Consider the following 72089-nt stretch of genomic DNA (forward strand, 5'->3'; position numbering starts at 1 on the left):
AGAAAATCTTGTGTAGAACAACATTTTCTGTAGAAAATCTTGTGTAGAACAACATTTTCTGTAGAAAATCTTGTGTAGAACAACATTTTCTGCAGAAAATCTTGTGTAGAACAACATTTTCTGTAGAAAATCTTGTGTAGAACAACATTTTCTGTAGAAAATCTTGTGTAGAACAACATTTTCTGTAGAAAATCTTATGTAGAACAACATTTTCTGTAGAAAATCTTGTGTAGAACAACATTTTCTGTAGAAAATCTTGTGTAGAACAACATTTTCTGTAGAAAATCTTGTGTAGAACAATATTTTCTGCAGAAAATCTTGTGTAGAACAACATTTTCTGTAGAAAATCTTGTGTAGAACAACATTTTCTATAGAAAATCTTGTGTTGAACAACATTTTCTATAGAAAATCTTGTGTTGAACAACATTTTCTGTAGAAAATCTTGTGTAGAACAACATTTTCTGTAGAAAATCTTGTGTAGAACAACATTTTCTGTAGAAAATCTTGTGTAGAACAACATTTTCTGTAGAAAATCTTGTGTAGAACAACATTTTCTGTAGAAAATCTTGTGTAGAACAACATTTTCTGTAGAAAATCTTGAGTATAACAATATTTTCTGTAGAAAATCTTGTCTATAACAATATTTTCTGTAGAAAAATCTTGTCTATAACAATATTTTCTATAGAAAATCTTGTGTAGAACAAATTTTTCTGTAGAAAATCTTGTGTAGAACAACATTTTCTGTAGAAAATCTTGTGTAGAACAACATTTTCTGTAGAAAATCTTATGTAGAACAACATTTTCTGTAGAAAATCTTATGTAGAACAACATTTTCTGTAGAAACTCTTGTGTAGAACAACATTTTCTGTAGAAAATCTTGTGTAGAACAACATTTTCTGTAGAAAATCTTGTGTAGAACAACATTTTCTGTAGAAAATCTTGTGTAGAACAACATTTTCTGTAGAAAATCTTGTGTAGAACAACATTTTCTATAGAAAATCTTGTGTTGAACAACATTTTCTATAGAAAATCTTGTGTTGAACAACATTTTCTATAGAAAATCTTGTGTTGAACAACATTTTCTGTAGAAAATCTTGTGTTGAACAACATTTTCTGTAGAAAATCTTGTGTAGAACAACATTTTCTGTAGAAAATCTTGTGTAGAACAACATTTTCTGTAGAAAATCTTGTGTAGAACAACATTTTCTGTAGAAAATCTTGTGTAGAACAACATTTTCTGTAGAAAATCTTGAGTATAACAATATTTTCTGTAGAAAATCTTGTCTATAACAATATTTTCTGTAGAAAATCTTGTCTATAACAATATTTTCTGTAGAAAATCTTGTCTATAACAATATTTTCTGTAGAAAATCTTGTCTATAACAATATTTTCTGTAGAAAATCTTGTCTATAACAATATTTTCTGTAGAAAATCTTGTCTATAACAATATTTTCTGTAGAAAATCTTGTCTATAACAATATTTTCTGAAGAAAAATCTTGTCTATAACAATATTTTCTATAGAAAATCTTGTGTAGAACAAAATTTTCTGTAGAAAATCTTGTGTAGAACAACATTTTCTGTAGAAAATCTTGTGTAGAACAACATTTTCTGTAGAAAATCTTATGTAGAACAACATTTTCTGTAGAAAATCTTATGTAGAACAACATTTTCTGTAGAAAATCTTGTGTAGAACAACATTTTCTGTAGAAAATCTTGTCTATAACAATATTTTCTGTAGAAAATCTTGTCTATAACAATATTTTCTGTAGAAAATCTTGTCTATAACAATATTTTCTGTAGAAAAATCTTGTCTATAACAATATTTTCTATAGAAAATCTTGTGTAGAACAACATTTTCTGTAGAAAATCTTGTGTAGAACAACATTTTCTGTAGAAAATCTTGTGTAGAACAACATTTTCTGTAAAAAATCTTATGTAGAACAACATTTTCTGTAGAAAATCTTATGTAGAACAACATTTTCTGTAGAAAATCTTGTGTAGAACAACATTTTCTGTAGAAAATCTTGTGTAGAACAACATTTTCTATAGAAAATCTTGTGTTGAACAACATTTTCTATAGAAAATCTTGTGTTGAACAACATTTTCTATAGAAAATCTTGTGTTGAACAACATTTTCTGTAGAAAATCTTGTGTAGAACAACATTTTCTGTAGAAAATCTTGTGTAGAACAACATTTTCTGTAGAAAATCTTGTCTGTAACAATATTTTCTGTAGAAAATCTTGTCTGTAACAATATTTTCTGTAGAAAATCTTGTCTATAACAATATTTTCTGTAGAAAAATCTTGTCTATAACAATATTTTCTGTAGAAAAATCTTGTCTATAACAATATTTTCTATAGAAAATCTTGTGTAGAACAACATTTTCTGTAGAAAATCTTGTGTAGAACAACATTTTCTGTAGAAAATCTTGTGTAGAACAACATTTTCTGTAGAAAATCTTGTGTAGAACAACATTTTCTATAGAAAATCTTGTGTTGAACAACATTTTCTATAGAAAATCTTGTGTAGAACAACATTTTCTGTAGAAAATCTTGTGTAGAACAACATTTTCTGTAGAAAATCTTGTGTAGAACAACATTTTCTGTAGAAAATCTTGTGTTGAACAACATTTTCTGTAGAAAATCTTGTGTAGAACAACATTTTCTGTAGAAAATCTTGTGTAGAACAACATTTTCTGTAGAAAATCTTGTGTAGAACAACATTTTCTATAGAAAATCTTGTGTAGAACAACATTTTCTATAGAAAATCTTATGTAGAACAACATTTTCTATAGAAAATCAGTAAATAGGGAATAAGAGTTCTGCCTCAGAAAGACGAAAAAGCAATAAAAAAGCAATTAAATATTCAATTTTAAGAGAATTTGTATGAAAGTGGTAATTAAATTTTTTAAAAAACCCATTAAGGCCGGCAACTTGAGTTAATGGCTTTTGTCCCATCAAATATGATTGGAAACTAAGTAATCGAGTGGGGGGAATGAAGTAATTTATGTGACATTTATTATTGTATGCTGGAAATCATGTGATGCAATGTTCATAGATTTAGAATGGAATGTTGATAAGGTTTCTGTAGAATAATTAGGGTACAATAGTTTTGGAACTTTGTATTGATAAGGATTTTGGTGAGCTGCATTTGTATCTTGTTGTGGTTTGAGTTTAGTTTGTTGTAATGATTGTGTGTATTTGAAAATGCATGTTGATAAGAATTTTTTGATGAGTTGCATGTAATGTATGTTGTTGTTGTGTTTGTGTGTTTTTTATAGTTTGTTAATGATCGTGTACTTAGAAAGTGTTTCGGGGAATTGGTTTAGAATTTTTTGATGAGCTGCATGTAATGTATGTTGTTGTTGTGATTTTGTGTTTTTTTTTTTTGTTAGTTTGGTAATGATCATGTACTTAGAAAGTAATTTTGGGGGGGAATTTGTTTATTTTGTAGAAATAAAGGCAAATGGACAGACAGAGTGTCAGATAGACTGATCTATAGACAGACCGACAAACAGAAAGATGGTGAGATAGACAGAGAGTCAGAGGAAAAAAATTTAAATTGTGAAGGTCGTTGAAATGTGTGTCATATAAAAAATAGAAATTTGGTGGCTTGCATAACTCAAGGGCATGTTGAACATATAGAATTTCGTTGTTGTTGTTAGGGTTTAGTTTAAATTTGATGTAATTCAGGAAATTTGTTTATTTGCTAACGATTTATTTAATTGTTTTTTTGGAAATTTCTATCTTAATGTAAAATTTTCTATAAATTGTGAATTTATTAAGTAAACTATATGATATAGTTTACTTAATATATAGTCTATATCAGTTCAATAAAAAATATTTAATAATGAATACTAACGCGGATTTAATTTCTATATTTAATAAATTAAATATGAAGCAAACGCTATGCATTAAAGATATGGTGGATTTGGAGGAATATAACATTACTGGAGCTGAACGTGTAACTACAAAATATGGAGAGGTCATTGTTTTGGAGCTGGGAACAAATTTACTATACCTTCCTAAGAGATTTAATTCCCTAACTGATAAGGATGTGGAAAGCTTTTCTTCTGGGTTATATTTAATTTCAAAAATTCACTTGAACGATGAAAAAAATGGTATTCTCTATAGGTTGGAGTTAAAGATGGTTCCTAACACCAGAGAATATTATCCTTTTAATAATTTTAGTACTTTTAAATAAACTAATTTAAATAAATAAATTAATAATAAAATAATTTATAGTTGTTTTTTATTTAATTGGAAATAAGTTTTTCTCAGAATATAAGAGAAGCATATAAGTAATCCATATTCAGATATAATCGAAATATCAAGCTAGAAAGATGGAGATTATTGATGATTTTCTGCTGAAATTTGAAAATATAATATTCAAAGATCATTTGGAACTAATAAATGAATTCAAATCAGAATATGCAGATTTTGATATATACAATAAACCGTGTCCCCATGATAATTCTAATGAAGATGTTGTGGGTATGTGTGGATGTTGTTTTTTCCACATGAGAAAAAGAAAAGTTATAAAGATCATAGAAAAATATCAAAAATTAATTAAGTACTTGTCATCTCCATTCATCAATCAGTCTTGTAAAAGGAAGAAGTGTGATGAAGATGAGTAATTGATTTATTTTTAAAAAAATTTAAATTGTTTTTTTCTTTTTATATTCTAATAAAACAATAATTTTAGTAATAATATATAATTTCTTTATTAAAATAATATATACAAGTTCATTCAATTAAATATATCTACTTAGCTTATTAAATTTTTAGTTTATAACAATTTTAATTTATAGGTCAACTACATACATAAATCAATCTCCAATTTATCAATTTTAAAGTAATTTGATTAAAGAAGCTTGATATATATATATATTTTTTTTTTTGTGAGTTGACTTAAAAATATTTTCTTTATAAAGAGATTTATATAGTAAAGAAACCACCAGTTTACATTTTAATTTCATTGAGAATGGAGACTAGAACAAAAAAAATATTTGCACTTGGTCGAGCACGAAAACCTCAAATATATGATGTTATATTTGAAATGGAGTACTTCCTTAACCTTAAATTAAAGATTTCGTGTGGATTTTCAACAACGTTAGCATTCAAACCTGTGATATGGCTGCATTACAAAAACAAACAATTTATTCAGCTGAATCGGGAGGAGTGGCTACATCTCATGAGCTACAAGGATTACATACATAATACATTAAATCAAAATGTATTTTTAGATTTAATAAATCTAATTGACAATGATTGTATAAGGGATATTGAATATTCCTTTCGATATAAAAATGGCATATGCTATATAATATTTAAACAAGGAAGAAATGAGATTAAAATTGATCCTGACACATGGAGATCATTAACTGGAATTGGAGCATTTTTAACAACATTGTTATGTTGGAATACAATTCTTCAAAAACAAATATTACATTTTTATAATCAATATTATATTCCAACATGCTCTGTTTTAAATAAAATAGATATTAATTTCTATGAAATTAAAGGTATACATGAGACAGATATAGAGATTGACTTAACACGACTATGTTATGACATTAGTAAAAAAATGCAAAATAAGATTAAAACAGATGTAAAAGTACATAGATTATTATTAAGAATTGATAATAAATAAATTTAATATTGATAATAAATAAAAATAGAAATAAACAAACAAAATCATATGTGTTTTTTATTTATAATTTATTTAGTTTTAAAATGTATTAAAAATCTTAAACATAAATGCCCACAATTAAAAGCATTAATTTTTTGATATTTTTATACCCTTCACCATGAGTGGCAAGGGTACATGTATATAAGTTTGTCATTCCGTTTGTAATTTCCACATTTTTCATTTGCGACCCCATAAAGTATATATATTCTGGATCGTTATAGATAGCGGAATCGATATAGCCATGTCCGTCTGTCCGTCTGTGTGTTGAAATCAACTTTCCGAAGCCCCCAAATAACATACATACATGATTCATATATCAATATCTCCGGAATTCTTCCGGCTCGGTTGCTATTTAAAATCGAGAAAATCGGTCCACAAATGGCTGAGATATAAGGAAAAAACCAGGACAACATCGATTTTTTACCTATATCTGGATTACTAAGTCATTAATATAGACAATATGGATATCTAATGATAGATATTTCAGAGGCCTTTGCATCGACGTATATAAGACCATAGTAAGTTGGACCTGGGCTGAGATATAACCAAAAAAACCAAAACACAATGTAATTTGTTATTGTTTTCCATGACGTCATGCAAATATATGTATAATAACAAACAAATCTTTATTTGTATGTATACATATATGTATGTATGTGTTTTTTTGTCAATCTTCAGCAATGCGAATTTATATACCAGGTGGTGTCGATTCTACAATAAGTACAACATTTACAAAAACTACTTGCAATTTGTTTTTGTTTATGTGGTTTAAGCTGTCAAAGTTTGCCTGTTGTTTTTGTTACTTTTACGTTTGTTGTAGCATTCGCCGCAACAATCATAGGATAATTGACAGCTCAAACATCAAAACAACATTATCAACACCACCTGGTATATAAATTCGCCTTGAGAGAGAGCTTTTTATAATGTGTTCTCACGCGTACACAGAACCAGTGTTGCTATATATTTTTTGAAGAAAACTTTTTATTTCTAAGTACATACTAAAATTACAAAACCCAATTCGTATATATATGTAATCAAACTGAGATAATTTATGTGAATTTAGTGCTGGAGACACTTTCAATATATTCAAATCAATCTCCCCATTTTGAAATCATCGGTTCAACTTATTGATATCAATTTTCCAAAAAAAACTTTTTTTTTTAAAAATACAACTTTTTGCGTCTCAAAAACCTTGCTAAAAAGGGAAAACTTGACATATGGTAACACTGCACAGAACACATATTGTACAAAAACAACAACCACGTTGTTTGAGCACGTTGCTTTTGCGCTTATTTCATTTTTGTTGTTGTATGTTGCTATTGTCAACAAATAATTGAGCAACGCACCACTCCCAGCAAGGCGAATCTATAGAACATGTACAAAAACAACAAATCTTTTTGTTAAAGTATAGTCGAACTGTCAAAGTTGCCTGTTGTTGTTTTTGCTTTTGGGTTTGTTGTATTTTTTGCCACAACAATCACGAGTGAATTGACAGTTCACTTGTCTAAACAATTCGCCTTGACTCCCATATTGTTATTCTATTTTTTTAGCCGTTTTTAAACATGAAAGTAAATGACAAACATTTCAGAAAAAGCTTTTTGTTCGATTGTTGTGTTTAATTCTTTTAATACCTTTAAACATACGTGGCAAGGCTATATACATACATATATGTAAGTTTGGCATTCCGTTTGCAATTTCTATAAAATTTTATGAAATTTCAACAGATTATGTATACGATTCTATATTGGATTTGCTGTTACGGTTCCATATGTGTTCTCCTATTTTAAGATTTTCTTTTCTTTAAATCTTATATACAGGGATGGAAAATTATATTTTTGTTCCGTATTAAAATAGTATTAAAAAATTACTTTCTTCATCACCAGAGTACTTAAAATTTTAATATTACTGTAGCTTTATGCTGTAAACAGTCGTCTGTTATCACAAAATTGTCTATAGAAAGTGCTGTTGAATACGAGATTTTCTATAGAAAATGCTTTATAATAGACAAGATTTTTAAAGAAAATGCTGTTTTTCATACGATTTTCTATAGAAAATACTATTATATACAACATGTCCAAAAAATATAGTTATAGACAAGATTTTCTATAGAAAATTATTTTATTTTCTATAGAAAAATGTTACACTCAAGATTTTCAACAGAAAATATAGTTATACTTAAGATTTTCTACAGCAAATATTGTTATACACAAGATTGTTTATAGAAAATATTGTTCTACGCAAGATTTTCTATAGAAAATATTGTTCTACACAAGATTTTCTATAAAAAATATTGTTCTACACAAGATTTTCTATAGAAAATGTCGACATACACAAGATTTTCTATAGAAAATATTGTTATACTCAAGATTTTCTACAGAAAATATTTTCTATAGAAAATATTGTTCTACACAAGATTTTCTAAATATTGTTCTACACAAGATTTTCTATAGAAAATATTGTTCTACACAAGATTTTCTATAGAAAATATTGTTCTCCACAAGATTTTCTATAGAAAATATTGTTCTACACAAGATTTTCTATAGAAAATATTGTTCTACACAAGATTTTCTATAGAAAATATTATTCTACACAAGATTTTCTATAGAAAATATTGTTCTACACAAGATTTTCTATAGAAAATATTGTTCTACACAAGATTTTCTATAGAAAATATTGTTCTACACAAGATTTTCTATAGAAAATATTGTTCTACACAAGATTTTCTATAGAAAATATTGTTCTACACAAGATTTTCTATAGAAAATATTGTTCTACACAAGATTTTCTATAGAAAATATTGTTCTCCACAAGATTTTCTATAGAAAATATTGTTCTCCACAAGATTTTCTATAGAAAATATTGTTCTCCACAAGATTTTCTATAGAAAATATTGTTCTACACAAGATTTTCTATAGAAAATATTGTTCTACACAAGATTTTCTATAGAAAATATTGTTCTACACAAGATTTTCTATAGAAAATATTGTTCTACACAAGATTTTCTATAGAAAATATTATTCTACACAAGATTTTCTATAGAAAATATTATTCTACACAAGATTTTCTATAGAAAATATTGTTCTACACAAGATTTTCTATAGAAAATATTGTTCTACACAAGATTTTCTACAGAAAATGTTGTCCTACAGAAGATTTTCTATAGAAAATGTTGTTCTAAAGAAGATTTTCTATAGAAAATGTTGTTCTAAAGAAGATTTTCTATAGAAAATGTTGTTCTAAAGAAGATTTTCTATAGAAAATGTTGTCCTACAGAAGATTTTCTATAGAAAAAATCGTCATACACAAGATTTTCTACAGAAAACATTTTCTATAGAAAATATTGTTCTACACAAGATTTTCTATAGAAAATGTTGTCCTACAGAAGATTTTCTATAGAAAATGTTGTCCTACAGAAGATTTTCTATAGAAAATGTTGTCCTACAGAAGATTTTCTATAGAAAATGTTGTCCTACAGAAGATTTTCTATAGAAAAAATCGTCATACAAGATTTTTTACAGAAAATATTTTCTATAGAAAATATTGTTCTACACAAGATTTTCTATAGAAAATATTGTTCTACACAGGATTTTCTATAGAAAATATTGTTCTACACAAGATTTTCTATAGAAAATATTGTTCTACACAATTTTTTCTACCGAAAATGTTGTTCCTCACAAGATTTTCTACCGAAAATGTTGTTCCTCACAAGATTTTCTATAGAAAATATTGTTATAGACAAGATTTTCTATAGAAAATATTGTTATAGACAAGATTTTCTATAGAAAATATTGTTATAGACAAGATTTTCTATAGAAAATATTGTTATAGACAAGATTTTCTATAGACAAGATTTTATATAGAAAATATGCAAGGACGTATATCAGACCATAGTAAGTTAGACCTACAATGGGTCAAAAATCGAAAAAATATTTTTTAACCCAAATTTTTTTCTTTCACTAAATTTAAAAAAAAAAATAAAAAACAATTTCGAAAAAAAAATTCCAAAAAATTGGAAAAATAAAATTGTATTTGTGTTTATCTAAAAATATTTAAAATAAATATAGAAAATATTGTTATAGACAAGATTTTCTATAGAAAATATTGTTATAGACAAGATTTTCTATAGAAAATATTGTTATAGACAAGATTTTCTATAGAAAATATTGTTATAGACAAGATTTTCTATAGAAAATATTGTTATAGACAAGATTTTCTATAGAAAATATTGTTAAAGACAAGATTTTCTATAGAAAATATTGTTATAGACAAGATTTTCTATAGAAAATATTGTTATAGACAAGATTTTCTATAGAAAATATTGTTATAGACAAGATTTTCTATAGAAAATATTGTTATAGACAAGATTTTCTATAGAAAATATTGTTATAGACAAGATTTTCTATAGAAAATATTGTTATAGACAAGATTTTCTATAGAAAATATTGTTATAGACAAGATTTTCTATAGAAAATATTGTTATAGACAAGATTTTCTATAGAAAATATTGTTATAGACAAGATTTTCTATAGAAAATATTGTTATAGACAAGATTTTCTATAGAAAATATTGTTATAGACAAGATTTTCTATAGAAAATATTGTTATAGACAAGATTTTCTATAGAAAATATTGTTATAGACAAGATTTTCTATAGAAAATATTGTTATAGACAAGATTTTCTATAGAAAATATTGTTATAGACAAGATTTTCTATAGAAAATATTGTTATAGACAAGATTTTCTATAGAAAATATTGTTATAGACAAGATTTTCTATAGAAAATATTGTTATAGACAAGATTTTCTATAGAAAATATGCAAGGACGTATATCAGACCATAGTAAGTTAGACCTACAATGGGTCAAAAATCGAAAAAATATTTTTTAACCCAAATTTTTTTCTTTCACTAAATTTAAAAAAAAAAAATAAAAAACAATTTCGAAAAAAAAATTCCAAAAAATTGGAAAAATAAAATTGTATTTGTGTTTATCTAAAAATATTTAAAATTTTATTTTGAAGTATAATTTGGTGAAGGGTATTTAAGATTCGGCACAGCCGAATATAGCTCTCTTACTTGTTTATAGTTATATTTAATATTATTTCCTAAATATTTTAATATTTCTATAGGTGGTTGTAGGTTACCAAAACTATCAAAATACTCTATATTATAATTATCTTTATAATAAGCTACCCAATGTGTACCATCTCCTCTATTGTTGTCCAAGTTAATAATGCCACACTCTATTCGTCGAGGAGTTTTAGGTAATTTATCTCGCATATACACACCCCTGAAATTAGGGATATATTTCTTTCCAAAGATTTTTAAATCCACATCTGTAAGAGGTCTATTAGGTAGCTGCTTTATTAGTTTTTTGATATATTTTTATAAAATATTCCATAGCCCTTTTTATATGGTTTGAGATACAGGCCTTCACCCATAGCTATTGTCTCTAATGCTCTATTATGACGCATACTTTCTTCGAGTTGCTGTCATCCATTTTTAGCTGTGGTTACGGCTCTAGCAATTGATGATCCACCCGAAGCTAATGTACGAGTACGAGTACGAGGGGTAGAAAACCGCCAATTTTAGGAACACTGATAATTCTTGGAATTTTAATTTCTGATTTCCTCCCACGAAATGAATTCTGAATAACTTTTCGAGCTGTTTTTATGGCTTAAGATCTTGAGGTTTTTGTTTGTTGAGGATAGCAGTTGCTGTTTTAATTGCGTTATGAAAAATGTTTCGCTTGCTGACTTTATTTAGTTTGGATTTTACACCTAAACCAAATTTTACTTTAGATTTCATTGCGTTAGTAACAAAGTATGCATTAAGTTTTTCTCCAAGTGTACTATCTTTAGCTTTAACCCTTTCCCAAGCCTTATCGGCTAGTTCTCTGTCTGCTTGATGTCTTTTATCAATATTGGTATTCTGAGAATAAGCAATATCATGAATTCGACAAGCTGCATCTAGGGGATTAATTCCTATATCACCTCTTTTTAAACGCTTTTCCAGCTTTGTTCCAGGTCCACAATATTGATAACCTGGTAGGTGAAGCTCTATTGGTAGTGAATTAATTAAATTATTTACTAGTCCTTTTCCGTGAACGGGTTTTTTCCCACTAAATTTATTCCTTGTATACACAATCATTTATATAATTTATTGTTTCTGAAAGTAGGTAAAGATTTATAAATCTATAAAACGATAGTTTTAATTCATTATATATATATACTCTCAGTAGTAAACATGCGTTTAATAAAACAACCTTCAAATATTTTAGTAAGAAATTTAGATTTTATACAAGTCAATAATGCAACTAAACATGGTTGTTTATTACCTAATTCAATAAGGGCTCTAATAGTGGGACCATCTAATTGTGGAAAAACTAATGTTATGCTTAGTTTGATTGAAAGCCCTAATGGTTTAAAATTTAAAAATATTTATTTATACTCAAAATCATTACATCAACCAAAATATCAATATCTAAGAAAATTAATTTCATCTGTAAAGGGAATGGGTCTTTTTACATATTCAGAAAATGAAGATGTGATATCACCTAAAGAAGCCAAATCAAATTCAATAATTATATTTGACGATGTTGCATGTGAGAAACAAAATAATATTAGATCATACTTTTGTATGGGAAGACATAATAATATAGATTCATTTTATTTATGTCAAACGTATACTCACATTCCTAAACATTTAGTGCGTGATAATGCAAACATGATAATAATGTTTAAACAAGATGATTTGAATTTGAAGCATATTTACAATGATCATGTTGGAAATGATATGAGTCTCGATATGTTTTGTAAAATATGTAGAGAATGTTGGAAGGAAAAATATGGATTTCTAATAATAAGCAAGGATGATGAAATACATGATGGACGTTATAGAAAAGGCTTTGATATATTTATTCAAGTTTAGTTGTAAATATTCAGCTATTCACATAGGTCATATACTTATTGAACCGTAAATACATATAAGTGTTTTGAGACCTTATTTCAACTTTAGAAAAGCTGATTGCTATATTAAGAAGCTGTTTTACGGAGCTGTTTAGCTGTTTTAAGAAGCTGTTTAGCTGTTTTACGGAGCTGTTTAGCTGTTTTAAGAAGCTGTTTAGCTGTTTTAAGAAGCTGTTTAGCTGTTTTAGGAAGCTATATTACTTATATCTAAATAGCAGCTCATAATATAACATATTTTATTTATTGTTTAGATTAATTAATAATTTTAACTAATAAACATGGAAGAAAATATATTAAGGGAGTTAGTGAAATCAAGAAACATTTTGAAAAAAAAGTTTAAGAGTGTAAAACTTGGAGATGCTGAAACATTAAACAAATTAGAAAACACATTTAAGCCATTAACAGAACCATTACAAAAACTAGTTGAATTATCTAGTGATATTTCACCAAAGATAAAATTACTTGTTGATGAGAAAACTAAAATTAAAAATATAGACGATAGCATTACCCCTCCTAAGAAATATGTTTTGAAACGAGAGCATATTGACTCATCGACCAGGTCAAGTGAATCGAATAAGAGGAAACATAATAAAAACAATGAAGATGACGAAGACACAGTGAATAGTGATTCATTTTATTCACAATCTTCTGATTTGGAATTTGATTTTACAGAATTTAATGAAAACAAAAAGCTTGATACTACATATGGACCTTATAAAAATGAAGATGGTAATTGGAAATTTGGCAGCTCAGATTTGAAGCTAAGTGATGATAAAATAACAATAGGAAATAAGTCTTGGGCATTAACTCCAGGTCTATACTCATTAATTTTTCATATAAAACCAGAACAATATGATTCGTCAGAATTAGAAATATATAAACGAATTTTACTTGATTCAAATGCACATAGAAGAAACTATAATGCTAATAATCAACTAAAAGGTAACAGAGGTTATAAATATAAGCATATAATAAACATACTATTTCCTACAACTCACATTGGTAAGGGGTTAATGAAAGTAAATCTCCAAAAACCAAACTATATATACTGGGATAATCCCAATGAAATAGTAGAGCGATTAAAACTGCTAATGGCATCACAACATGCTGGAAACAATAATCATACTAATGAAATAATATCAATAATTGAGGAATTAAGAGAAGCAAATATAATTGAATAATATTAATAATAAGAAAATGACAAAGTATGACTGTTGACAAATTTGGTCATTACTATAATCAAAAGTTTACTAGCGAAATAAAAAGGAAACATTTTTTAAAAAATTTTGGTGTTTCATTGGATGGTAATAATATTAACATAGAGAATAAAAGAATTAAGAACTTAGCATCACCGTTGGAAGGATTAGATGCTGTTAACAAAAACTATGTTAATTCACAAATCAGTCATATGCAAGAACATATTAAAAGGGGTATAGGTGAAGAAGTTTTAATTGTAAGGAATGAAATTAAAGATTTAAATAAGAAAATTGATGATATAAGTATATAAGGTAATGATAACGATATCATCATCGCAATATGGAAAAAAGAGCAATCGTCAATGATCTTCATTCCCAAGCACGAAAAAATTTCTTACGACGTAGAGTTATTATGAGAGGTTTAGACGACCTCTGGCAAGCTGACTTGGTAGAAATGGGTAATTATTCAACTAGCAACAAAGGATATAAATATATGTTAACGGTTATTGATACATTTTCGAAATATGCATGGGCTGAGTCAATTAAATCAAAAACTGCTTCTGAAGTTTGTAGAGAATTTCAGAAAATACTTAGTATGGGACGTATACCTAATAATTTACAAACAGATGACGGTAAAGAATTTTTTAACAAGGAGTTTGCTGTGCTAATGAGAAAATACTCAATTAATCATTACTCCACATTTAGCGTTATGAAAGCTTCCATTGTTGAACGCTTCAATAGAACATTAAAAGGAATGATGTGGAGAGAGTTTAGTAATAATGGAACATATAAATGGATTAATATTTACAACAGCCTAGTTGAACAATATAATAAAAAAAGACATGCAACTATCAAAATGGCACCTATTCACGTTACCCCTAAAGGCATATGTAAAATGGTTGGGTTTCTCAAATCAGCATAATTCTTGGATAAGTAAAACTGAAATATTATAATAATTAGAAAATAAAAATTAATATAAATAAAATGAAATACACACAACAAAGCATTTTTATTTCATTAACAGATTACACAGTGCAACAGTGAAAAAAACACACGATCATGACTATATAGGTTCGACTCTACTACCAAAAGGTAGTAAAACCCTTTACTCAGTTTGTCCATTTTGGTGACCGATTTTTTTTTATGGGCCCCCAAAGTTTCTGAAAATCAGTGGGGCCTCTAAAAAAGGTGTCATCAGTTTTTGGTTAACAGCTAATTCAGACTTTGTGATACGGCTTAACTTTATATGGCAATAATATAGCTAAGAGTCCGCCAAATAATTTTTGTTAAAATTTGTTTCCAAAAAATAGCTTTTTCGTGCACTTTTGTTGAAAAAATATAGGAAGAAAATTTTTTTTTTTACTTTTTTTTAGAATAACTTCCAGGGTCTCCTAATTTTTACTAACAATATTTAGCAAAGTTGTAGCTACGGTAAAGCTGAATAACTCTTATGAACATATCAATGCATTCTGAATGTGTCTAGTCACTCTAAATAGCACATAAAGATCACTTTGTACCTTAACAATTTTCGTTTTTACTATTTTTTTACGCTAAAACAAAGATTTTTTGTTAAAATAGTATGATCAAGTCCACACTTCTATGTTATGCTGTATTATTTACTCGGCTGAAGTGTTCGGAATGGGGATCAGTGAGTGGACCCTCAATGTCACACATTTAAAAAAAAGTCGCCAAAAAGCCATTTATTATCCGAATGAGCTGAAATTTAAGACGTAGATAGTCCTTGAGAAGGTCGACAAAAATATGCTTTTATCTGTAGGTATCTCTTTTAGTTCAAGAGATATTTAAGTTTATTTTTTTTTAAATTTTGCTCGATCTTTTTTTTTTGTATTTTATATATGATGGGCCTACGAAAGGTCGAAATTTGGTTTTTATATACGACGTATATTTGCGATAAAATTCTAAAGAAAATAAAATAAACCTGATACAAATTATTTCGTCCCTATAAAAAGTTACACGCATCCAAAGTTGAAGCATCTTTATATATATTTCAACTTTGTATGCATGTGTTTTTTAAGTTTTTTCCCAAAAAAGTCCCCATATTTTTTCTTTTATAGAAAACAAATTTTCTTCGTGACTATATATGTTTTTTTATGATCTGGAAAGAAAACTTAATGCAAAAACGTATAAAGTAAAATTTGACTAACTTAAGCGGACATTGTACCCCCCAGTCCTATCCAAACTTGGCCAATTTTGAAACAAAATTTTAGGTTTGAGTAAAAAATTCTAAAAATGCAAAGCACCGATCCTCAAAAGCTCATCATATTTATATAGCCCTATATATTGTTTATATACATACAAAACGTTTTTACTATCATACTGTAAATAACGTCAAAGTGGGCTATTTTCTAAAAAGAACTCAGTTTTTGGAACACATTTTCCCCGTTTTAGGAATTTCGATATTTGAAAACAATGAATGGCTACATTAGTGATGCCATTAACTTAAGAACATTTAGATCTATATTAATTCCAAATTTTATTGTGATGTCTCTAACTGTTCAAATTTTACATTAATTCAAAGTTTTTTTTTTCTTGATGGAAAATCACCATTTTATAATATAGTTAGTTTTTAAGGTAAAATACGTCCGAAAAAACACAACATTTATTTAATTCACTAAAATGTCAATCTCCAAGTCATAAGGTTTCCACCGATATCAAAAACTTATATAAAAAGCTTATATTTACTCTTCAGAAGCTCCACAAACCTTGCTCACTTTCAAAAATGTTGATGTTTTTTCATATCTTGCATCAAGCCGGTCTTGCGTGATCAAGATTGGATAAAGTGATGCGACCGGATCATACCGATAATGATTTGCCCATTCTTCGTTATTCCAGCACAATAGAGAAGTATACACTCCAACATACATTTTTAACAAAAATTTTTGTTTTAGAGTCAAAAAATAGTAAAAAACTAAAATTTGTTAAGCTACAAAGTTATTTTTGACAGCTTTTTATAATGCCTAGATATGTTCGGATTACATTCATATGTTCACAAGAGTTATTCAGATTTACCGTAGCTACAACTTTGCAAAATATTGTTATTGAAAAATTAGGAGTCCCTGGAAGTTATTCTAAAAAAAAGTAAAAAAAAAAATTTCTTCCTATATTTTTTCAACAAAAGTGCACGAAAAAGCTATTTTTTGGAAACAAATTTTAACAAAAATTATTTGGCGGACTCTTAGCTATATTATTGCCATATAAAGTTAAGCCGTATCACAAAGTCTGAATTAGCTGTTAACCAAAAACTGATGACACCCTATTTAGAGGCCCCACTGATTTTCAGAAACTTTTGGGGCACATACAAAAAAATCGGTCACCAAAATGGACAAACTGAGTATAGGGTTTTACTACCCTTTGGTAGTAGAGTCGAACCTATACTGTCATGATCTTGTGTTTTTCCAAAAGTCTTCATTTGTTGCATAGTGTTATCATTCAATATGTCAATAACATTAGCTATAAGCGGAAATTCTACACTTTTAACAGCAAATTATTTTCCACCAATAGATCTAACAGATGATTATGAATGTGCACTAATCGATTTTCATTCATATAATTCTATTCCCAATGTAGACTATGATAATAATCTTTTCCATATTGGAGATAAAGTAATTGAAATTCCCATAGGATCTTATGAGTTACAAGATATTGTTGATTACATAATTGAACAATATAAAGCACTAGATTTTAATAAATCAATTATAATTGAAGCTAACAATAATACTTTACAAATTGAAATAATCTCCTCTCACGATACAACATTTTTTGATCGGAAGCGAACTATTGGTAGTCTATTTGGATTTGATAGACTATCTTTAAATGCTGGTATAAAACACTTATCTAATCAACCAGTCAATATTTTGAAAGTGAATGCTATACAAGTTCAATGTAATATAATAAGAGGGTCATATATGAATAACTCTCCAGCACATATACTTCACGAGTTTGCATTGGACGTTCCTCCAGGTTATAAATTAGACGTTATACCTAATAATCTTATTTATTTACCAGTAAACGTCAGAGAAATAACACATCTTACAATTTGGATTGTTGATCAAGAAGGTCGTTTAATTAATTTCAGAGGTGAAGAAATAACACTTAGGTTACATCTGAGATCAAAAAAAAAAATGATAATTTACAATAAAGCTAAACAAATTAGAATTAATAAAGACATTTGCACAAAAACTGTTAAAGCTATAAGACCACAATTAACAGAAAAAAATAAACAATTTTTAAAACTACTTAAGTTGAAAGTAAAAAATAATGTCTGATATTCTCGATGTTATAGAGAAATCCATTACGGATGAAAATATAATCAAAAAAGATTATCATAGCTATCTACCCTATATTCAATCATTTAAGAATAATGATGAAATTCGAATTACTATACAAAATCAAGACTTATATGTTCTTCCTTCTGAAAACTACTTGTATATAGAAGGTAATATAAAGAATATTAACGGTGAGAATTCGCCTAATACTCGGATGAGGAATAATTGTATGGCATACTTATTCGATGAAATACGTTATGAAATCAACGGTGTTGAAATTGATCGAACTCGATACTTGGGAACGTCTAGTACAATTAAGAATTATGTTTCATTAAATGAATTTGAAAGTAATATGATGAGAAATGCTGGATGGAGTATTTCAGAAGAATTGTCTATGCAAAAATTTAATTTTTATATTCCTCTAAAACTATTAATGGGATTTGCTGAGGATTTTACTAAAATAATATTGAATAGTAAACACGAACTTATTCTTTTGCGGAGTTCAAGTGATGCAAATGTATATTACTCAACAGATGCTAATGAAAAAAATCAGTTATCGATTACAAACATAACATGGAGAATTCCGCATGTTCACGTATCAGATTCTAGAAAAATACAAATAATGAATATTATTAAGGATGGAACGTCTTTACCCATAGCATTTCGCAGTTGGGACTGTTATTTTAATCCTACGTTTGCTGGTGGGGTAAATCATAACTGGAATGTTAAAATGTCAATTAACAGAGAAAGACCCCGATTTTTATTATTCGTTTTAGAAAATAATAATAAATATATTCATTCTGATTTAAAAAATATAAAAGTACATTTAAATTCCGATTGCTATCCATACGACGATTTAAATCTAAAGTTTGAGGAGAACCGATATGCTATATTATATGATATGTACGCAAAATTTCAACAAAATTACTATATGAGGGAAGCACAACCACTTCTTTCCTGTGAAAAGTTTAAAAATGTTCCAATTGCTGTAGTCGATGTAAGCTATCAAAATGAGATGATTAAAACTGGGCCTATTGATGTAAAAATTGAATTTGAGACTATTAACCCGATTCCTGCAAATACAAATGCTTACTGTTTAATACTTTATGATCGTTTGATAGAGTACACTCCATTAACTGGAATTGTCCGAAAAGTTATATAATCTATAATATTTAATTCAATTATTATACTTACGATTTTTTCCGAATTTATTTATAAATAAAAGACAATAAAATTTAAAATTTAATCCACGACATGTTTTTTTTTTTATTTTTTTATAATTACATCTTATATATTATATAAATTACTTATAAATATTTCTTTACATTTTGTTTAATTCTATATCATTTATTAACATGTCTAATTCGAAATCTCCATTACCAGTATCGAATGTGTAATGATGCCAAGCATACGTATTTACATTATCATCCATAACTTTACGCTTAGTGTCATTATAACTCAGCTAGTTTATTTACTTGATTAGTTAGAATAGTATGTAATTTAGAGGTAAATGTTTGCATAGAAGCTGTAACAACTTCTTTATTGAATAAAACATGCTTATAAGTATCTATATTATAATTATTTGCAATACATTTCTTAACTCCCTTAGCTTTCTTCACATCTTCCTCACCTTCGACAGTATATGCGTATACTTTAGGTGCTAAACCTACATATTCAGTTATGAATTTGCCCTCACATTCATCTTTCATCTTACCTAATACTTTTTTATTTAACAGAGGTAAATTTAATGGGTTTTTTTCTGAGTATGATGAAGTATCAAACCGGTCTTTTATATCAGAGCGAATGTCATTATAAAAATCATCTGTTTTAATTGAGTATATAAAAGAATCTGTATCCATATAATTTAAATTTATTTTATTATTATATTTTGGTTTCATATATGCATAATGAAAATCATACATTTTCCATTTAGATAACTCTAGAACACAAAACCCTAAATAAATCGGTTTGTTATAATACGTTAGGGTTTTATTCATTTGTATAGCCCATAATGTATTGGTAAATTGTGAAATGCTATGAAAATTTGGTTTTGATACTAGATTTCCTACTCCTAAATGATTACGATTACTTCGATCCCATTCAGTTACCAAACGTACATCTTTCCTTTTATCAACATTTTCCATAGTCTTTCCGTATACTGCATTATTAAGTAATTTATAAAAATCTTTTTCAAATGAATTAGTTGCTCTTGTTCTATATTCAGTATTCAAATCAATATATGTCTTCAACCAGGGCTAATGTTTAAATTGGAGAATTCGATGAAGTTTTTCTAAAACTAATCCATTATTCAAACATTGTTCTAACGTTTTATAATGTATTATATATTTAGTTTTATTAGACAGATCAGCTATTAATTTTTCATGCTTACTTCCACCAATTATTTTATTTTCCACACAAAAAGGTAAATCATTATGATAATCATGAGAGCCAATGGGATAAGTCAAATCCACTTCATAAATGTAACCTACTTCGGAATTTTGTGGGATGCCTCGTGGATGAATGAAATCATTTCTCCAAGTGAATTCTCCATATGGAAGTGATTCTGACATCGCCCAACCATAAAGATTATTTGCATCTAAATACAAAATATATTCAGATGGTTTCGTATCATCATAATTGTTTAAATACTTATGATTCGCCTTACTATATCTCTTACTACATTGGGTAAGACCACCTCGAATACCCCGCTTAATAAAATTATACATTTCAAGATCAGTTATAAGTTCCAGTTCAATTTTTGTATATTTTAACATGGCATCCCATGACAGACCAGGAATTGTATAGTAATGCGCTGGATCTAAATTATAAATTCTCTTGCATACCTTTCTAAAATTTTCAAAGACATCGGTGAGTAGTAGTACATCAGTCTTCAAGTATAATTTCATATAGTCCCTAATAGTTTTACAATTAAATTTTTTCCATATACTTAGTCTGTGCACGTAAATATTCTTCTTCAGAACAATTTTTATTATTTAATTTACTATAAAATGCTTCTATAGGAGGTAGTTTATTTTCATCTAATTTATCAAATGTATTAACATACTCATAAGGAAAAACGCCCTTCCGCCTCATAATATTAAACTGTTCAGAGTCTGGAAAACACTTTCGAACCGTTTCTAAGTCATTATCTGATAAATTACTAGCTAATACATCTAACCCAGATGCCATAAATCTATAAGAGTCTAAAAATCTTAGCTCAACTTTTTTCTGACTTTTTTCATATCGTATACTCTCAAGTTGTTTTTTAATAATTGCCTCAGGAATGTTTTTTTTGATTTTTTGTATACGTATCTCATCCAATAAAGTTTCAATCTCATCATCACTATATACACGTATTGTATGCGATAGTGAAATATACAACTCTTTATTTATGGGTATAATATTCGTCTGTCCTTTAATATTTAACAAGTCTTTCACAAACAAATGACAATCATATGAAGAAAAGTTGTGGAAAAAAATTGGTATAAAATTTGGAACTTTAAAATTAAGATTACATGAATTATGTGCAGGTCCCCTATATTTTCCTGACAAGTGACAATGATCTCTAACAGCTAATTCAACTCCTAAACTTTTACCACAGATATGACAATCAGTGGCCCTTTGTAAATGTTCTTCTTCTAAGGGAGTTAAGGGTTGCATTGGAACAAGTTTTTCAAAATGTTTTTTATAGATATCCCTACATTGTTCAATTAAGCTTTTAACAAAATGTTCACCAACATTTATATTAGTATTGCTATCAGTAAATATCATAAATCTATGTAAATTTTCATTAAAATTACACTTAATGCTAAATGCATATGCACATGGAATATGCTTTTTTATAAAATTAGAATTAATCTCATTATCATTACTTACATCGATATCCTGAAGTATACACTCAAAATCTGCATAAATTGAGAATGGAATGTCCATTTGCCTCTCGAAATGCTTATAGCTAATAAATGATTTTTCTCCCGCAGGCATTTTTGAAATACATTTCCCACATTCTTTCTCCTTATGTGTCGCCATTCTTTCCGGTAAATTGGTGTGATATAGACATGCATTACAAAACAATTTACTACCATTGCATGATGAAATTTGATTAGATAGAAGTCTAAAAAATGGATTAATTTTAATTTTATTGGAATTACTATTAAATATTATTATCATAATTACCTTGATATATTTTTTATTAAAATATAGTGGTATGTCTCCATATCTTCACTTTCCAACAACATTAGATTTATATGTATAATCTTCTCATTAGTTGTAATGTAATATGGTCCGACTACACTTTTCAGCTTCTTGTCATATCCAAAGACATTTATACTTATGTCAATATTATTTTTTTCAAATAATTTAATTTCCTTTATATCAGCTGGAAAGTTCATTGTAGAGAAGTTTAATACTCTGCCACATCTCAATATTATAATATTGTCTGAAATATTATTTATCTTATACGTTGAAGTTCTGATTGTATTGATACTATTTCCATTGTAAAGGGCTGCTATTATACACCACTTAAAACAGAATATATCATTATTGATTATATTAATACATGCCTTCTTCTTTACCAATTCAACTGGAGTTGGAATGTATGAAGATCCATTTAGTGGGGATGCTTTATTGATGTTAATATCCAACCATTTTATTTTAATAAGTGTCCAACCTGAATCTCTTTCTTGAAATTCGGACATCTTAGCTTTAATGCTGTCTATTTGATACTTTAGAGTATCGTCAATATCATCTGCTCTAGACAATCGCATCATCTCGGTTATGTGGTACATATCTGTTTCCGGTTTCAGTGGATGTGCTGGTAATTTATAAACTGCTGTTAGCTCCAAATTAAATTTTATTATTATATGGTCCGCTAAGCTGTTGTTTATAAGTTTTTTAAAAAACTGATATCCCTCCTCCAAAAATCCATCGACATTTAAATTAGTATCTCCTTTAGGAAAATGATATGTAGAAAGCCGAGATCTAAATGCGCTTTTCAATAGGACCACTCGATTTTGAATCGATTTCTCTGTATTGATTTTATGATCTTTTGCGGTGCAATGGGTAAAACATTTTTCCTGTTGTACTTCCACATTACAATCCTCGCAAACTATAAAACGCTCCAACCGCTGGTGTTTTGTTGGTATCAGTGATGAAGGCTCCAAATTTATTGACCGCTTTCTCGCTGCAGCTGATGTTGATGGTCTTATAATTTCAGCCTCTGCTATCCTTAATCCTTCATGTTTGTGGCTTTTTTTTCCATGGATGTAAGAAATACACGACTGCAATGAATACAGGGTTCATGTATTTCTTTATGGTTTTTTAAACCTTTTATTGTGGTATATACATTTTGACAAATGTCACAAACTAAAAATTTTGACGACATTTTTTATATTTATTTTCTTACAACCTATCTTTGTAATGAAATACGAAAGACTAATTTGAGAAACAATTCTCAAAACTCTAAGTAAACTAAGATGATAGTGTAGAATTATGAAGTTAACTATTCATATTACAAAAAAAAATATGTTGTTGTAATGTTGAAGAATTACTTTCCAACTCTTTTTAGTTCAGATATATTTATTGTTTACATACCTTCATACTCATAAATTTTAGTAAAATAATAAAAAATATATACAAAAATCTATTTTATAAGTATTCATTTATTTATTTATTTATTTATTAATTCGATTAACTTAAATTTACATCTAAAATAATTTGATCACCCTCGTGATCATGCCAAAAATGATCTTTATAACTTAAAATAATTTGATCTCCCTCATCATCATTATTAAATTCTTCAACTTCATTTGAAATATTTAAATAATAACCTAATTGATTATTAGGAATATAAAATTCATTATTATTATCATTAATACAATTAGAATTATCAATTAATAATAAAATATTGTTAACAGCTTCATCCACGGTTTTCTCTAATGCAGCTTCATTCTTCGTTATCAGATTATTTCCTTGCACCTCCACTTCTGCTGGAACCTCTTCTTGCTCCTCCATATCCATAGGCACTTCTTTATGACATAATTCCTCCTCTACTACCAGCCCCTCGTGGAAAGCTATGTGGTTTCTGATGTCATCTTTTTTAAGCAACACCACTCCACATAAAGGACAAGGGGTATGAATCCCCTTGTGGATTAAAAGGGCGTATTCCCTTTTATAAATTTTTCCGCAAATCTCGCAAATCCCGCAAAATAAACCTGACATTTTTTAGATTTTTAAAATTTTTGTTGTTCATATACTTAAAATGAAATATGAATGAGTAAAAGAAAATTTAAATTCGTGACTATGAAAGTATGAAAAGTTTCAACTCATACTTAATAAATTATTTTAAGTAAATCTCAGAATTATCTATATACATATATATATAGCATCAGTCAAAAGAGTCTATCTTTTCATGAATGACATTTTAGTAACCTTTGCACTTTCCAAATACTAATTATAGTAAATTAAATACTTTAATACATGAATTAGAAAATAAAGAAATTTCCCATAGTGTGACAGTTTTCAAAACAAACATGATCTTTACATCGAATTAAAACTAAACCCTAACAACAACAACGAAATTCGATTATTCTACATCCCCTTAAGTTACTGTCATCACCATATCTGCCACTCTGTCTGTCCGTTTACTGGATCAGAAAATAGACAAATTCCCTGGAGTGACCTTAACACTTTCTAAGTATATGACTATTAACCAAATTAAAGAAAGAAACACAAAAAAAAAACACAACATACACTACATACAACTCACCAAAGAATTCGTATCAACATGCATTTTCAAATACACACAATCATTACAACAAACTAAAACTCAAACCACAACAAGATACAAATGCAGCTCACCAAAATCCTTATCAATATAAAGTTCCAAAACTAGTGTACACTAAATATTCAAAATACACTTCAGCACTTGATTTATTAAAATCAGAAAAATAAACAAATTCCCCCCCAAAATTACTTTCTAAGTACATGATCATTACCAAACTAACAAAAAAAAAAAACACAAAATCACAACATACATTACATGCAGCTCATCAAAAAATTCTAAACCAATTCCCCCAAACACTTTCTAAGTACACGATCATTAACAAACTATAAAAAACACACAAACACAACAACAACATACATTACATGCAACTCATCAAAAAATTCTTATCAACATGCATTTTCAAATACACACAATCATTACAACAAACTAAACTCAAACCACAACAAGATACAAATGCAGCTCACCAAAATCCTTATCAATACAAAGTTCCAAAACTATTGTACCCTAATTATTCTACAGAAACCTTATCAACATTCCATTCTAAATCTATGAACATTGCATCACATGATTTCCAGCATACAATAATAAATGTCACATAAATTACTTCATTCCCCCCACTCGATTTCTTAGTTTCCAATCATATTTGATGGGACAAAACATTTTCTATAGAAAATCTTGTGTAGAACAATATTTTCTATAGAAAATCTTGTGTAGAACAATATTTTCTATAGAAAATCTTGTGTAGAACAATATTTTCTATAGAAAATCTTGTGTAGAACAATATTTTCTATAGAAAATCTTGTGTAGAACAATATTTTCTATAGAAAATCTTGTGTAGAACAATATTTTCTATAGAAAATCTTGTGTAGAACAATATTTTCTATAGAAAATCTTGTGTAGAACAATATTTTCTATAGAAAATCTTGTGTAGAACAATATTTTCTATAGAAAATCTTGTGTAGAACAATATTTTCTATAGAAAATCTTGTGTAGAACAATATTTTCTATAGAAAATCTTGTGTAGAACAATATTTTCTATAGAAAATCTTGTGTAGAACAATATTTTCTATAGAAAATCTTGTGTAGAACAATATTTTCTATAGAAAATCTTGTGTAGAACAATATTTTCTATAGAAAATCTTGTGTAGAACAATATTTTCTATAGAAAATCTTGTGTAGAACAATATTTTCTATAGAAAATCTTGTGTAGAACAAGAACAATATTTTCTATAGAAAATCTTGTGTAGAACAAGAACAATATTTTCTATAGAAAATCTTGTGTAGAACAAGAACAATATTTTCTATAGAAAATCTTGTGTAGAACAAGAACAATATTTTCTATAGAAAATCTTGTGTAGAACAAGAACAATATTTTCTATAGAAAATCTTGTGTAGAACAAGAACAATATTTTCTATAGAAAATCTTGTGTAGAACAAGAACAATATTTTCTATAGAAAATCTTGTGTAGAACAAGAACAATATTTTCTATAGAAAATCTTGTGTAGAACAAGAACAATATTTTCTATAGAAAATCTTGTGTAGAACAAGAACAATATTTTCTATAGAAAATCTTGTGTAGAACAATATTTTCTATAGAAAATCTTGTGTAGAACAATATTTTCTATAGAAAATCTTGTGTAGAACAATATTTTCTATAGAAAATCTTGTGTAGAACAATATTTTCTATAGAAAATCTTGTGTAGAACAATATTTTCTATAGAAAATCTTGTGTAGAACAATATTTTCTATAGAAAATCTTGTGTAGAACAATATTTTCTATAGAAAATCTTGTGTAGAACAATATTTTCTATAGAAAATCTTGTGTAGAACAATATTTTCTATAGAAAATCTTGTGTAGAACAATATTTTCTATAGAAAATCTTGTGTAGAACAATATTTTCTATAGAAAATCTTGTGTAGAACAATATTTTCTATAGAAAATCTTGTGTAGAACAATATTTTCTATAGAAAATCTTGTGTAGAACAATATTTTCTATAGAAAATCTTGTGTAGAACAATATTTTCTATAGAAAATCTTGTGTAGAACAATATTTTCTATAGAAAATCTTGTGTAGAACAATATTTTCTATAGAAAATCTTGTGTAGAACAATATTTTCTATAGAAAATCTTGTGTAGAACAATATTTTCTATAGAAAATCTTGTGTAGAACAATATTTTCTATAGAAAATCTTGTGTAGAACAATATTTTCTATAGAAAATCTTGTGTAGAACAATATTTTCTATAGAAAATCTTGTGTAGAACAATATTTTCTATAGAAAATCTTGTGTAGAACAATATTTTCTATAGAAAATCTTGTGTAGAACAATATTTTCTATAGAAAATCTTGTGTAGAACAATATTTTCTATAGAAAATCTTGTGTAGAACAATATTTTCTATAGAAAATCTTGTGTAGAACAATATTTTCTATAGAAAATCTTGTGTAGAACAATATTTTCTATAGAAAATCTTGTGTAGAACAATATTTTCTATAGAAAATCTTGTGTAGAACAATATTTTCTATAGAAAATCTTGTGTAGAACAATATTTTCTATAGAAAATCTTGTGTAGAACAATATTTTCTATAGAAAATCTTGTGTAGAACAATATTTTCTATAGAAAATCTTGTGTAGAACAATATTTTCTATAGAAAATCTTGTGTAGAACAACATTTTCTATAGAAAATCTTGTGTAGAACAACATTTTCTATAGAAAATCTTGTGTAGAACAACATTTTCTATAGAAAATCTTGTGTAGAACAACATTTTCTATAGAAAATCTTGTGTAGAACAACATTTTCTATAGAAAATCTTGTGTAGAACAACATTTTCTATAGAAAATCTTGTGTAGAACAACATTTTCTATAGAAAATCTTGTGTAGAACAACATTTTCTATAGAAAATCTTGTGTAGAACAACATTTTCTATAGAAAATCTTGTGTAGAACAACATTTTCTATAGAAAATCTTGTGTAGAACAACATTTTCTATAGAAAATCTTGTGTAGAACAACATTTTCTATAGAAAATCTTGTGTAGAACAACATTTTCTATAGAAAATCTTGTGTAGAACAACATTTTCTATAGAAAATCTTGTGTAGAACAACATTTTCTATAGAAAATCTTGTGTAGAACAACATTTTCTATAGAAAATCTTGTGTAGAACAACATTTTCTATAGAAAATCTTGTGTAGAACAACATTTTCTATAGAAAATCTTGTGTAGAACAACATTTTCTATAGAAAATCTTGTGTAGAACAACATTTTCTATAGAAAATCTTGTGTAGAACAACATTTTCTATAGAAAATCTTGTGTAGAACAACATTTTCTATAGAAAATCTTGTGTAGAACAACATTTTCTATAGAAAATCTTGTGTAGAACAACATTTTCTATAGAAAATCTTGTGTAGAACAACATTTTCTATAGAAAATCTTGTGTAGAACAACATTTTCTATAGAAAAGCTTGTGTAGAACAACATCTTGTGTAGAACAACATTTTCTATAGAAAATCTTGTGTAGAACAACATTTTCTATAGAAAATCTTGTGTAGAACAACATTTTCTATAGAAAATCTTGTGTAGAACAACATTTTCTATAGAAAATCTTGTGTAGAACAACATTTTCTATAGAAAAGCTTGTGTAGAACAACATCTTGTGTAGAACAACATTTTCTATAGAAAATCTTGTGTAGAACAACATTTTCTATAGAAAATCTTGTGTTGAACAACATTTTCTATAGAAAATCTTGTGTTGAACAACATTTTCTATAGAAAATCTTGTGTTGAACAACATTTTCTATAGAAAATCTTGTGTTGAACAACATTTTCTATAGAAAATCTTGTGTTGAACAACATTTTCTATAGAAAATCTTGTGTTGAACAACATTTTCTATAGAAAATCTTGTGTTGAACAACATTTTCTATAGAAAATCTTGTGTTGAACAACATTTTCTATAGAAAATCTTGTGTTGAACAACATTTTCTATAGAAAATCTTGTGTTGAACAACATTTTCTATAGAAAATCTTGTGTTGAACAACATTTTCTATAGAAAATCTTGTGTTGAACAACATTTTCTATAGAAAATCTTGTGTTGAACAACATTTTCTATAGAAAATCTTGTGTTGAACAACATTTTCTATAGAAAATCTTGTGTTGAACAACATTTTCTATAGAAAATCTTGTGTTGAACAACATTTTCTATAGAAAATCTTGTGTTGAACAACATTTTCTATAGAAAATCTTGTGTTGAACAACATTTTCTATAGAAAATCTTGTGTTGAACAACATTTTCTATAGAAAATCTTGTGTTGAACAACATTTTCTATAGAAAATCTTGTGTTGAACAACATTTTCTATAGAAAATCTTGTGTTGAACAACATTTTCTATAGAAAATCTTGTGTTGAACAACATTTTCTATAGAAAATCTTGTGTTGAACAACATTTTCTATAGAAAATCTTGTGTTGAACAACATTTTCTATAGAAAATCTTGTGTTGAACAACATTTTCTATAGAAAATCTTGTGTTGAACAACATTTTCTATAGAAAATCTTGTGTTGAACAACATTTTCTATAGAAAATCTTGTGTTGAACAACATTTTCTATAGAAAATCTTGTGTTGAACAACATTTTCTATAGAAAATCTTGTGTTGAACAACATTTTCTATAGAAAATCTTGTGTTGAACAACATTTTCTATAGAAAATCTTGTGTTGAACAACATTTTCTATAGAAAATCTTGTGTTGAACAACATTTTCTATAGAAAATCTTGTGTTGAACAACATTTTCTATAGAAAATCTTGTGTTGAACAACATTTTCTATAGAAAATCTTGTGTTGAACAACATTTTCTATAGAAAATCTTGTGTTGAACAACATTTTCTATAGAAAATCTTGTGTTGAACAACATTTTCTATAGAAAATCTTGTGTTGAACAACATTTTCTATAGAAAATCTTGTGTTGAACAACATTTTCTATAGAAAATCTTGTGTTGAACAACATTTTCTATAGAAAATCTTGTGTTGAACAACATTTTCTATAGAAAATCTTGTGTTGAACAACATTTTCTATAGAAAATCTTGTGTTGAACAACATTTTCTATAGAAAATCTTGTGTTGAACAACATTTTCTATAGAAAATCTTGTGTTGAACAACATTTTCTATAGAAAATCTTGTGTTGAACAACATTTTCTATAGAAAATCTTGTGTTGAACAACATTTTCTATAGAAAATCTTGTGTTGAACAACATTTTCTATAGAAAATCTTGTGTTGAACAACATTTTCTATAGAAAATCTTGTGTAGAACAACATTTTCTATAGAAAATCTTGTGTAGAACAACATTTTCTATAGAAAATCTTGTGTAGAACAACATTTTCTATAGAAAATCTTGTGTAGAACAACATTTTCTATAGAAAATCTTGTGTAGAACAACATTTTCTATAGAAAATCTTGTGTAGAACAACATTTTCTATAGAAAATCTTGTGTAGAACAACATTTTCTATAGAAAATCTTGTGTAGAACAACATCTTCTATAGAAAATCTTGTGTAGAACAACATTTTCTATAGAAAATCTTGTGTTGAACAACATTTTCTATAGAAAATCTTGTGTTGAACAACATTTTCTATAGAAAATCTTGTGTTGAACAACATTTTCTATAGAAAATCTTGTGTTGAACAACATTTTCTATAGAAAATCTTGTGTTGAACAACATTTTCTATAGAAAATCTTGTGTTGAACAACATTTTTTATAGAAAATCTTGTGTTGAACAACATTTTCTATAGAAAATCTTGTGTTGAACAACATTTTCTATAGAAAATCTTGTGTTGAACAACATTTTCTATAGAAAATCTTGTGTTGAACAACATTTTCTATAGAAAATCTTGTCTAGGACAACATTTTCTATAGAAAATCTTGTGTAGGACAACATTTTCTATAGAAAATCTTGTGTAGAACAACATTTTCTATAGAAAATCTTGTGTAGAACAACATTTTCTATAGAAAATCTTGTGTAGAACAACATTTTCTATAGAAAATCTTGTGTAGAACAACATTTTCTATAGAAAATCTTGTGTAGAACAACATTTTCTATAGAAAATCTTGTGTAGAACAACATTTTCTATAGAAAATCTTGTGTAGAACAACATTTTCTATAGAAAATCTTGTGTAGAACAACATTTTCTATAGAAAATCTTGTGTAGAACAACATCTTGTGTAGAACAACATTTTCTATAGAAAATCTTGTGTAGAACAACATTTTCTATAGAAAATCTTGTGTAGAACAACATTTTCTATAGAAAATCTTGTGTTGAACAACATTTTCTATAGAAAATCTTGTGTTGAACAACATTTTCTATAGAAAATCTTGTGTTGAACAACATTTTCTATAGAAAATCTTGTGTTGAACAACATTTTCTATAGAAAATCTTGTGTTGAACAACATTTTCTATAGAAAATCTTGTGTTGAACAACATTTTCTATAGAAAATCTTGTGTTGAACAACATTTTCTATAGAAAATCTTGTGTTGAACAACATTTTCTATAGAAAATCTTGTGTTGAACAACATTTTCTATAGAAAATCTTGTGTTGAACAACATTTTCTATAGAAAATCTTGTGTTGAACAACATTTTCTATAGAAAATCTTGTGTTGAACAACATTTTCTATAGAAAATCTTGTGTTGAACAACATTTTCTATAGAAAATCTTGTGTTGAACAACATTTTCTATAGAAAATCTTGTGTTGAACAACATTTTCTATAGAAAATCTTGTGTTGAACAACATTTTCTATAGAAAATCTTGTGTTGAACAACATTTTCTATAGAAAATCTTGTGTTGAACAACATTTTCTATAGAAAATCTTGTGTTGAACAACATTTTCTATAGAAAATCTTGTGTTGAACAACATTTTCTATAGAAAATCTTGTGTTGAACAACATTTTCTATAGAAAATCTTGTGTTGAACAACATTTTCTATAGAAAATCTTGTGTTGAACAACATTTTCTATAGAAAATCTTGTGTTGAACAACATTTTCTATAGAAAATCTTGTGTTGAACAACATTTTCTATAGAAAATCTTGTGTTGAACAACATTTTCTATAGAAAATCTTGTGTTGAACAACATTTTCTATAGAAAATCTTGTGTTGAACAACATTTTCTATAGAAAATCTTGTGTTGAACAACATTTTCTATAGAAAATCTTGTGTTGAACAACATTTTCTATAGAAAATCTTGTGTTGAACAACATTTTCTATAGAAAATCTTGTGTTGAACAACATTTTCTATAGAAAATCTTGTGTTGAACAACATTTTCTATAGAAAATCTTGTGTTGAACAACATTTTCTATAGAAAATCTTGTGTTGAACAACATTTTCTATAGAAAATCTTGTGTTGAACAACATTTTCTATAGAAAATCTTGTGTTGAACAACATTTTCTATAGAAAATCTTGTGTTGAACAACATTTTCTATAGAAAATATTGTGTAGAACAACATTTTCTATAGAAAATCTTGTGTAGAACAACATTTTCTATAGAAAATCTTGTGTAGAACAACATTTTCTATAGAAAATCTTGTGTAGAACAACATTTTCTATAGAAAATCTTGTGTAGAACAACATTTTCTATAGAAAATCTTGTGTAGAACAACATTTTCTATAGAAAATCTTGTGTAGAACAACATTTTCTATAGAAAATCTTGTGTAGAACAACATTTTCTATAGAAAATCTTGTGTAGAACAACATTTTCTATAGAAAATCTTGTGTAGAACAACATTTTCTATAGAAAATCTTGTGTAGAACAACATTTTCTATAGAAAATCTTGTGTAGAACAACATTTTATATAGAAAATCTTGTGTAGAACAACATTTTATATAGAAAATCTTGTGTAGAACAACATTTTATATAGAAAATCTTGTGTAGAACAACATTTTATATAGAAAATCTTGTGTAGAACAACATTTTATATAGAAAATCTTGTGTAGAACAACATTTTATATAGAAAATCTTGTGTAGAACAACATTTTCTATAGAAAATCTTGTGTTGAACAACATTTTCTATAGAAAATCTTGTGTTGAACAACATTTTGTATAGAAAATCTTGTGTAGGACAACATTTTCTATAGAAAATCTTGTGTAGAACAACATTTTCTATAGAAAATCTTGTGTAGAACAACATTTTCTATAGAAAATCTTGTGTAGAACAACATTTTCTATAGAAAATCTTGTGTAGAACAACATTTTCTATAGAAAATCTTGTGTAGAACAACATTTTCTATAGAAAATCTTGTGTAGAACAACATTTTCTATAGAAAATCTTGTGTAGAACAACATTTTCTATAGAAAATCTTGTGTAGAACAACATTTTCTATAGAAAATCTTGTGTAGAACAACATTTTCTATAGAAAATCTTGTGTAGAACAACATTTTCTATAGAAAATCTTGTGTAGAACAACATTTTCTATAGAAAATCTTGTGTAGAACAACATTTTCTATAGAAAATCTTGTGTAGAACAACATTTTCTATAGAAAATCTTGTGTAGAACAACATTTTCTATAGAAAATCTTGTGTAGAACAACATTTTCTATAGAAAATCTTGTGTAGAACAACATTTTCTATAGAAAATCTTGTGTAGAACAACATTTTCTATAGAAAATCTTGTGTAGAACAACATTTTCTATAGAAAATCTTGTGTAGAATAACATTTTCTATAGAAAATCTTGAGTAGAACAACATTTTCTATAGAAAATCTTGTGTAGAACAACATTTTCTATAGAAAATCTTGTGTAGAACAACATTTTCTATAGAAAATCTTGTGTAGAACAACATTTTCTATAGAAAATCTTGTGTAGAACAACATTTTCTATAGAAAATCTTGTGTTGAACAACATTTTCTATAGAAAATCTTGTGTTGAACAACATTTTCTATAGAAAATCTTGTGTTGAACAACATTTTCTATAGAAAATCTTGTGTTGAACAACATTTTCTATAGAAAATCTTGTGTTGAACAACATTTTCTATAGAAAATCTTGTGTTGAACAACATTTTCTATAGAAAATCTTGTGTTGAACAACATTTTCTATAGAAAATCTTGTGTTGAACAACATTTTCTATAGAAAATCTTGTGTTGAACAACATTTTCTATAGAAAATCTTGTGTAGAACAACATTTTCTATAGAAAATCTTGTGTAGAACAACATTTTCTATAGAAAATCTTGTGTAGAACAACATTTTCTATAGAAAATCTTGTGTAGAACAACATTTTCTATAGAAAATCTTGTGTAGGAGAACATTTTCTATAGAAAATCTTGCGTAGGAGAACATTTTCTATAGAAAATCTTGTGTAGAACAACATTTTCTATAGAAAATCTTGTGTAGAACAACATTTTCTATAGAAAATCTTGTGTAGAACAACATTTTCTATAGAAAATCTTGTGTAGAACAACATTTTCTGTAGAAAATCTTGTGTAGAACAACATTTTCTGTAGAAAATCTTGTGTAGAACAACATTTTCTGTAGAAAATCTTGTGTAGAACAACATTTTCTGTAGAAAATCTTGTCTATAACAATATTTTCTGTAGAAAATCTTGTCTATAACAATATTTTCTGTAGAAAATCTTGTCTATAACAATTTTTTCTGTAGAAAATCTAGTCCATAACAATATTTTCTGTAGAAAAATCTTGTCTATAACAATATTTTCTATAGAAAATCTTGTGTAGAACAACATTTTCTGTAGAAAATCTTGTGTAGAACAACATTTTCTGTAGAAAATCTTGTGTAGAACAACATTTTCTGTAGAAAATCTTGTGTAGAACAACATTTTCTGTAGAAAATCTTGTGTAGAACAACATTTTCTGTAGAAAATCTTGTGTAGAACAACATTTTCTGTAGAAAATCTTGTGTAGAACAACATTTTCTATAGAAAATCTTGTGTTGAACAACATTTTCTATAGAAAATCTTGTGTAGAACAACACTTTCTGTAGAAAATCTTGTGTAGAACAACACTTTCTGTAGAAAATCTTGTGTAGAACAACATTTTCTGTAGAAAATCTTGTGTAGAACAACATTTTCTGTAGAAAATCTTGTGTAGAACAACATTTTCTGTAGAAAATCTTGTGTAGAACAACATTTTCTGTAGAAAATCTTGTGTAGAACAACATTTTCTGTAGAAAATCTTGTGTAGAACAACATTTTCTGTAGAAAATCTTGTGTAGAACAACATTTTCTGTAGAAAATCTTGTGTAGAACAACATTTTCTGTAGAAAATCTTGTGTAGAACAACATTTTCTGTAGAAAATCTTGTGTAGAACAACATTTTCTGTAGAAAATCTTGTCTATAACAATATTTTCTGTAGAAAATCTTGTCTATAACAATATTTTCTGTAGAAAATCTTGTCTATAACAATATTTTCTGTAGAAAATCTTGTCTATAACAATATTTTCTGTAGAAAAATCTTGATTTTCTATAGAAAATCTTGTGTAGAACAACATTTTCTATAGAAAATCTTGTGTAGAACAACATTTTCTATAGAAAATCTTATATAGAACAACATTTTCAATAGAAAATCTTGTGTAGAACAACATTTTCTATAGAAAATCTTGTGTAGAACAACATTTTCTATAGAAAATCTTGTGTAGAACAACATTTTCTATAGAAAATCTTGTGTAGAACAACATTTTCTATAGAAAATCTTGTGTAGAACAACATTTTCTATAGAAAATCTTGTGTAGAACAACATTTTCTATAGAAAATCTTGAGTAGAACAACATTTTCTATAGAAAATCTTGTGTAGAACAACATTTTCTATAGAAAATCTTGTGTAGAACAACATTTTCTATAGAAAATCTTGTGTAGAACAACATTTTCTATAGAAAATCTTGTGTAGAACAACATTTTCTATAGAAAATCTTGTGTAGAACAACATTTTCTATAGAAAATCATGTGTTGAACAACATTTTCTATAGAAAATCTTGTGTTGAACAACATTTTCTATAGAAAATCTTGTGTTGAACAACATTTTCTATAGAAAATCTTGTGTTGAACAACATTTTCTATAGAAAATCTTGTGTTGAACAACATTTTCTATAGAAAATCTTGTGTTGAACAACATTTTCTATAGAAAATCTTGTGTTGAACAACATTTTCTATAGAAAATCTTGTGTTGAACAACATTTTCTATAGAAAATCTTGTGTTGAACAACATTTTCTATAGAAAATCTTGTGTTGAACAACATTTTCTATAGAAAATCTTGTGTTGAACAACATTTTCTATAGAAAATCTTGTGTTGAACAACATTTTCTATAGAAAATCTTGTGTTGAACAACATTTTCTATAGAAAATCTTGTGTTGAACAACATTTTCTATAGAAAATCTTGTGTTGAACAACATTTTCTATAGAAAATCTTGTGTTGAACAACATTTTCTATAGAAAATCTTGTGTAAAACAACATTTTCTATAGAAAATCTTGTGTAGAACAACATTTTCTATAGAAAATCTTGTGTAGAACAACATTTTTTATAGAAAATCTTGTGTAGGAGAACATTTTCTATAGAAAATCTTGCGTAGGAGAACATTTTCTATAGAAAATCTTGTGTAGAACAACATTTTCTATAGAAAATCTTGTGTAGAACAACATTTTCTATAGAAAATCTTGTGTAGAACAACATTTTCTGTAGAAAATCTTGTGTAGAACAACATTTTCTGTAGAAAATCTTGTGTAGAACAACATTTTCTGTAGAAAATCTTGTGTAGAACAACATTTTCTGTAGAAAATCTTGTGTAGAACAACATTTTCTGTAGAAAATCTTGTGTAGAACAACATTTTCTGTAGAAAATCTTGTGTAGAACAACATTTTCTGTAGAAAATCTTGTGTAGAACAACATTTTCTGTAGAAAATCTTGTGTAGAACAACATTTTCTGTAGAAAATCTTGTCTATAACAATATTTTCTGTAGAAAATCTTGTCTATAACAATATTTTCTGTAGAAAATCTTGTCTATAACAATATTTTCTGTAGAAAATCTTGTCTATAACAATATTTTCTGTAGAAAATCTTGTCGATAACAATATTTTCTGTAGAAAAATCTTGTCTATAACAATATTTTCTATAGAAAATCTTGTGTAGAACAACATTTTCTGTAGAAAATCTTGTGTAGAACAACATTTTCTGTAGAAAATCTTGTGTAGAACAACATTTTCTGTAGAAAATCTTGTGTAGAACAACATTTTCTGTAGAAAATCTTGTGTAGAACAACATTTTCTGTAGAAAATCTTGTGTAGAACAACATTTTCTGTAGAAAATCTTGTGTAGAACAACATTTTCTGTAGAAAATCTTGTGTAGAACAACATTTTCTATAGAAAATCTTGTGTTGAACAACATTTTCTATAGAAAATCTTGTGTAGAACAACATTTTCTGTAGAAAATCTTGTGTAGAACAACATTTTCTGTAGAAAATCTTGTGTAGAACAACATTTTCTGTAGAAAATCTTGTGTAGAACAACACTTTCTGTAGAAAATCTTGTGTAGAACAACACTTTCTGTAGAAAATCTTGTGTAGAACAACACTTTCTGTAGAAAATCTTGTGTAGAACAACATTTTCTGTAGAAAATCTTGTGTAGAACAACATTTTCTGTAGAAAATCTTGTGTAGAACAACATTTTCTGTAGAAAATCTTGTGTAGAACAACATTTTCTGTAGAAAATCTTGTGTAGAACAACATTTTCTGTAGAAAATCTTGTGTAGAACAACATTTTCTGTAGAAAATCTTGTGTAGAACAACATTTTCTGTAGAAAATGTTGTCTATAACAATATTTTCTGTAGAAAATCTTGTCTATAACAATATTTTCTGTAGAAAATCTTGTCTATAACAATATTTTCTGTAGAAAATCTTGTCTACAACAATATTTTCTGTAGAAAATCTTGTCTATAACAATATTTTCTGTAGAAAAATCTTGTCTATAACAATATTTTCTATAGAAAATCTTGTGTACAACAACATTTTCTGTAGAAAATCTTGTGTAGAACAACATTTTCTGTAGAAAATCTTGTGTAGAACAACATTTTCTGTAGAAAATCTTGTGTAGAACAACATTTTCTGTAGAAAATCTTGTGTAGAACAACATTTTCTGTAGAAAATCTTGTGTAGAACAACATTTTCTGTAGAAAATCTTGTGTAGAACAACATTTTCTGTAGAAAATCTTGTGTAGAACAACATTTTCTATAGAAAATCTTGCGTTGAACAACATTTTCTATAGAAAATCTTGTGTAGAACAACATTTTCTGTAGAAAATCTTGTGTAGAACAACATTTTCTGTAGAAAATCTTGTGTAGAACAACATTTTCTGTAGAAAATCTTGTATAGAACAACATTTTCTGTAGAAAATCTTGTGTTGAACAACATTTTCTATAGAAAATCTTGTGTAGAACAACATTTTCTGTAGAAAATCTTGTGTAGAACAACATTTTCTGTAGAAAATCTTGAGTATAACAATATTTTCTGTAGAAAATCTTGTCTATAACAATATTTTCTGTAGAAAATCTTGTCTATAACAATATTTTCTGTAGAAAATCTTCTCTATAACAATATTTTCTGTAGAAAATCTTGTCTATAACAATATTTTCTGTAGAAAATCTTGTCTATAACAATATTTTCTGTAGAAAATCTTGTCTATAACAATATTTTCTGTAAAAAAATCTTGTCTATAACAATATTTTCTATAGAAAAATCTTGTGTAGAACAACATTTTCTGTAGAAAATCTTGTGTAGAACAACATTTTCTGTAGAAAATCTTGTGTAGAACAACATTTTCTGTAGAAAATCTTGTGTAGAACAACATTTTCTGTAGAAAATCTTGTGTAGAACAACATTTTCTGTAGAAAATCTTGTGTAGAACAACATTTTCTGCAGAAAATCTTGTGTAGAACAACATTTTCTGCAGAAAATCTTGTGTAGAACAACATTTTCTGTAGAAAATCTTGTGTAGAACAACATTTTCTGTAGAAAATCTTGTGTAGAACAACATTTTCTGTAGAAAATCTTGTGTAGAACAACATTTTCTATAGAAAATCTTGTGTAGAACAACATTTTCTATAGAAAATCTTGTGTAGGAGAACATTTTCTATAGAAAATCTTGCGTAGGAGAACATTTTCTATAGAAAATCTTGTGTAGAACAACATTTTCTATAGAAAATCTTGTGTAGAACAACATTTTCTATAGAAAATCTTGTGTAGAACAACATTTTCTGTAGAAAATCTTGTGTAGAACAACATTTTCTGTAGAAAATCTTGTGTAGAACAACATTTTCTGTAGAAAATCTTGTGTAGAACAACATTTTCTGTAGAAAATCTTGTGTAGAACAACATTTTCTGTAGAAAATCTTGTGTAGAACAACATTTTCTGTAGAAAATCTTGTGTAGAACAACATTTTCTGTAGAAAATCTTGTGTAGAACAACATTTTCTGTAGAAAATCTTGTGTAGAACAACATTTTCTGTAGAAAATCTTGTCTATAACAATATTTTCTGTAGAAAATCTTGTCTATAACAATATTTTCTGTAGAAAATCTTGTCTATAACAATTTTTTCTGTAGAAAATCTAGTCCATAACAATATTTTCTGTAGAAAAATCTTGTCTATAACAACATTTTCTATAGAAAATCTTGTGTAGAACAACATTTTCTGTAGAAAATCTTGTGTAGAACAACATTTTCTGTAGAAAATCTTGTGTAGAACAACATTTTCTGTAGAAAATCTTGTGTAGAACAACATTTTCTGTAGAAAATCTTGTGTAGAACAACATTTTCTGTAGAAAATCTTGTGTAGAACAACATTTTCTGTAGAAAATCTTGTGTAGAACAACATTTTCTGTAGAAAATCTTGTGTAGAACAACATTTTCTGTAGAAAATCTTGTGTAGAACAACATTTTCTATAGAAAATCTTGTGTTGAACAACATTTTCTATAGAAAATCTTGTGTAGAACAACATTTTCTGTAGAAAATCTTGTGTAGAACAACATTTTCTGTAGAAAATCTTGTGTAGAACAACATTTTCTGTAGAAAATCTTGTGTAGAACAACACTTTCTGTAGAAAATCTTGTGTAGAACAACACTTTCTGTAGAAAATCTTGTGTAGAACAACACTTTCTGTAGAAAATCTTGTGTAGAACAACATTTTCTGTAGAAAATCTTGTGTAGAACAACATTTTCTGTAGAAAATCTTGTGTAGAACAACATTTTCTGTAGAAAATCTTGTGTAGAACAACATTTTCTGTAGAAAATCTTGTGTAGAACAACATTTTCTGTAGAAAATCTTGTGTAGAACAACATTTTCTGTAGAAAATCTTGTGTAGAACAACATTTTCTGTAGAAAATCTTGTCTATAACAATATTTTCTGTAGAAAATCTTGTCTATAACAATATTTTCTGTAGAAAATCTTGTCTATAACAATATTTTCTGTAGAAAATCTTGTCTATAACAATATTTTCTGTAGAAAAATCTTGATTTTCTATAGAAAATCTTGTGTAGAACAACATTTTCTATAGAAAGTCTTGTGTAGAACAACATTTTCTATAGAAAATCTTGTGTAGAACAACATTTTCTATAGAAAATCTTGTGTAGAACAACATTTTCTATAGAAAATCTTGTGTAGAACAACATTTTCTATAGAAAATCTTGTGTAGAACAACATTTTCTATAGAAAATCTTGAGTAGAACAACATTTTCTATAGAAAATCTTGTGTAGAACAACATTTTCTATAGAAAATCTTGTGTAGAACAACATTTTCTATAGAAAATCTTGTGTTGAACAACATTTTCTATAGAAAATCTTGTGTTGAACAACATTTTCTATAGAAAATCTTGTGTTGAACAACATTTTCTATAGAAAATCTTGTGTTGAACAACATTTTCTATAGAAAATCTTGTGTTGAACAACATTTTCTATAGAAAATCTTGTGTTGAACAACATTTTCTATAGAAAATCTTGTGTTGAACAACATTTTCTATAGAAAATCTTGTGTTGAACAACATTTTCTATAGAAAATCTTGTGTTGAACAACATTTTCTATAGAAAATCTTGTGTTGAACAACATTTTCTATAGAAAATCTTGTGTTGAACAACATTTTCTATAGAAAATCTTGTGTTGAACAACATTTTCTATAGAAAATCTTGTGTTGAACAACATTTTCTATAGAAAATCTTGTGTAAAACAACATTTTCTATAGAAAATCTTGTGTAAAACAACATTTTCTATAGAAAATCTTGTGTAAAACAACATTTTCTATAGAAAATCTTGTGTAGAACAACATTTTCTATAGAAAATCTTGTGTAGAACAACATTTTCTATAGAAAATCTTGTGTAGAACAACATTTTCTATAGAAAATCTTGTGTAGGAGAACATTTTCTATAGAAAATCTTGCGTAGGAGAACATTTTCTATAGAAAATCTTGTGTAGAACAACATTTTCTATAGAAAATCTTGTGTAGAACAACATTTTCTATAGAAAATCTTGTGTAGAACAACATTTTCTATAGAAAATCTTGTGTAGAACAACATTTTCTGTAGAAAATCTTGTGTAGAACAACATTTTCTGTAGAAAATCTTGTGTAGAACAACATTTTCTGTAGAAAATCTTGTGTAGAACAACATTTTCTGTAGAAAATCTTGTGTAGAACAACATTTTCTGTAGAAAATCTTGTGTAGAACAACATTTTCTGTAGAAAATCTTGTGTAGAACAACATTTTCTGTAGAAAATCTTGTGTAGAACAACATTTTCTGTAGAAAATCTTGTGTAGAACAACATTTTCTGTAGAAAATCTTGTGTAGAACAACATTTTCTGTAGAAAATCTTGTCTATAACAATATTTTCTGTAGAAAATCTTGTCTATAACAATATTTTCTGTAGAAAATCTTGTCTATAACAATATTTTCTGTAGAAAATCTTGTCGATAACAATATTTTCTGTAGAAAAATCTTGTCTATAACAATATTTTCTATAGAAAATCTTGTGTAGAACACCATTTTCTGTAGAAAATCTTGTGTAGAACAACATTTTCTGTAGAAAATCTTGTGTAGAACAACATTTTCTGTAGAAAATCTTGTGTAGAACAACATTTTCTGTAGAAAATCTTGTGTAGAACAACATTTTCTGTAGAAAATCTTGTGTAGAACAACATTTTCTGTAGAAAATCTTGTGTAGAACAACATTTTCTATAGAAAATCTTGTGTTGAACAACATTTTCTGTAGAAAATCTTGTGTAGAACAACATTTTCTGTAGAAAATATTGTGTAGAACAACATTTTCTGTAGAAAATCTTGTGTAGAACAACATTTTCTGTAGAAAATCTTGTGTAGAACAACACTTTCTGTAGAAAATCTTGTGTAGAACAACACTTTCTGTAGAAAATCTTGTGTAGAACAACACTTTCTGTAGAAAATCTTGTGTAGAACAACATTTTCTGTAGAAAATCTTGTGTAGAACAACATTTTCTGTAGAAAATCTTGTGTAGAACAACATTTTCTGTAGAAAATCTTATGTAGAACAACATTTTCTGTAGAAAATCTTGTGTAGAACAACATTTTCTATAGAAAATCTTGAGTATAACAATATTTTCTGTAGAAAATCTTGTCTATAACAATATTTTCTGTAGAAAATCTTGTCTATAACAATATTTTCTGTAGAAAATCTTGTCTATAACAATATTTTCTGTAGAAAATCTTGTCTATAACAATATTTTCTGTAGAAAATCTTGTCTATAACAATATTTTCTGTAGAAAATCTTGTCTACAACAATATTTTCTGTAGAAAATCTTGTCTATAACAATATTTTCTGTAGAAAAATCTTGTCTATAACAATATTTTCTATAGAAAATCTTGTGTACAACAACATTTTCTGTAGAAAGTCTTGTGTAGAACAACATTTTCTGTAGAAAATCTTGTGTAGAACAACATTTTCTGTAGAAAATCTTGTGTAGAACAACATTTTTTGTAGAAAATCTTGTGTAGAACAACATTTTCTGTAGAAAATCTTGTGTAGAACAACATTTTCTGTAGAAAATCTTGTGTAGAACAACATTTTCTGTAGAAAATCTTGTGTAGAACAACATTTTCTATAGAAAATCTTGCGTTGAACAACATTTTCTATAGAAAATCTTGTGTAGAACAACATTTTCTGTAGAAAATCTTGTGTAGAACAACATTTTCTGTAGAAAATCTTGTGTAGAACAACATTTTCTGTAGAAAATCTTGTATAGAACAACATTTTCTGTAGAAAATCTTGTGTTGAACAACATTTTCTATAGAAAATCTTGTGTAGAACAACATTTTCTGTAGAAAATCTTGTGTAGAACAACATTTTCTGTAGAAAATCTTGAGTATAACAATATTTTCTGTAGAAAATCTTGTCTATAACAATATTTTCTGTAGAAAATCTTGTCTATAACAATATTTTCTGTAGAAAATCTTCTCTATAACAATATTTTCTGTAGAAAATCTTGTCTATAACAATATTTTCTGTAGAAAATCTTGTCTATAACAATATTTTCTGTAGAAAATCTTGTCTATAACAATATTTTCTGTAAAAAAATCTTGTCTATAACAATATTTTCTATAGAAAAATCTTGTGTAGAACAACATTTTCTGTAGAAAATCTTGTGTAGAACAACATTTTCTGTAGAAAATCTTGTGTAGAACAACATTTTCTGTAGAAAATCTTGTGTAGAACAACATTTTCTGTAGAAAATCTTGTGTAGAACAACATTTTCTGTAGAAAATCTTGTGTAGAACAACATTTTCTGCAGAAAATCTTGTGTAGAACAACATTTTCTGTAGAAAATCTTGTGTAGAACAACATTTTCTGTAGAAAATCTTGTGTAGAACAACATTTTCTGTAGAAAATCTTGTCTATAACAATATTTTCTGTAGAAAATCTTGTCTATAACAATATTTTCTGTAGAAAATCTTGTCTATAACAATATTTTCTGTAGAAAATCTTGTCGATAACAATATTTTCTGTAGAAAAATCTTGTCTATAACAATATTTTCTATAGAAAATCTTGTGTAGAACACCATTTTCTGTAGAAAATCTTGTGTAGAACAACATTTTCTGTAGAAAATCTTGTGTAGAACAACATTTTCTGTAGAAAATCTTGTGTAGAACAACATTTTCTGTAGAAAATCTTGTGTAGAACAACATTTTCTGTAGAAAATCTTGTGTAGAACAACATTTTCTGTAGAAAATCTTGTGTAGAACAACATTTTCTATAGAAAATCTTGTGTTGAACAACATTTTCTGTAGAAAATCTTGTGTAGAACAACATTTTCTGTAGAAAATATTGTGTAGAACAACATTTTCTGTAGAAAATCTTGTGTAGAACAACATTTTCTGTAGAAAATCTTGTGTAGAACAACACTTTCTGTAGAAAATCTTGTGTAGAACAACACTTTCTGTAGAAAATCTTGTGTAGAACAACACTTTCTGTAGAAAATCTTGTGTAGAACAACATTTTCTGTAGAAAATCTTGTGTAGAACAACATTTTCTGTAGAAAATCTTGTGTAGAACAACATTTTCTGTAGAAAATCTTATGTAGAACAACATTTTCTGTAGAAAATCTTGTGTAGAACAACATTTTCTATAGAAAATCTTGAGTATAACAATATTTTCTGTAGAAAATCTTGTCTATAACAATATTTTCTGTAGAAAATCTTGTCTATAACAATATTTTCTGTAGAAAATCTTGTCTATAACAATATTTTCTGTAGAAAATCTTGTCTATAACAATATTTTCTGTAGAAAATCTTGTCTATAACAATATTTTCTGTAGAAAATCTTGTCTACAACAATATTTTCTGTAGAAAATCTTGTCTATAACAATATTTTCTGTAGAAAAATCTTGTCTATAACAATATTTTCTATAGAAAATCTTGTGTACAACAACATTTTCTGTAGAAAATCTTGTGTAGAACAACATTTTCTGTAGAAAATCTTGTGTAGAACAACATTTTCTGTAGAAAATCTTGTGTAGAACAACATTTTCTGTAGAAAATCTTGTGTAGAACAACATTTTCTGTAGAAAATCTTGTGTAGAACAACATTTTCTGTAGAAAATCTTGTGTAGAACAACATTTTCTGTAGAAAATCTTGTGTAGAACAACATTTTCTATAGAAAATCTTGCGTTGAACAACATTTTCTATAGAAAATCTTGTGTAGAACAACATTTTCTGTAGAAAATCTTGTGTAGAACAACATTTTCTGTAGAAAATCTTGTGTAGAACAACATTTTCTGTAGAAAATCTTGTATAGAACAACATTTTCTGTAGAAAATCTTGTGTTGAACAACATTTTCTATAGAAAATCTTGTGTAGAACAACATTTTCTGTAGAAAATCTTGTGTAGAACAACATTTTCTGTAGAAAATCTTGAGTATAACAATATTTTCTGTAGAAAATCTTGTCTATAACAATATTTTCTGTAGAAAATCTTGTCTATAACAATATTTTCTGTAGAAAATCTTCTCTATAACAATATTTTCTGTAGAAAATCTTGTCTATAACAATATTTTCTGTAGAAAATCTTGTCTATAACAATATTTTCTGTAGAAAATCTTGTCTATAACAATATTTTCTGTAAAAAAATCTTGTCTATAACAATATTTTCTATAGAAAAATCTTGTGTAGAACAACATTTTCTGTAGAAAATCTTGTGTAGAACAACATTTTCTGTAGAAAATCTTGTGTAGAACAACATTTTCTGTAGAAAATCTTGTGTAGAACAACATTTTCTGTAGAAAATCTTGTGTAGAACAACATTTTCTGTAGAAAATCTTGTGTAGAACAACATTTTCTGCAGAAAATCTTGTGTAGAACAACATTTTCTGCAGAAAATCTTGTGTAGAACAACATTTTCTGTAGAAAATCTTGTGTAGAACAACATTTTCTGTAGAAAATCTTGTGTAGAACAACATTTTCTGTAGAAAATCTTGTGTAGAACAACATTTTCTATAGAAAATCTTGTGTAGAACAACATTTTCTATAGAAAATCTTGTGTAGGAGAACATTTTCTATAGAAAATCTTGCGTAGGAGAACATTTTCTATAGAAAATCTTGTGTAGAACAACATTTTCTATAGAAAATCTTGTGTAGAACAACATTTTCTATAGAAAATCTTGTGTAGAACAACATTTTCTGTAGAAAATCTTGTGTAGAACAACATTTTCTGTAGAAAATCTTGTGTAGAACAACATTTTCTGTAGAAAATCTTGTGTAGAACAACATTTTCTGTAGAAAATCTTGTGTAGAACAACATTTTCTGTAGAAAATCTTGTGTAGAACAACATTTTCTGTAGAAAATCTTGTGTAGAACAACATTTTCTGTAGAAAATCTTGTGTAGAACAACATTTTCTGTAGAAAATCTTGTCTATAACAATATTTTCTGTAGAAAATCTTGTCTATAACAATATTTTCTGTAGAAAATCTTGTCTATAACAATTTTTTCTGTAGAAAATCTAGTCCATAACAATATTTTCTGTAGAAAAATCTTGTCTATAACAACATTTTCTATAGAAAATCTTGTGTAGAACAACATTTTCTGTAGAAAATCTTGTGTAGAACAACATTTTCTGTAGAAAATCTTGTGTAGAACAACATTTTCTGTAGAAAATCTTGTGTAGAACAACATTTTCTGTAGAAAATCTTGTGTAGAACAACATTTTCTGTAGAAAATCTTGTGTAGAACAACATTTTCTGTAGAAAATCTTGTGTAGAACAACATTTTCTGTAGAAAATCTTGTGTAGAACAACATTTTCTGTAGAAAATCTTGTGTAGAACAACATTTTCTATAGAAAATCTTGTGTTGAACAACATTTTCTATAGAAAATCTTGTGTAGAACAACATTTTCTGTAGAAAATCTTGTGTAGAACAACATTTTCTGTAGAAAATCTTGTGTAGAACAACATTTTCTGTAGAAAATCTTGTGTAGAACAACACTTTCTGTAGAAAATCTTGTGTAGAACAACACTTTCTGTAGAAAATCTTGTGTAGAACAACACTTTCTGTAGAAAATCTTGTGTAGAACAACATTTTCTGTAGAAAATCTTGTGTAGAACAACATTTTCTGTAGAAAATCTTGTGTAGAACAACATTTTCTGTAGAAAATCTTGTGTAGAACAACATTTTCTGTAGAAAATCTTGTGTAGAACAACATTTTCTGTAGAAAATCTTGTGTAGAACAACATTTTCTGTAGAAAATCTTGTGTAGAACAACATTTTCTGTAGAAAATCTTGTGTAGAACAACATTTTCTGTAGAAAATCTTGTCTATAACAATATTTTCTGTAGAAAATCTTGTCTATAACAATATTTTCTGTAGAAAATCTTGTCTATAACAATATTTTCTGTAGAAAATCTTGTCTATAACAATATTTTCTGTAGAAAAATCTTGATTTTCTATAGAAAATCTTGTGTAGAACAACATTTTCTATAGAAAGTCTTGTGTAGAACAACATTTTCTATAGAAAATCTTGTGTAGAACAACATTTTCTATAGAAAATCTTGTGTAGAACAACATTTTCTATAGAAAATCTTGTGTAGAACAACATTTTCTATAGAAAATCTTGTGTAGAACAACATTTTCTATAGAAAATCTTGAGTAGAACAACATTTTCTATAGAAAATCTTGTGTAGAACAACATTTTCTATAGAAAATCTTGTGTAGAACAACATTTTCTATAGAAAATCTTGTGTTGAACAACATTTTCTATAGAAAATCTTTTGTTGAACAACATTTTCTATAGAAAATCTTGTGTTGAACAACATTTTCTATAGAAAATCTTGTGTTGAACAACATTTTCTATAGAAAATCTTGTGTTGAACAACATTTTCTATAGAAAATCTTGTGTTGAACAACATTTTCTATAGAAAATCTTGTGTTGAACAACATTTTCTATAGAAAATCTTGTGTTGAACAACATTTTCTATAGAAAATCTTGTGTTGAACAACATTTTCTATAGAAAATCTTGTGTTGAACAACATTTTCTATAGAAAATCTTGTGTTGATCAACATTTTCTATAGAAAATCTTGTGTTGAACAACATTTTCTATAGAAAATCTTGTGTAAAACAACATTTTCTATAGAAAATCTTGTGTAAAACAACATTTTCTATAGAAAATCTTGTGTAAAACAACATTTTCTATAGAAAATCTTGTGTAGAACAACATTTTCTATAGAAAATCTTGTGTAGAACAACATTTTCTATAGAAAATCTTGTGTAGAACAACATTTTCTATAGAAAATCTTGTGTAGGAGAACATTTTCTATAGAAAATCTTGCGTAGGAGAACATTTTCTATAGAAAATCTTGTGTAGAACAACATTTTCTATAGAAAATCTTGTGTAGAACAACATTTTCTATAGAAAATCTTGTGTAGAACAACATTTTCTATAGAAAATCTTGTGTAGAACAACATTTTCTGTAGAAAATCTTGTGTAGAACAACATTTTCTGTAGAAAATCTTGTGTAGAACAACATTTTCTGTAGAAAATCTTGTGTAGAACAACATTTTCTGTAGAAAATCTTGTGTAGAACAACATTTTCTGTAGAAAATCTTGTGTAGAACAACATTTTCTGTAGAAAATCTTGTGTAGAACAACATTTTCTGTAGAAAATCTTGTGTAGAACAACATTTTCTGTAGAAAATCTTGTGTAGAACAACATTTTCTGTAGAAAATCTTGTGTAGAACAACATTTTCTGTAGAAAATCTTGTCTATAACAATATTTTCTGTAGAAAATCTTGTCTATAACAATATTTTCTGTAGAAAATCTTGTCTATAACAATATTTTCTGTAGAAAATCTTGTCGATAACAATATTTTCTGTAGAAAAATCTTGTCTATAACAATATTTTCTATATAAAAACTTGTGTAGAACACCATTTTCTGTAGAAAATCTTGTGTAGAACAACATTTTCTGTAGAAAATCTTGTGTAGAACAACATTTTCTGTAGAAAATCTTGTGTAGAACAACATTTTCTGTAGAAAATCTTGTGTAGAACAACATTTTCTGTAGAAAATCTTGTGTAGAACAACATTTTCTGTAGAAAATCTTGTGTAGAACAACATTTTCTATAGAAAATCTTGTGTTGAACAACATTTTCTGTAGAAAATCTTGTGTAGAACAACATTTTCTGTAGAAAATATTGTGTAGAACAACATTTTCTGTAGAAAATCTTGTGTAGAACAACATTTTCTGTAGAAAATCTTGTGTAGAACAACACTTTCTGTAGAAAATCTTGTGTAGAACAACACTTTCTGTAGAAAATCTTGTGTAGAACAACACTTTCTGTAGAAAATCTTGTGTAGAACAACATTTTCTGTAGAAAATCTTGTGTAGAACAACATTTTCTGTAGAAAATCTTGTGTAGAACAACATTTTCTGTAGAAAATCTTGTGTAGAACAACATTTTCTGTAGAAAATCTTGTGTAGAACAACATTTTCTGTAGAAAATCTTGTGTAGAACAACATTTTCTGTAGAAAATCTTGTGTAGAACAACATTTTCTGTAGAAAATGTTGTCTATAACAATATTTTCTGTAGAAAATCGTGTCTATAACAATATTTTCTGTAGAAAATCTTGTCTATAACAATATTTTCTGTAGAAAATCTTGTCTATAACAATATTTTCTGTAGAAAATCTTGTCTATAACAATATTTTCTGTAGAAAAATCTTGTCTATAACAATATTTTCTATAGAAAATCTTGTGTACAACAACATTTTCTGTAGAAAATCTTGTGTAGAACAACATTTTCTGTAGAAAATCTTGTGTAGAACAACATTTTCTGTAGAAAATCTTGTGTAGAACAACATTTTCTGTAGAAAATCTTGTGTAGAACAACATTTTCTGTAGAAAATCTTGTGTAGAACAACATTTTCTGTAGAAAATCTTGTGTAGAACAACATTTTCTGTAGAAAATCTTGTGTAGAACAACATTTTCTATAGAAAATCTTGTGTTGAACAACATTTTCTATAGAAAATCTTGTGTAGAACAACATTTTCTGTAGAAAATCTTGTGTAGAACAACATTTTCTGTAGAAAATCTTGTGTAGAACAACATTTTCTGTAGAAAATCTTGTGTAGAACAACATTTTCTGTAGAAAATCTTGTGTAGAACAACATTTTCTGTAGAAAATCTTGTGTAGAACAACATTTTCTGTAGAAAATCTTGTGTTGAACAACATTTTCTATAGAAAATCTTGTGTAGAACAACATTTTCTGTAGAAAATCTTGTGTAGAACAACATTTTCTGTAGAAAATCTTGAGTATAACAATATTTTCTGTAGAAAATCTTGTCTATAACAATATTTTCTGTAGAAAATCTTGTCTATAACAATATTTTCTGTAGAAAATCTTCTCTATAACAATATTTTCTGTAGAAAATCTTGTCTATAACAATATTTTCTGTAGAAAATCTTGTCTATAACAATATTTTCTGTAGAAAATCTTGTCTATAACAATATTTTCTGTAGAAAATCTTGTCTATAACAATATTTTCTGTAAAAAAATCTTGTCTATAACAATATTTTCTATAGAAAAATCTTGTGTAGAACAACATTTTCTGTAGAAAATCTTGTGTAGAACAACATTTTCTGTAGAAAATCTTGTGTAGAACAACATTTTCTGTAGAAAATCTTGTGTAGAACAACATTTTCTGTAGAAAATCTTGTGTAGAACAACATTTTCTGTAGAAAATCTTGTGTAGAACAACATTTTCTGCAGAAAATCTTGTGTAGAACAACATTTTCTGCAGAAAATCTTGTGTAGAACAACATTTTCTGTAGAAAATCTTGTGTAGAACAACATTTTCTGTAGAAAATCTTGTGTAGAACAACATTTTCTGTAGAAAATCTTGTGTAGAACAACATTTTCTGTAGAAAATCTTGTGTAGAACAACATTTTCTGTAGAAAATCTCGTGTAGAACAACATTTTCTGTAGAAAATCTTATGTAGAACAACATTTTCTGTAGAACAACATTTTCTGTAGAAAATCTTGTGTAGAACAACATTTTCTATAGAAAATCTTGTGTTGAACAACATTTTCTATAGAAAATCTTGTGTTGAACAACATTTTCTATAGAAAATCTTGTGTAGAACAACATTTTCTGTAGAAAATCTTGTGTAGAACAACATTTTCTGTAGAAAATCTTGTGTAGAACAACATTTTCTGTAGAAAATCTTGTGTAGAACAACATTTTCTGTAGAAAATCTTGTGTAGAACAACATTTTCTGTAGAAAATCTTGTGTAGAACAACATTTTCTGTAGAAAATCTTGTGTAGAACAACATTTTCTGTAGAAAATCTTGTGTAGAACAACATTTTCTGTAGAAAATCTTGTGTAGAACAACATTTTCTATAGAAAATCTTGTGTTGAACAACATTTTCTATAGAAAATCTTGTGTAGAACAACATTTTCTGTAGAAAATCTTGTGTAGAACAACATTTTCTGTAGAAAATCTTGTGTAGAATAACATTTTCTGTAGAAAATCTTGTGTAGAACAACATTTTCTGTAGAAAATCTTGTGTAGAACAACATTTTCTGTAGAAAATCTTGTGTTGAACAACATTTTCTATAGAAAATCTTGTGTAGAACAACATTTTCTGTAGAAAATCTTGTGTAGAACAACATTTTCTGTAGAAAATCTTGAGTATAACAATATTTTCTGTAGAAAATCTTGTCTATAACAATATTTTCTGTAGAAAAATCTTGTCTATAACAATATTTTCTATAGAAAAATCTTGTGTAGAACAACATTTTCTGTAGAAAATCTTGTGTAGAACAACATTTTCTGTAGAAAATCTTGTGTAGAACAACATTTTCTGTAGAAAATCTTGTGTAGAACAACATTTTCTGTAGAAAATCTTGTGTAGAACAACATTTTCTGTAGAAAATCTTGTGTAGAACAACATTTTCTGCAGAAAATCTTGTGTAGAACAACATTTTCTATAGAAAATCTTGTGTTGAACAACATTTTCTATAGAAAATCTTGTGTAGAACAACATTTTCTGTAGAAAATCTTGTGTAGAACAACATTTTCTGTAGAAAATCTTGTGTAGAATAACATTTTCTGTAGAAAATCTTGTGTAGAACAACATTTTCTGTAGAAAATCTTGTGTAGAACAACATTTTCTGTAGAAAATCTTGTGTAGAACAACATTTTCTATAGAAAATCTTGTGTTGAACAACATTTTCTATAGAAAATCTTGTGTAGAACAACATTATCTGTAGAAAATCTTGTGTAGAACAACATTTTCTGTAGAAAATCTTGTGTAGAATAACATTTTCTGTAGAAAATCTTGTGTAGAACCACATTTTCTGTAGAAAATCTTGTGTAGAACAACATTTTCTGTAGAAAATCTTGTGTTGAACAACATTTTCTATAGAAAATCTTGTGTAGAACAACATTTTCTGTAGAAAATCTTGTGTAGAACAACATTTTCTGTAGAAAATCTTGTGTAGAATAACATTTTCTGTAGAAAATCTTGTGTAGAACAACATTTTCTGTAGAAAATCTTGTGTAGAACAACATTTTCTGTAGAAAATCTTGTGTAGAACAACATTTTCTGTAGAAAATCTTGTGTAGAACAACATTTTCTGCAGAAAATCTTGTGTAGCACAACATTTTCTGCAGAAAATCTTGTGTAGAACAACATTTTCTGTAGAAAATCTTGTGTAGAACAACATTTTCTGTAGAAAATCTTATGTAGAACAACATTTTCTGTAGAAAATCTTGTGTAGAACAACATTTTCTGTAGAAAATCTTATGTCGAACAACATTTTCTGTAGAACAACATTTTCTGTAGAAAATCTTGTGTAGAACAACATTTTCTATAGAAAATCTTGTGTTGAACAACATTTTCTATAGAAAATCTTGTGTTGAACAACATTTTCTATAGAAAATCTTGTGTAGAACAACATTTTCTGTAGAAAATCTTGTGTAGAACAACATTTTCTGTAGAAAATCTTGTGTAGAACAACATTTTCTGTAGAAAATCTTGTGTAGAACAACATTTTCTGTAGAAAATCTTGAGTATAACAATATTTTCTGTAGAAAATCTTGTCTATAACAATATTTTCTGTAGAAAATCTTGTCTATAACAATATTTTCTATAGATAATCTTGTGTAGAACAACATTTTCTGTAGAAAATCTTGTGTAGAACAACATTTTCTGTAGAAAATCTTGTGTAGAACAACATTTTCTGTAGAAAATCTTGTGTAGAACAACAGTTTCTATAGAAAATCTTGTGTTGAACAACATTTTCTATAGAAAATCTTGTGTAGAACAACATTTTCTGTAGAAAATCTTGTGTAGAACAACATTTTCTGTAGAAAATCTTGTGTAGAACAACATTTTCTGTAGAAAATCTTGTGTAGAACAACATTTTCTGTAGAAAATCTTGTGTAGAACAACATTTTCTGTAGAAAATCTTGTGTAGAACAACATTTTCTGTAGAAAATCTTGTGTAGAATAACATTTTCTATAGAAAATCTTGTGTAGAACAACATTTTCTATAAAAAATCTTGTGTAGAACAACATTTTCTATAGAAAATCTTGTGTAGAACAACATTTTCTATAGAAAATCTTGTGTAGAACAACATTTTCTATAGAAAATCTTGTGTAGAACGACATTTTCTATAGAAAATCTTGTGTACAACAACATTTTCTATAGAAAATCTTGTGTAGAACGACATTTTCTATAGAAAATCTTGTGTAGAACAACATTTTCTATAGAAAATCTTGTGTAGAACAACATTTTCTATAGAAAATCTTGTGTAGAACAACATTTTCTATAGAAAATCTTGTGTAGAACAACATTTTCTATAGAAAATCTTGTGTAGAACAACATTTTCTATAGAAAATCTTGTGTAGAACAACATTTTCTATAGAAAATCTTGTGTAGAACAACATTTTCTATAGAAAATCTTGTGTAGAACAACATTTTCTATAGAAAATCTTGTGTAGAACAACATTTTCTATAGAAAATCTTGTGTAGAACAACATTTTCTATAGAAAATCTTGTGTAGAACAACATTTTCTATAGAAAATCTTGTGTAGAACAACATTTTCTATAGAAAATCTTGTGTAGAACAACATTTTCTATAGAAAATCTTGTGTAGAACAACATTTTCTATAGAAAATCTTGTGTAGAACAACATTTTCTATAGAAAATCTTGTGTAGAACAACATTTTCTATACAAAATCTTGTGTTGAACAACATTTTCTATAGAAAATCTTGTGTTGAACAACATTTTCTATAGAAAATCTTGTGTTGAACAACATTTTCTATAGAAAATCTTGTGTTGAACAACATTTTCTATAGAAAATCTTGTGTTGAACAACATTTTCTATAGAAAATCTTGTGTTGAACAACATTTTCTATAGTATAGAAAATCTTGTGTAGAACAACATTTTCTATAGAAAATCTTGTGTAGAACAACATTTTCTATAGAAAATCTTGTGTAGAACAACATTTTCTATAGAAAATCTTGTGTAGAACAACATTTTCTATAGAAAATCTTGTGTAGAACAACATTTTCTATAGAAAATCTTGTGTAGAACAACATTTTCTATAGAAAATCTTGTGTAGAACAACATTTTCTATAGAAAATCTTGTGTAGAACAACATTTTCTATAGAAAATCTTGTGTAGAACAACATTTTCTATAGAAAATCTTGTGTAGAACAACATTTTCTATAGAAAATCTTGTGTAGAACAACATTTTCTATAGAAAATCTTGTGTAGAACAACATTTTCTATAGAAAATCTTGTGTAGAACAACATTTTCTATAGAAAATCTTGTGTAGAACAACATTTTCTATAGAAAATCTTGTGTAGAACAACATTTTCTATAGAAAATCTTGTTTAGAACAACATTTTCTATAGAAAATCTTGTGTAGAACAATATTTTCTAGAGAAAATCTTGTGTAGAACAACATTTTCTGTAGAAAATCTTGTGTAGAACAACATTTTCTGTAGAAAATCTTGTGTAGAACAACATTTTCTGTAGAAAATCTTGTGTAGAACAACATTTTCTGTAGAAAATCTTATGTAGAACAACATTTTCTGCAGAAAATCTTGTGTAGAACAACATTTTCTGCAGATAATCTTGTGTAGAACAACATTTTCTGTAGAAAATCTTGTGTAGAACAACATTTTCTGTAGAAAATCTTGTGTAGAACAACATTTTCTGTAGAAAATCTTGTGTAGAACAACATTTTCTGTAGAAAATCTTATGTAGAACAACATTTTCTGTAGAAAATCTTGTGTAGAACAACATTTTCTATAGAAAATCTTGAGTATAACAATATTTTCTGTAGAAAATCTTGTCTATAACAATATTTTCTGTAGAAAATCTTGTCTATAACAATATTTTCTGTAGAAAATCTTGTCTATAACAATATTTTCTGTAGAAAATCTTGTCTATAACAATATTTTCTGTAGAAAATCTTGTCTATAACAATATTTTCTGTAGAAAATCTTGTCTATAACAATATTTTCTGTAGAAAATCTTGTCTATAACAATATTTTCTGTAGAAAATCTTGTCTATAACAATATTTTCTGTAGAAAATCTTGTCTATAACAATATTTTCTGTAGAAAATCTTGTCTATAACAATATTTTCTGTAGAAAATCTTGTCTATAACAATATTTTCTGTAGAAAATCTTGTATATAACAATATTTTCTGTAGAAAATCTTGTCTATAACAATATTTTCTGTAGAAAATCTTGTCTATAACAACATTTTCTGTAGAAAATCTTGTGTAGAACAACATTTTCTGTAGAAAATCTTGTGTAGAACAACATTTTCTGTAGAAAATCTTGTGTAGAACAACATTTTCTGTAGAAAATCTTGTGTAGAACAACATTTTCTGTAGAAAATCTTGTGTAGAACAACATTTTCTGTAGAAAATCTTGTGTAGAACAACATTTTCTGTAGAAAATCTTGTGTAGAACAACATTTTCTGTAGAAAATCTTGTGTAGAACAACATTTTCTGTAGAAAATCTTGTGTAGAACAACATTTTCTATAGAAAATCTTGTGTAGAACAACATTTTCTGTAGAAAATCTTGTGTAGAACAACATTTTCTGTAGAAAATCTTGTGTAGAACAACATTTTCTGTAGAAAATCTTGTGTAGAACAACATTTTCTGTAGAAAATCTTGTGTAGAACAACATTTTCTGTAGAAAATCTTGTGTAGAACAACATTTTCTGTAGAAAATCTTGTGTTGAACAACATTTTCTGTAGAAAATCTTGTGTTGAACAACATTTTCTATAGAAAATCTTATGTAGAACAACATTTTCTATAGAAAATCTTGTGTAGAACAACATTTTCTATAGAAAATCTTGTGTAGAACAACATTTTCTATAGAAAATCTTGTGTAGAACAACATTTTCTATAGAAAATCTTGTGTAGAACAACATTTTCTATAGAAAATCTTGTGTAGAACAACATTTTCTATAGAAAATCTTGTGTAGAACAACATTTTCTATAGAAAATCTTGTGTAGAACAACATTTTCTATAGAAAATCTTGTGTAGAATAACATTTTCTATAGAAAATCTTGTGTAGAAAAACATTTTCTATAGAAAATCTTGTGTAGAAAAAATATTGTTCAACACAAGATTTTCTATAGAAAATGTTGTTCAACACAAGATTTTCTATAGAAAATGTTGTTCAACACAAGATTTTCTATAGAAAATGTTGTTCTACACAAGATTTTCTATAGAAAATGTTGTTCTACACAAGATTTTCTATAGAAAATGTTGTTCTACTCAAGATTTTCTATAGAAAATGTTGTTCTACACAAGATTTTCTACAGAAAATGTTGTTCTACACAAGATTTTCTACAGAAAATGTTGTTCTACACAAGATTTTCTACAGAAAATGTTGTTCTACACAAGATTTTCTACAGAAAATGTTGTTCTACACAAGATTTTCTACAGAAAATGTTGTTCTACACAAGATTTTCTACAGAAAATGTTGTTATAGACAAGATTTTCTACAGAAAATATTGTTATAGACAAGATTTTCTACAGAAAATGTTGTTATAGACAAGATTTTCTACAGAAAATATTGTTATAGACAAGATTTTCTACAGAAAATATTGTTATAGACAAGATTTTCTACAGAAAATATTGTTATAGACAAGATTTTCTACAGAAAATATTGTTATAGACAAGATTTTCTACAGAAAATATTGTTATAGACAAGATTTTCTACAGAAAATATTGTTATAGACAAGATTTTCTACAGAAAATATTGTTATAGACAAGATTTTCTACAGAAAATATTGTTATAGACAAGATTTTCTACAGAAAATATTGTTATAGACAAGATTTTCTACAGAAAATATTGTTATACTCAAGATTTTCTATAGAAAATGTTGTTCTACACAAGATTTTCTACAGGAAATGTTGTTCTACAGAAAATGTTGTTCTACATAAGATTTTCTACAGAAAATGTTGTTCTACACAAGATTTTCTACAGAAAATGTTGTTCTACACAAGATTTTCTACAGAAAATGTTGTTCTACACAAGATTTTCTACAGAAAATATTGTTCTACACAAGATTTTCTACAGAAAATGTTGTTCTACACAAGATTTTCTGCAGAAAATGTTGTTCTACACAAGATTTTCTGCAGAAAATGTTGTTCTACACAAGATTTTCTACAGAAAATGTTGTTCTACACAAGATTTTCTACAGAAAATGTTGTTCTACACAAGATTTTCTACAGAAAATGTTGTTCTACACAAGATTTTCTACAGAAAATGTTGTTCTACACAAGATTTTCTCTAGAAAATATTGTTCTACACAAGATTTTCTATAGAAAATGTTGTTCTACACAAGATTTTCTATAGAAAATGTTGTTCTACACAAGATTTTCTATAGAAAATGTTGTTCTACACAAGATTTTCTATAGAAAATGTTGTTCTACACAAGATTTTCTATAGAAAATGTTATTCTACACAAGATTTTCTATAGAAAATGTTGTTCTACACAAGATTTTCTATAGAAAATGTTGTTCTACACAAGATTTTCTATAGAAAATGTTGTTCTACACAAGATTTTCTATAGAAAATGTTGTTCTACACAAGATTTTCTATAGAAAATGTTGTTCTACACAAGATTTTCTATAGAAAATGTTGTTCTACACAAGATTTTCTATAGAAAATGTTGTTCTACACAATATTTTCTATAGAAAATGTTGTTCTACACAAGATTTTCTATAGAAAATGTTGTTCTACACAAGATTTTCTATAGAAAATGTTGTTCTACACAAGATTTTCTATAGAAAATGTTGTTCTACACAAGATTTTCTATAGAAAATGTTGTTCTACACAAGATTTTCTATAGAAAATGTTGTTCTACACAAGATTTTCTATAGAAAATGTTGTTCTACACAAGATTTTCTATAGAAAATGTTGTTCTACACAAGATTTTCTATAGAAAATGTTGTTCTACACAAGATTTTCTATAGAAAATGTTGTTCTACACAAGATTTTCTATAGAAAATGTTGTTCTACACAAGATTTTCTATAGAAAATGTTGTTCTACACAAGATTTTCTATAGAAAATGTTGTTCTACACAAGATTTTCTATAGAAAATGTTGTTCTACACAAGATTTTCTATAGAAAATGTTGTTCTACACAAGATTTTCTATAGAAAATGTTGTTCTACACAAGATTTTCTATAGAAAATGTTGTTCTACACAAGATTTTCTATAGAAAATGTTGTTCTACACAAGATTTTCTATAGAAAATGTTGTTCTACGCAAGATTTTCTATAGAAAATGTTGTTCTACGCAAGATTTTCTATAGAAAATGTTGTTCTACACAAGATTTTCTATAGAAAATGTTGTTCTACACAAGATTTTCTATAGAAAATGTTGTTCTACACAAGACTTGTAGGTGAATAAAAATACTTTGTGTTTTTATATATCAAAAAATATTAAGTTTTCATTTTCTTAATTAATTTTATTAATCATATTATTTTTCAATAATTTTCATTATAATTTTCAATATTCTACAACAAACAATAAAAGGGGGAGTAGTTGTAGGTGAATAAAAATACTTTGTGTTTTTATATATCAAAAAATATTAAGTTTTCATTTTCTTAATTAATTTTATTAATCATATTAGTTTTCAATAATTTTCATTATAATTTTCAATATTCTACAACAAACAATAAAATTTTGTAATTTTGAAATAAAACCAGAATATTGTATTTTATTTTAAAATAATATAAATATAATCTCTACAAGACTTTCTATAGAAAATGTTGTTCTACACAAGACTTTCTATAGAAAATGTTGTTCTACACAAGATTTTCTATAGAAAATGTTGTTCTACACAAGATTTTCTATAGAAAATGCTGTTCTACACAAGATTTTCTATAGAAAATGCTGTTCTACACAAGATTTTCTATAGAAAATGTTGTTCTACATAAGATTTTCTATAGAAAATGTTGTTCTACACAAGATTTTCTATAGAAAATGTTGTCCTACACAAGATTTTCTATAGAAAATGTTGTCCTACACAAGATTTTCTATAGAAAATGTTGTTCTACACAAGATTTTCTATAGAAAATGTTGTTCTACACAAGATTTTCTATAGAAAATGTTGTTCTACAGAAGATTTTCTATAGAAAATGTTGTTCTACAGAAGATTTTCTATAGAAAATGTTGTTCTACAGAAGATTTTCTATAGAAAATGTTGTTCAACACAAGATTTTCTATAGAAAATGTTGTTCAACACAAGATTTTCTATAGAAAATGTTGTTCAACACAAGATTTTCTATAGAAAATGTTGTTCAACACAAGATTTTCTATAGAAAATGTTGTTCAACACAAGATTTTCTATAGAAAATGTTGTTCAACACAAGATTTTCTATAGAAAATGTTGTTCAACACAAGATTTTCTATAGAAAATGTTGTTCAACACAAGATTTTGTATAGAAAATGTTGTTCTACACAAGAACAATATTTTCTAGAGAAAATCTTGTGTAGAACAAGTGTTTTCGAATTGATTTACAATTGTTCAGCTTCAGCTTCCTACATGTGTAGGTTATCTCTTTTATTTTTTACCCTTCACCATGAGTGGCAAGGGTATATATAAGTTTGTCATTCCGTTTGTAATTTCCACATTTTTCATTTGCGACCCCATAAAGTATATATATTCTGGATCGTTATAGATAGCGGAATCGATATAGCCATGTCCGTCTGTGTGTAGAAATCAACTTTCCGAAGCCCCCAAATATCATACATACATGATTCATATATCAATATCTCCGGAATTCTTCCGGCTCTGTTGGTATTTAAAATCGAGAAAATCGGTTCACAAATGGCTGAGATATAAGGAAAAAACCAGGACAACCTCGATTTTTTACCTATTTTTTACCTATATCTGGATTACTAAGTCATTAGTATAGACAATATGGATATCTATTGATAGATATTTCAAAGACCTTTGCATCGACGTATATAAGACCATAGTAAGTTGGACCTGGGCTGAGATATAACCAAAAAACCAAAACACAATGTAATTTGTTATTGTTTTCAATGACGTCATGCAAATATATATATAATAACAAACAAATCTTTATTTGTATGTATGTGTTTTTTTGTCAATCTTCATCAATGCGAATTTATATACCGGGTGGTGTCGATTCTACAACAAGTACAACATTTACAAAAACCACTTGCAATTTGTTTTTGTTTATGTGGTTTAAGCCAGAGTTTAAAATTACTACTTTAGTCAAAAAATTGCAAAAAAAATCATAATTTTACATGAAAACTGCAACAAATATTTAACAAGATAATATTTCATTGTATACATACTAAAAATATAAACACTATTTTCCAATTCCATATATGCACAAGCTTCATGGTAGAAATATTTGTCGCAGTTTTTCCAAAAATATTTTGCCTTACAAAATATTTTACGTTGCAGCTAGAAGACAAAATGAAAATTTTTCATTTTTAAAACTTTTGCTGCCTAAATATATGTATATTGGTTAGCAAAAACAAATGAAATTGCTTGTGTATAATATACAAAAAATTACTACAAAAACATCATACATGCAAACAAATTGCAGCGTGAAAACCATAAACTGCAAACGATATGCGCAGTGAAAAATTCAAACAATGAAAATATGGAAGATGCTAAAAGTAGACTGCCAAACCATACGAAGTTGAAAAATGTAAAATACGAAATTGTGCAAAGTTAAAAATGTTTAAAGCGAAAATGTTTATTTTTAAAATATTTCCGCCGCATATATGGTTTTGTTTTGCCGCATAAAGTCATTGAGTAGAAAAATGTGAAAAAAAACTATGAAGTTGATTTGGGTGTACAAAATAAAAAATTGTACTGAAATGTGTGTTAATAAAGAATTTTAGTGCAATAAAATAGAAGTTTTATTTTTTGAGGTATGTAATTGTATGTATTGTGAAAGATAAATTAAATTAAATAAGATTCTGGACAAAGGATAGCTAGCGGAGGATATTATTATTGAATTTTTTGATTGATTGGCTTTTTTAATACGAATTCAAATGTATTCATGCTGGTGGTAATAGGAGTCCAGAAAAATTAGTAAGAAAAAAAATAATTTTGTATGTAAAGCGGTTAAAAAAGGATATACCTATAATGCAACAACAAGATGTGACAACAACAGCCAAATACCATAAATAACAGGATCATGCATTTTATGAATAAAATCTATCATAATAAAGTGTTGTACATTAAAATGTTTCCTTTCGTAAAATTTGTAACAGGAGAACAAACAAAAAAATAAGCACCATAGAAAATAATTGCGGAAGAACAATTTTATGTGTAAGATATAATGCAAAAAAGGCACAGGTATAATTACAACAGGAGCAAAAGGATATTAACTTTTGCTGTATGTGTGTACATACAACAACAATTTATGCAAAAATCATAAACAAATACATAAATAGGTTCAATCGTGATCGTGAGTGAATTTGTAGCAGGAGAAAAAAGGATAAAGAGGAATGATAGAAAATGTAAGCATCAACAAAAGAAAGGAAAAGAGTTAAAAAGGGATAGAAAATGCAACAACCAGATTATGGAAGGACACATGCATGAAAGCAAGAATAATTTATCACTACAAATGAATACAAAGAGGATATAAATAACAGGAGATACGAAATTTAAGAAAGTTCCTGAAAATATAATTCTGCAATGAAGAAAATTTTACTGTATACAAATATCAAATGAGAGCGTAAATGATCGACTTTGTTTGTGTTTTTAAATGCTCATTCATATGTATCCATTCGTAGTATTTCTAACAGGAGAACAAAAAAACAAATAAGCAACAGAGAACAAATTATGCAACGAAGGCACAACAAATTTTTTACATAGGCACGAGTGCAGCAGGAGAAAAAGGAAATACAACAACAACTACTTAACTACTACCTCAAGTAATTTTGAAATGCAACTGTTGTATCCAGCAGTTCTAGGAGACAGTACCGAACTAGTGATTTTACCCATCATTTAGGGTGGGAGCTAGTTACTTCAATAGCCACGTGACTAGTCATTTTAACACGGGCATGTCCTAGGCAGGGGGCCAATTGTCTCTTTTTGATTACAATGCCACTGTCTAATAGCTGGTCCAAAGTAAACAACGCATTGGATTCACAAACTGGTTACATAGCGTCAGTTACCTTGCTAGCTTTGTAACTGGTTACTTGATCGGCTACTTGACTAGTTATTTTAACATGTGCATGTCCTAAGCAGGGGGTCAATTGACCCTTTTGATTACAATGTGACTATCGGATAGCTGATCGAAGGTAGTCAACGCTTCTGGTGGGTAAAATAAACTGCAGTACAAAAAAAAGTTTGAAGTGACTTCACCATAGGTTACTAAGAGGCAGTATAGTGACTATTGACTTCATGATATGTTACATGCGATATCAGTATACTTAAGCAAAAATGAAAATAAACTGTATGAGAATTATATTAACACAATTTGTAAAAAACCAGTTTGTACGAATTACTCACAAAACGTTTAAAGTGACTACACTCTCGATTACTTAGAGACACTTAAGTGACAATTGTCTTCACGCTAGATTACTTGGGACGTATAAATTAACCAATTGTCTTCTTTCTGCAATACAAAGTGCACACACGTGTCAAATGACCAAAATATATAAATTGGAGTCAGCCAAGTGATAAGACATTTGTGGCAATTACTGTCTTTAAGGGATACATTGACTACTTGCTTAACTGCTGGGATGTGTGTCCTCTAGCTGCATAAAGCAACAACAACACATTCAAAAAATAGGAACAAATACAAAGCAAAGGAATTTCTAGACATGTGGTGGAGTACCGTTGCAATTAATTGCATTTTGTTGTTTCTATACTGTTAATGTAGAAAATTAAAAAGTCAACAACAACTTGTGCAATCTGAAATGCAAATGAGTATGATTGGCTGAGCGTTTGTAACAGGATTAAAATAAAAAAAGAAGGATAGGAATGCAGTGAAAGTACATTCAAGAAGGTTATGAGCAAAGGATAGCGGATGATATTATTATTGCATTGTTTGTGTAGAACTGATTTTTGTTGAATACCGTTACAGATCATTTTTTATTACGCATTTTGGTTTATTTTTAGATCGAGGAATTTTTGTCATGTGCACTGAGTTGTTGTTTTTTGTAAAGGATTTTTGTGCGTATTTGTTTTTTATTATTTGTACACTTGTCGTTGTATCCGTTATTTTTTTTTTTGCAAAAAGTTGTAATATTGATTGCAGAATTATATTTTCAGGAACTTTCTTAAATTTCGTATCTCCTGTTATTTATAACCTCTTTGTATTCATTTGTAGTGATAAATTATTCTTGCTTTCATGCATGTGTCCTTCCATAATCTGGTTGTTGCATTTTCTATCCCTTTTTAACTCTTTTCCTTTCTTTTGTTGATGCTTACATTTTCTATCATTCCTCTTTATCCTTTTTTCTCCTGCTACAAATTCACTCACGATCACGATTGAACCTATTTATGTATTTGTTTATGATTTTTGCATAAATTGTTGTTGTATGTACACACATACAGCAAAAGTTAATATCCTTTTGCTCCTGTTGTAATTATACCTGTGCCTTTTTTGGATTATATCTTACACATAAAATTGTTCTTCCGCAATTATTTTCTATGGTGCTTATTTTTTTGTTTGTTCTCCTGTTACAAATTTTACGAAAGGAAACATTTTAATGTACAACACTTTATTATGATAGATTTTATTCATAAAATGCATGATCCTGTTATTTATGGTATTTGGCTGTTGTTGTCACATCTTGTTGTTGCATTATAGGTATATCCTTTTTTAACCGCTTTACATACAAAATTATTTTTTTTCTTACTAATTTTTCTGGACTCCTATTACCACCAGCATGAATACATTTGAATTCGTATTAAAAAAGCCAATCAATCAAAAAATTCAATAATAATATCCTCCGCTAGCTATCCTTTGTCCAGAATCTTATTTAATTTAATTTATCTTTCACAATACATACAATTACATACCTCAAAAAATAAAACTTCTATTTTATTTATTAACATTATTTATTTTTTATTAACACACATTTCAATACAATTTTTTATTTTGTACACCCAAATCAACTTCATAGTTTTTTTCACATTTTTCTACTCAATGACTATATGTGGCAAAACAAAACCATATATGCGGCGGAAATATTTTAAAAATAAACATTTTCGCTTTAACTTTGCACAATTTCGTATTTTACATTTTTCAACTTCGTATGGTTTGGCAGTCTACTTTTAGCATCTTCCATATTTTCATTGTTTGAATTTTTCACTGCGCATATCGTTTGCAGTTTATGGTTTTCACGCTGCAATTTGTTTGCATGTATGATGTTTTTGTAGTAATTTTTTGTATATTATACACAAGCAATTTCATTTGTTTTTGCTAACCAAAAATATACATATATTTAGGCAGCAAAAGTTTTAAAAATGAAAAATTTTCATTTTGTCTTCTAGCTGCAACGTAAAATATTTTGTAAAAACTGCGACAAATATTTCTACCTGAAGCTTGTGCATATATGACATTGGTTTATAGTTTGTATATTTTCAGTATTTGTGCACATTAATATGAAAAGGATTCATATTTATTGCACAGTCGGTAGTCAAATGTAAAAAACGTTTAACTAATTTTAAACCCTGGTTTAAGCTGTCAAAGTTTGCCTGTTGTTTTTGTTACTTTTACGTTTGTTGTAGCATTCGCCGCAACAATTACAGGATAATTGACAGCTCAAACATCCAAACCAAGGCGAATTTATAGAAGGTGACGACAGAACTACAACAAATACAACATATACAAAAACAACAGGTACTTTGTTTTTGTAAAAAGATAAGTGAACTGTCAAAGTTGCCTGTGGTTGTTTTTGCTTTTGGGTTTGTTGTATTTTTCGCCACAACAAACACAAGTGAATTGACAGTTCACTTGTCTAAACAACTGAATAAAAAAAATAATCAGCTGTTCTTCTGTCGTCACCTTCTATAGATTCGCCTTGATCCAAACAACATTATCAACACCACCTGGTATATAAATTCGCCTTGAGAGAGAGCTTTTTATAATGTGTTATCAAAAGAGCAACTCTCTCACGCGTACACAGAACCAGTGTTGCTATATATTTTTTGAAGAAAACTTTTTATTTCTAAGTACATACTAAAATTACAAAACCCAATTCGTACATATACATATGTAATCAAACTGAGATAATTTATGTGAATTTAGTGCTGGAGACACTTTCAATATATTCAAATCAATCTCCCCATTTAATGAATGAATTTGGGGACTATCATTTTGAAATCATCGGTTCAACTTATTGATATCAATTTTCCAAAAAAACTTTTTTTAAAAAATAAAACTTTTTGCGTCTCAAAAACCTTGCTAAAAAGGGAAAACTTGACATGTGGTAACACTGCACAGAACAGATATTGTACAAAAACAACAACCACGTTGTTTGAGCACGTTGCGTTTGCGCTTATTTCATTTTTGTTGTTGTTTGTTGCTATTGTCAACAAATAATTGAGCAAAGCAACCACTCCCAGCAAGGCGAATCTATAGAAGGTGACGACAGAACTACAACATGCACAAAAACAACAGGTACTTTGTTTTTGTTAAAAGATAGTCGAACTGTCAAAGTTGCCTGTTGTTGTTTTTGCTTTTGGGTTTGTTGTATTTTTCGCCACAACAATCACAAGTGAATTGACAGTTCACTTGTCTAAACAATTCGCCTTGACTCCCATATTGTTATTCTATTTTTTTAGCAGTTTTTAAACATGAAAGTAAATAACAAACATTTAAGAAAAAGCTTTTTGTTCGGTTGTGTTTAATTCTTTTAATACCCTTCATCATAAGTGGCAAGGCTATATACATATGTATATGTAAGTTTGTCATTCCGTTTGCAATTTCTATAAAATTTTATGAAATTTCAACAGATTGTGTAAACGATTCTGTATTGGATTTGCTGTTACGGTTCCATATGTGTTCTCCTATTTTAAGATTTAAGCCTAGTACTCTGTTCATATTTGCGAAAAATCATGGTTTTTTCATGCGAAAATTTGTATATGCAGTTTGACAGTTCGCTGTTGCTTTTAATTTCGTGCGAAAGAAGTGCTGCGTATGTTATTTCGTGTGGAAAAATAAGGTTGCCAGATGTATTTCACATGTTTTCCACAATAAAAACAGAGTACAACTTTTGCGAAATTATTTCGCATACAGTGGTGGCCACCAATTTAAGACAAATACTTGAATTTTTTTCATCAACTGAATTTTAATTGCGATAGAGCCAAAATAAAAGGACCTCTAAGGGTATGAAATTTATTATTAATGTTTCTAGTTTCTGAAAAATGTTTGGAAAAATCGTTAAAACATATATGGACAAAGATATGTGGAAATACGTTGACCCACCTCAGCGAACATCCGCTGTTAATAACATGATATGAGCGAAACTAATGGAACTAAAAATACTAAATTTGGTCCGAATATTTTATAATAATAAAAATATAATGATATAAATGTGAGAAAATATGTTTATTTAAAAAAATTTTTTTTGGTCAAGTTGTAGAAAAATTGTATGTGTTCGTGTTGAATATGTATGAATTGACACATTCGAATAAAACACACTTGTGTGTTAAAACAGTCCTCATGCATACATATTTGTGGAAATATTTGAAAAAATAATTGACAATCACGTGGAATTTAGCAAACAATTTTTGTCTTAAATTCCTGGCCACCACTGTATATTTCATTCCAAATATTTTATATGTAGTTTGACAGCATTTCGCACGAAATTTTGAACAGAGTACCTAGCTTTACTTTTAATCTTATATACAGGGATGGAAAATTATATTTTTGTTCCGTATTAAAATAGTATTATAAAATTACTTTCTTCATCACCAGAGTACTTAAAATTTTAATATTACTGTAGCTTTATGTTGTAAACAGTCGTCTGTTATCACAAAATTGTCTATAGAAAGTGCTGTTGAATACTAGATTTTCTATAGAAAATGCTGTTATAATAGACAAGATTTTTAAAAAAAATACTGTTTTTCATACGATTTTCTATAGAAAATACTGTTATACACAACATGTCCAAAAAATATAGTTATTGATAAGATTTTCTATAGAAAATTATTTTATTTTCTATGTTACACTCCAGATTTATTTAAAATGTTACACTCAAGATTTTCAACAGAAAATATAGTTATACTTAAGATTTTCTACAGCAAATATTGTTATACACAAGATTGTTTATAGAAAATATTGTTCTACGCAAGATTTTCTATAGAAAATATTGTTCTACGCAAGATTTTCTATAGAAAATATTGTTCTACACAAGATTTTCTATAGAAAATATTGTTCTACACAAGATTTTCTATAGAAAATATTGTTCTACACAAGATTTTCTATAGAAAAGATTGTTCTACACAAGATTTTCTATAGAAAAGATTGTTCTACACAAGATTTTCTATAGAAAAGATTGTTCTACACAAGATTTTCTATAGAAAAGATTGTTCTACACAAGATTTTCTCTAGAAAATATTGTTCTACACAAGATTTTCTATAGAAAAGATTGTTCTACACAAGATTTTCTCTAGAAAATATTGTTCTACACAAGATTTTCTATAGAAAATATTGTTCTACACAAGATTTTCTATAGAAAATATTGTTCTACACAAGATTTTCTATAGAAAATATTGTTCTACACAAGATTTTCTATAGAAAATATTGTTCTACACAAGATTTTCTATAGAAAATATTGTTCTACACAAGATTTTCTATAGAAAATATTGTTATACTCAAGATTTTTTACAGAAAATATTTTCTATAGAAAATATTGTTCTACACAAGATTTTCTATAGATTACAAGATTTTCTATAGAAAATCTTGTATAGAACAATATTTTCTATAGAAAATCTTGTATAGAACAATATTTTCTATAGAAAATCTTGTGATTTTCTATAGAAAATGTTGTTCTACACATTTTCTATAGAAAATGTTGTTCTACCAAGATTTTCTATAGAAAATGTTGTTCTACACAAGATTTTCTATAGAAAATGTTGTTCTACACAAGATTTTCTATAGAAAATGTTGTTCTACACAAGATTTTCTATAGAAAATGTTGTTCACAAGATTTTCTATAGAAAATGTTGTTCACAAGATTTTCTATAGAAAATGTTGATCTACACAAGATTTTCTATAGAAAATGTTGTTCTACACAAGATTTTCTATAGAAAATGTTGTTCTACACAAGATTTTCTACAGAAAATATTGTTCTACACAAGATTTTCTACAGAAAATGTGGTCCGTTACGAACCGGATAATAACTAAGTAAATAAATAAAACTTTAAATATTTCGTGTATAAGATTGCTCAAAGAAGTCCCTAAATAAACTTAAAATAACCCCAAGGTGCTATTTGATGTGTTACTCCTTTGAAGGTGCGGATACATAAGAAAGGATCTTTATATCAACATATCCTCAACTTTACCTCAGCATCCCAATATCTCCCGCTGCAAGGGCCAAAAACGAGGGTAATCTATTGAAGCAACAAACTCCAAGGTATTGTAACAGATTTTTATTTTCAATATACCTGCATTGTGAAAACAACAATAATATGTACATATCAATTTATATATAAACCGTTAACATTTCATGAACCCCAAATTTCCCTTGTTAATAAGAACAAAATCCACATTTGTTTAAAACATTATTTGTATTACAATATCATAACAACACTGTTAACTTTAACATTGCCGTCATCAAAGAGTAATTACTTAAATTAAATCAGCTTAACATAGTACATTGATGGTAACTATCTTTCTAATGTATCTCTTACTAAAAGAGAGTTGCAATATGTACAACTGATATTTATCCGTATTGTTTTCTCACAAAAAAATGTTCTTTTTAACTGTTCAACATTAAACGAATACACTCATGGAAAAATATTCGTCATAAATTATCATAAATACTTTTGTGATTTTAAATATTGTAAATATAAATATTTTATATATTTTCAAACTATATTATATAGTTTTGTGTACGGAATTTTTTAGGTTTTTAAAGAATTTACAATTTATTGTTTAATACTTTCAAAATATTAAAAGAAAACCCAAGCATCAGCAAACTTAAATTATTTGCAAAAACTTTTAGACCATCACTTTTAAGTGCAGTATTTTTTTGGATAAATAAACAATCGAAATAAAACTTGGATCAATAAACATTAAATAAAAATAAAAACATATAGTATTTCAATTGTTTTTCTTTGGTTTAAATTATTTATTTGCATTATTCGGCTCCCAAATATTTTTTGAAGTGTCATAGTACGCCCATAATATGTCTTTATTGGACACATAAAATCGTCAGACCAAGTGGTCGAATTTGAAGCATTCTTCTCAGGTATACCAGTTGTTAATCATAACATACATACTTTAGAAATATACAAGGATGAAATTCTACTCTACTGGGCTGAATTTAGAAAGGCTTATGACAATATTTTGGCGAATTTTAGAACTCTTGATACGGAAGTGAACGTAGAAACATTGAAAGAAAGATTTTTTAAAACGTTTGACTCTCATGTGAGAGCTTTGTCCAAAGCCAACGAAATCTTAGACTCTCTTCGAAATAAAGATGTTTCTCCTGACATTACCCCTCCCACTTCGTGTGAGTCTCACCCGAATATTTATCTTCCCCCCTGTGATACACAAACTTTTTACGGAGATTATGTCTCTTGGCCGTCGTTTCGCGACATGTTTTCGGCCCTATACATAAACAATAAACGATTGTCACCCGTTGAGAAACTTTTTCATCTGTTGAAGAAAACTGAGGCATCTTAAAGAACTGTCCACTGACAAACGATGGTTTTGATATGGCATGGGGAAATCTAGTGGAACGCTATGAAAATACTCGTGTACTTATTCACACACAATTAAAAACCCTGTTCAATTTGCTAAACAACCCTATTTATAAAGAATCGGGGCCCAGCATTAAAAAACTTCAAAGGTCTATTAATGACTGTATAAAAAACCTTTCTCTTTTAAAAATTGATACTAGCAATTGGGACGTTATTTTTGTTTTTATTTCTGCAAAATGCCTTCCAGATATTAGCCTACATTTATGGCAACAGCATTTAGGCAATAGCAAAGAGTTGCCATCGTGGAAAGAAATGGACAGCTTTCTTACGTGTAGGTATCAATCTCTTGAGGGTTTTGCCGACATTTGGACATCTTCGGCAGATTCTCAAAATTTTCCAAGGAAAACTCATAATAAGAAACATGCTCCCGATCAGTCAAAAAAGATAAATACCTTCCAAACCAAGGTCATTACTGATAAGGCTAAAAAGTGCTCCCTTTGCAATGATTCTCATACCTTACGACTTTGTCCCATTTTTCTATCAATGTCTGTCGAAGACCGCTATTCTGTGGCGAAGAAGCAGAAACGTTGTACTAACTGCTTAGCCAGCTCGCACGATTATAAGATGTGTAAAAGTCAATATACCTGTTCTATCTGCAAACAAAAACATCACTCTCTTTTGCATCGCTCCCAAAACCCTACCGTATACAACCAAACTAGTATTATGCAACCGAATAATTCATCAATGAATAACGTTCGCGAATCGGCTCTCACACAAGTTGTTAATAACTTTGAAGACAGGCCTTCAACTTCAGCTGCCGCTGCGGCTAGGATGCAACAATCATACTCTACACAAATACAGTCCACTACCCATAATTGATTATACTTGGTACAGCTTTGGTCGATATATGCGTAGGTAATGTGCGTCGCACAGTAAGAGCCCTTATTGACTCAGCTTCTGAAGCGACATTTATTTCAAAGAAATTGCAAAGTACCTTACAACTTCCCACAAAATCGTCACATACGAATATAACTGGTTTAAGCGGTTCTCTAACCGCCACGGCAACCCAGATCTGCCCCATTCGAATAAGTTCACCGTTAGAGAAACTGTTCGAAACAACAGCCGACGCATATGTCATCAACAAACTAACCGGAGACTTACCTTACTATGATATGTCGTCTCTTATGAATGCGAAATTTTCCGATCTGCCTTTGGCTGACAACTATTCATTTAAAACCTCAAAGGTTGAACTTTTGATAGGTTGCGATGTCTACCCTAAAATTATAAGAGATGGCGTTCGTTGGGACCATCAGATGTCACTGATGGATTGTCACAGGCAGATTAAACTCCCCTACTCGTAGGCTAAAACATTTAGGAACAATACTGGACGCTTCGTGGTATCTCTCCCTTTCAAGTCGGAATTTTCTAATGGTCTGCCTCTTGGTCACTCTCGCAATTCGGCGTTGGCTCAATTTATTAGAAATGAGACTAGGCTTTTAAGAAACCCCCAATATAAATCTGAATACGATAAAGTAATAGAAGACTATTCTCTTCTCAGTCATATGACTGCGGTAACACCAGATATAAATGATACCCCTAGCTCATCATACTATTTACCCCATCATTCTGTGCTCAAACCCGAAAGCACAACTACGAAACTTCGTGTTGTGTTCAACGCTTCTAGCCCAACTTCAACAGGATTTAGTCT

General features: G+C 27.6%; 1 protein-coding gene across 1 annotated transcript; it reads right to left on the reverse strand.

Moving 5' to 3' along the window:
- Positions 1-19421: 19421 nt before the first annotated feature.
- On the reverse strand, positions 19422-24152 carry LOC135955596 (uncharacterized). The gene is made up of 2 exons (XM_065505950.1): positions 23844-24152; positions 19422-23419 (listed from the first exon to the last, which is right to left on the reverse strand). Exons 1-2 carry the CDS (start codon positions 24150-24152, stop codon positions 22313-22315), a joined length of 1416 nt encoding a protein of 471 aa, XP_065362022.1. The 3' UTR covers positions 19422-22312.
- Between the last annotated feature and the right edge of the window lie 47937 nt (positions 24153-72089).

Source organism: Calliphora vicina, chromosome 3 (assembly GCF_958450345.1).
Source record: "Calliphora vicina chromosome 3, idCalVici1.1, whole genome shotgun sequence".
NCBI lineage: Eukaryota > Metazoa > Arthropoda > Insecta > Diptera > Calliphoridae > Calliphora > Calliphora vicina.

Excerpts from the sequence above, each read along its gene's own strand:
- LOC135955596 (XM_065505950.1), bottom strand. The coding sequence starts at position 24,152 with ATGGAGGAGCAAGAAGAGGTTCCAGCAGAAGTGGAGGTGCAAGGAAAT. Across the intron at positions 23,420-23,843 it reads GTGATCAAATTATTTTAGAT|TCGTGTATTTCTTACATCCA; the intron begins GTAAATTTAAGT and ends TATTCATTGCAG.